Source organism: Paramisgurnus dabryanus, chromosome 11, assembly GCF_030506205.2.
Source record: "Paramisgurnus dabryanus chromosome 11, PD_genome_1.1, whole genome shotgun sequence".
In the NCBI taxonomy this organism is placed as follows: Eukaryota; Metazoa; Chordata; class Actinopteri; order Cypriniformes; family Cobitidae; genus Paramisgurnus; species Paramisgurnus dabryanus.
Genome location: NC_133347.1, coordinates 31,130,428 through 31,183,351, shown reverse-complemented (window position 1 = coordinate 31,183,351; position 52,924 = coordinate 31,130,428). Strand labels below are relative to the sequence as shown.

General features: G+C 37.5%; 2 long non-coding RNA genes and 1 pseudogene across 2 annotated transcripts; 2 read left to right on the top strand and 1 right to left on the bottom strand.

The window, feature by feature from the left end:
• The first annotated feature begins 20,118 nt into the window (after positions 1–20,118).
• On the top strand, positions 20,119–21,705 carry LOC135730139 (uncharacterized). The gene is made up of 2 exons (XR_010525897.2): positions 20,119–21,077; positions 21,402–21,705. It is a non-coding gene; the product is annotated as an uncharacterized lncRNA (long non-coding RNA).
• On the bottom strand, positions 21,456–22,022 carry LOC135730138 (uncharacterized). Its single transcript, XR_010525896.2, has 3 exons — positions 21,893–22,022; positions 21,707–21,810; positions 21,456–21,596 (listed from the first exon to the last, which is right to left on the bottom strand). It is a non-coding gene; the product is annotated as an uncharacterized lncRNA (long non-coding RNA).
• A 14,424-nt stretch (positions 22,023–36,446) lies between these two features.
• LOC135730137 (taste receptor type 1 member 1-like) lies at positions 36,447–46,821 on the top strand (annotated as a pseudogene).
• Positions 46,822–52,924: the final 6,103 nt, after the last annotated feature.

Genomic DNA, 52,924 nt, shown 5'->3' with positions numbered 1-52,924 from the left:
AGTTTTTCTTCGCTAGTGTCAACTTATGTCTGAGATTTTTGTAAATTCATCAGATGTTTCTTACTTGTGTATTTTCTTAAACAAACATTTTTTGTTTTTCAAACTTAGACAGTCTTCATACGTTTGTCTTTCGATAAGTTGTTCATAGTTTTTATTTGTTAGTGTCAACTTATGTCTGAGATTTTTGTAAATTCATCAGATGTTTCTTACTTGTGTATTTTCTTAAACAAAATTTTTTGTTTTTCAAACTTAGACAGTGTTCATACGTTTGTCTTTCGATAAGTTGTTCATAGTTTTTATGTGGTAGCGTCAACTTATGTCTGAGATTTTGTAAATTCATCAGATGTTTCTTTCGTGTATATTTTCTTAAACAAACATTTTTTGTTTTTCAAACTTAGTTAGGATTCACACTTTTGTCGCTTCATACACTTGCTCAAAGTTTTTTCTTCGATAGTGTCAACTAATGTCTGAGATTTTGTAAATTCATCAGATGGTCTTACGTGTGTATTTCTTAAACAAACATGTTGCTTTTCAAACTTAGGCAGAGTTCATACGTTTGTCTTTTCATAAGTTGTTCATAGTTTTTATTTGTTAGTGGCAACTAATGACTGAGATTTTGTAAATTCATCAGATGTTTCTTACACGTGTATTTCTTAAACAAACATTTGCTTTTCAAACTTAGCTAGGCTACACACATTTGTCTATTTATACACTCGTTCAAAAAAATGTCTTCGCTAGTGTCAACTAATGACTGAGATTTTGTAAACTCATCAGATGTTCTTAGTTGTATCTGCACAGACAATATTATACTTATATCAGTCGTCTTGTTTTCTTTTGTAAGTGACAAAATATATCTGTGATTGTTTTATGAACACAGTTGGTTTCATTTCTGTAGTTTATGTAACACCTTGTCAAACTCTTAAAGGTAGTACTACCTGTTTAAAACAAAAATGCAAAGTGTTTTAGATTTACTTGATAAATCTTTTACATCAAAACAAAATAGGATAGCAACATAACAAAGTCTGCAAAATAATAAAGATTGATTAGGTTTTTTATTTAGTAAACCTTTTAACATAAAGTGGAGAGTCTGTTGTATGTAACAACAAAGATGCGATGAAACAACGCAAAACAAGAGAGGCTGCGTTTGTTAAACCACATATAAATTAAGATGCATACATCTACAAATGGGCAATGTTTTTAATCTATTGGTCCCAAATTTAATGGCTATACGGCCAAACTATTTCAAACATTGCCCATTTGTAGATGTATGCATCTTAATTTATATGTGGTTTAACAAACGCAGCCTCTCTTGTTTTGCGTTGTTTCATCGCATCTTTGTTGTTACATACAACAGACTCTCCACTTTATGTTAAAAGGTTTACTAAATAAAAAACCTAATCAATCTTTATTATTTTGCAGACTTTGTTATGTTGCTATCCTATTTTGTTTTGATGTAAAAGATTTTCAAGTAAATCTAAAACACTTTGCATTTTTGTTTTAAACAGGTAGTACTACCTTTAAGAGTTTGACAAGGTGTTACATAAACTACAGAAATGAAACCAACTGTGTTCATAAAACAATCACAGATATATTTTGTCACTTACAAAAGAAAACAAGACGACTGATATAAGTATAATATTGTCTGTGCAGATACAACTAAGAACATCTGATGAGTTTACAAAATCTCAGTCATTAGTTGACACTAGCGAAGACATTTTTTTGAACGAGTGTATAAATAGACAAATGTGTGTAGCCTAGCTAAGTTTGAAAAGCAAATGTTTGTTTAAGAAATACACGTGTAAGAAACATCTGATGAATTTACAAAATCTCAGTCATTAGTTGCCACTAACAAATAAAAACTATGAACAACTTATGAAAAGACAAACGTATGAACTCTGCCTAAGTTTGAAAAGCAACATGTTTGTTTAAGAAATACACACGTAAGACCATCTGATGAATTTACAAAATCTCAGACATTAGTTGACACTATCGAAGAAAAAACTTTGAGCAAGTGTATGAAGCGACAAAAGTGTGAATCCTAACTAAGTTTGAAAAACAAAAAATGTTTGTTTAAGAAAATATACACGAAAGAAACATCTGATGAATTTACAAAATCTCAGACATAAGTTGACGCTACCACATAAAAACTATGAACAACTTATCGAAAGACAAACGTATGAACACTGTCTAAGTTTGAAAAACAAAAAATTTTGTTTAAGAAAATACACAAGTAAGAAACATCTGATGAATTTACAAAAATCTCAGACATAAGTTGACACTAACAAATAAAAACTATGAACAACTTATCGAAAGACAAACGTATGAAGACTGTCTAAGTTTGAAAAACAAAAAATGTTTGTTTAAGAAAATACACAAGTAAGAAACATCTGATGAATTTACAAAAATCTCAGACATAAGTTGACACTAGCGAAGAAAAACTATGAACAACTTATGAAAAGACAAACGTATGAACTCTGCCTAAGTTTGAAAAGCAACATGTTTGTTTAAGAAATACACACGTAAGACCATCTGATGAATTTACAAAATCTCAGACATTAGTTGACACTAGCGAAGAAAAAACTTTGAGCAAGTGTATGAAGCGACAAAAGTGTGAATCCTAACTAAGTTTGAAAAACAAAAAATGTTTAAGAAAAATACGCGAAACTAGGAACATCAGTAACAAACCATAGGTAAAATATAATTTCATGTTTGCTTATTATGCAGTGATAGATGTTAACCTAAGTTGAACCTACCCCTCAGGCAAACCAATGGTCTGCTCAACTTCATAAAGATCCTGTCATTGCTCCTGTCATTGAGGGGGTTTTGTGCTGTAAGTCGTAAAGCTAAAGACACTGATTGACCTTAAAACCTAATCTAGCCTATATCAGGTTAGTATGTTCGAATAGTATATTTTTATTTTTTAAATAAGTGTTAAGGTTTACCTATTTAATATGTGTACATGATTTTACCATTATGTAGAGGTACATCCTATCTGGTGTTGTTGATATAGATAGTTTAATGGAAGCACACACCATGTTTAACAAAACCACACACACACACACAAAAAAAAAAGTCTAGTGTGTCTCTGTAAGCCATGGCAATTTTGTTACATTTTTTTTTGTCTTTAAAGAATTGTTTGTTGTCACGTTAGTGACAACCTGGCTTATAACATCGTCAACTTTGATAAATAATATATGCATACATTTTATTATTCCCCAAATGGATAACAGCTGGGTTTAAGGCTACATTAATTAAAAATAAAACACCAAAATGTGATATAAAATGTCTTAAACCTTTTAAGTTTCTTTAAATCGCAAATAATGGATAACATGATTTAATCAGTATCTGTGTAATGAAGACTAAATTTAAAAACCCCTTTACTTCTTGTCAATGAGGGGCTCAGACTTAATATCAAAGCTTTAGTAACAAACAGAGACATCATAGACCCCCATGCAAACACACACACTGTTTAAATCAGAGGCGTTCTAAAACTAGAAATGCTGACAGAATTGCATTTGTTGTATAATAAACACATAGAGGTTGGGATCCACAGTGGACACAAAACCAGAAAATGGGGTCAAAATGTCTTAAACATTAAAAAGTTTTGTTTTTAAAACCATAGATATGTGAGTGCATGTGTTTATTGCTCTATGCAATAACATGCTTTAATCATTATCTTATGAGTATGGGATAATGATATGCCTAAAATAACTTTTATATAGCCATAGCTCTCAGTATTACATTTATTGTGTAATAAACACATATTCACAATTGGTTTTAAGGTGTCATAAGATTAAAACAGACCCAGAATATGAGATGAAAATGTCTTTAATCGTTTAAAAAGTTTCTTAATGGCCTATATGTGCACGCAACCGTGTATGTTCTATTGTGAACGCCGGAGCCCCCGATCTTTAATGGCTTGAACAGAACCCTCTGCTTGAAAAGCTTCTCAGATCTCGTGAAGCGAATCAGCTTTTATTTAGTTTAAAATAAATAGACTTTATGTCTAAAGAATAGTAGACCTACAGAGGTTTTGGTACAATTTATTGCTTAAATATAAACGTACTGAATATTTCATTAAATAATTTTGTAATGTTACAAACTTTTAGATCCTGCAGTGTCTCCCCTAAATTAGGCTCTGGTGCTCTACCTAAAATCTAAAATAAACCTTTTAGTTATTGTCAATGGGGGCTGAATTACCCTTTATTTTACCAACACAGAGTTTTAGAAACAGTACGGACCGCTGAACACCACCGCTGTTCAGACACACTAGGGCCGCTGGGTGATAGCGGATGGTGATAGAGAGAGAGAGACTGAAACTGATCGTCCAAACAACAAACTTTTTTCCACATCAATAAATATGTCGAACACTCGCAAGACAAGAAACCAGTGCCGGCGCCAGCCGAGCGCTGATAAGGGGGCGTCTAAAATACCAGAGGGGGCGATCACATGAATGCATATAATTCCCCCAGCTAGAAAATACATAGGTTTGGTACATTAAGTTTTAAAGTGTTATAAACAAACATCTCTGTAATACAACCACAAAAACTACAGCTATAGTGAGCAACGTACAGAGCTCTGAACAATACAACAACAACAAAAAAAACGCATACCTAACGTTACATATATTAGCACAACACTACTCATTTGAAGTTCAGACCCAGAGGTAGAAATAAATTTTACGTAATGGTGGGGGGCAGTGTTGGCAAATAGAGTTGATGGTTTTCAGCCCAAAAACGGTCCAAACGCAACATTTTATAAACATTTTGGTTCAATTTGATCATATAACGTAGTTATTTTAACTGCCACAAGTAATGCACCATAAGCTAGCGATTAAGGAGCTAGAGAACCACAATAGCAAAATGACAATAACTCGTTTACATACAGCTATGCTGTAGGATAGGCTAATTCAAATTCGTTAATTATACATTTAACAATGTCTGTTTTTTTATCTATTTACTCCTGATAAACAGGTGTGTGAGAGAGAGAGATCGTACAGGCTTACCTTTAACGTTAAATGCAGAACAATTATAGGCTGTTGGTTGTACGTTGACTTGCAAGGATGCTGAAGAACATGAACATCTGAACTTTTCAAAACTATGAACAGTCTGGCTGAAGTTCATGGTGCCCGAATTGACTTAATGACAGCCGAACATTTGGATCTTTGCGCCTGAAATGCTCCGATAATTCATCCACGCCACGGCATTAATTGATGTGTGACAATCCGGAGTCCAGTTTGTAGAACTTCCAATGCTATTTTCCATATATCCATTGCTACAGGGCAGGCCCAGGTCACTCTCACACTCCTGTCTGTAAATTTTTATATAATTTCCCACTTCGACATCTTTATTTCCCTCTGAGACTCAGAACGCGGGCTCATTGTCGGCGTACCTCAAGCCGTCAACACAAACTTGTTCAACTTCAGGCGCGGCTGCAAGAACCAACAACCACATGACGTCAAAGTACCGCGAGAACGATTCGAGAAATCATACTAAGTGTCGTTTCGTCTCGCTCTCGCGGCATTTTGACGTCTTCGCCTGATGAATTCGAACAAGCCTATAGGCTACACATGAGTGGGCGTGTGTCACGGTAGAATACATGCACACTTGTTTTTTTGTTTTGTTAAATAATTAGACTTTAAAATTCACTTTAGGAAGACAATACACAAGGCAAACGTGATTTTTAAATAGCGCATTTTATCATTAAAATCCCATTCAACATTAATGGTGATCTGAGGGGGCGGGATAGTGCCAGTGAGGGGGCGACGCCCCCTCACGCCCCCTCGTGGCGCCGGCCCTGCAAGAAACACACACTGGAATAACATGTTCAAGAAACCTTTTATTTTGACAATGCATACCATGTTACATTTATCGTAAATACACATGTACACACGTGGATATTAGATGACATTAATGAATTCAACTCAGAAGAGGGTGTGAAATGTCTTAAAACGTTTAAAAGGCTCTTAACGCCAGATATAGGAGCGCATCAGCGTACGTTTTCTGGCACCGTTGGTACACTCATTCACATGTTTTAATCAGAGACTTGGTTAAAGAAAGTCCCAAATCTAAAATAAAACCCTTATTATACCGGATCGGACAGAATTACATGTTATTGTGTAATAACCACATCTTCACTGTTGATTTTAAGGTGTCATTATTTTAAAACAAACCCCAGAAGATGAATTGAAAATGTCTTTAATCGTTTAAAAAAGTTTCTTAACGGTGGATATGAACACGCATCCGCGTATGTTCTCTATTGTAAACGCTGGAACACAATCTAATGGCGTGATCAGAATATTGTGCATGAAAAGATTAAGATTTTATTTAGATTAAAATAAATACCCTTTAGTCTAAAGAATATAGTATTGATGGGACCCCGGTGATTTTGACACAGTTCATCGCTATACACATACTGAATATTTCATTAAATAATTTGTTACAACCAAATGCTTTATTTTTGTCAGAGTGACCATATTACACATTACCATAGTGGTTTTAAAAGACACTACCTAGATTACAAACCGCCCCTGCTGTGAATTATCTATCACACACTGTCATAAGACCAGCATCAGAAACTTTGAGGCTGATCAGAAAAATATAGCTTATAGTTAAATATATAATAGTACATTTAAGGTTAACCAGTTACAACTAAAATATTTTATTCTTGCCTGACTTTAAAGAAGTCTCTTGACAAAACAAACGTATTATCAAGTTGTATTTATAAGATACACACAGTCAATTGACCTAAAATCTAAAATAATACTTTATTTTTGTCAGAGCAGACAATATAAGACTCATTGTATAATATACACATTTTCACACATGGTTTTAAGAATCATTTAATTAAAAATAAAACCCCTAAGATGGGATGAACACGTCTTAAAACATTTAAAAAGTTTATTAACGTCAGATATAAGTTCTCTATCACCATCGGTGCACGTATACACATGTCTTAATCAGAGACTTGGTTAAAGAATCCCCTAAATATAAAATAAAAACCCTATTTTGCCATAGTGGACAGAATTACATTTATTAAGGTTAATTTAAAACGGCATATATGAACACACACCCGGCGCTTTGTCAGGCACCGCCGGATCTTTAATACGCGTGAAACTATAGAGCAGGTCATGAAAAGATTAACGGAATTCCTGAACCGTTTAAAATTTTATTTAGTTTAGACTATTGTCTAAAGATTGTAGTATTGACGGCGCCGAAGGTTATGGCTCAGGTCATTGCTTAAACTATACCCGTATACGGAATACTTAAATAAATAACTTGTGATGTTACAAACAAAAGTTTTAATCATAGCATTGTTCATGATTTGTCTAAATCTAAAATAAACATTTACTTTTTTGACACCGTGAATTATTTTACCAACATTGAGTTTTAGAAATCTTTACTCGCTTACAACACGCACCCCTGTGAAAGAATGCAGGGCTTGTGAGAAAGGAGGGGGGATGGGTGAGACGCAGGCAGCAAATGTCAAAACACGAGCTGTCACACACGAGCTGTCATTAAACATGACAGCATAGGTTTGACATAAAACACACGCAGGAAAAACAAACCACTAAATGACATGTCATAAACGACCACACACTCGCTGTCTAAAGTTGACAGCTTGTACACCGGTTGATTGATTGTCCCACCCCCTGTCAAACACGAGCTGTCAAACACGACCTGTCAGCGGGTGGGGGAGGGGCCCCATACAACTACTAAACATTTCAAACTCAATTCAAGTTTTATTTTTTTTTAAGGCTTTTGGGTTGTATAGTAGTATATAGTGTGGGGGGAGCGTTGTAGTCTATCAAGTCAGAAATATATGAGGGCTTGGGTTGGGCTAAAAACAAAGTGTAACCAATCAAATCATCTCAACTGGAAAGTTTCAAAGTTGTGTCCCAATAGTTGTCAGAGTTTTGAGAGGGGGTTTTAAAAGCAACCAATTAGTGTTGAGATTAACTCTTTCACCGCCAGCGTTTTTAAAAAAAGTTGCCAGCCAGCGCCAGCGTTTTTCATGATTTTCACCAAAGTTTAATGCCTTCCAGAAAATGTTCTTCTTTAAATAAATAAACAAGCAAAAAGCAAAAATAATTCCATTTTTGTGACTGACTTTTCATAGAGATCCCATTCAGAGCGATCTTTAAAACAGACACGGACATGCAGCAGCTTGCCATAGGGCAATACTTCCGGTTTTAAAAAGTTGCGGAAGGGCGCCACCTGGTGGATAATAGCGATATTGCGGAAAGACGGAAAATCTCGTCATTGGCGGGGAAGCGTTTTCTCTTAATTGACGAGATATCTCGTCAATGGCGGGGAAAGAGTTAAACAGCAATTGGGACACCAGAATTGTGCAAAGGTGTGATACCTCTGTAGGTGTGAAAGTGGCCTCTGCCAAAATCTTCAATGGGATTACTTGTCAAGGCAACAAATGGCTGCATATGCCACGGGGATATCCCTTCAGCAAGATACATCCAAATTGGTATCATTATGGGAGTTTCCTACGTTGGTGGAATTAGTAGTTTACCATCAGTGGAACTAGTAGATACTTCCGAAAATCAGTGTTGTATAAAGGAGTTTCCTAGTACAGATACACCTCTTTTCATGCAGTGATTTGGATATGTGTATCATGTTTGTGTGACAAGTATTCGGGGAGTTTCAATAGATTTTTGTAACGTGTTTTGAGAGACAGCTGGCGGAGACAGAAATGTTTTAACGCGCACCCTGTTTATTTTCTTTATTTGACAAAAACACAAAGATTTGTTGTTATTGTGAATGTACACCAATCAAAGAAGACCCTTCACAGTTTCAAATGATATATAACACGTAAGTGTATGATTATTAATGATGGAGTATTTTAAGTTGATTTTACTTTGATGAGGAAGTTTCACATGTACCGTGGGAGGAACACTGCATTATTTGACAGAAAACTTCATGACATACAACTCAAAAACAAAAAGCTAAACATGTCACATATCTTTGGAAAGTTGAGATTCTTGTGATTCTAATGACTTAAAAAACTTTTAAGATACAATTAACACAGCACTTAACATTAGTGCTTTTATCTGCATTTTTTGCCTTTTTCCAAATGTCTTAACATCAAATGGCTTAACATCAATATCATTTTTGTTTTTCCCGTATGAAAATATCCACAAAAGCAACATCAAAGAGGAAATTTGGATTGTAAGTCAAACACAAAACCTAGTATTTGTAACAAAAACAACATTGGGAATGATGCACAGACCTGTGAAAAAACAAAGTGGTTTAAGCAAATTAAACATTGCATGTTTATTTCTCCCTCATTTGTAAGTTACTTTGAATAAAACATTCAGTTTTATATCACAGAATGAATCAATAAAACCTCAGAAAAAACTCCACAGCCATCAGTTCAAAGTCATTGCTTTAACAGGACCATATGGAAGCACAAGACCTATTACTATTGCACCTTTGGTCACAGTGCTTCCAAATTGCATTTTATATATCTAAAGACACATTCATATTTTAAAAAAAAATCACTTTAATGAAAAGGTTTCAGGGTGCAGTTGTAGCATGTCATAGGAGAACTGGTCTAGGACTGCTGGACAGTAGGAAACTCCTGACATTACCTTAGCGTTTTATAAATTCTGTTAATAGAGCTTTATAATGATCCAGCTACAATCTTAAAGGGATATTTCCGGATTTAGTATTGAGCTTTGTATCAGTAGAATTTTCAAATTACCGTGCCTCTTCCCTTCATATTGCCCCAAGATGAGAGATGTGTGTATTTTTAGTCTGGAAAAAATCCTCTGATGACGCAAAAAATGTAATTTTGTATCAGAGGATTTTTGGCCAGAGGCTTAAAACTACAGCCAGTATTAGCAGCTAGTTCCGCATGTTTTCACCACACTTACATGGGGTGGGATCTCACTCAAAGAATGTAAAAGATAGTGTCAACCATCTTTAGAAGCTAAGCTAACAGGTTCTTGCTCCATGGAGAAAGTTTGAATAACAATGGAAGGTAGTTTTGAGGTTGAAATGGCAGTAGGGAATTTCGAAGAACTGTTGAGAGATTAAAATGTTTGTGGCTACCTTTATGAGCCACAATACAGTGAAGAGCTGAGGTAGATGGAGGAACAGAAAGACAGAGTAACATCAAAGTAGAAAATACAAAGTTACAAAGGCAAAGTTTGCGGAAAGTATGGAAATGAACATGCACTGAGAAAATACCCAGCTTTTGGGAAAGACTGTAAATTGTGGAGGAAAAAATCACTTCGCAAAATGCTGTTATTAAAAAAAAAAGTACAGCTATTAGAAAAGAGGAGTGACAAAGAAGATGATGAAACGGCAATCTTCGTAGACTCAATCGAAGAGGAACAAATTACTCCAGAAGAGAATGGACTTTCACCGCCAGAAATGCTCATAAAAAGGAAACTACGGACAAAGCTGCCATTGGTAAAACACCAAATAGTATGGAGTTAATGGAATTCTACAAATGAGAGACAGATTAATCCATAGAAGCGAACATAAGCCCTGCAATTTGACCAAATTGAACCCAACATTTAAATGGTCCCCAAACTCTGAACCCGAATTTATTAGCACAGTCAGCTCCAAAGACATTTCCAACTTAATTAATACATTTAAAACAACACAGTTTATGACTAGTAAAATCAAGGTAAATGCTGCAGTACAACAAATAAATCATATTTATGAAAGATGCGCAATCAAAGCGAACCTACTCCGTACAAACAAAAAAACTAAAGTAAAATCTGGAGATGAAATCTGGTTCAATAATGAATGTAAAAGTAAAAGACAACGTCTTCGACAACTCTCCAACCAAAAACACAGAGATCCACACAAACCAGAAATCAGACAAAACTATTGCGAAGCATTTAGGGATTACAAAAATTCAATTCACTACAAAAAACAACAACACCTCAATTATACTCTCAAAGAAATCCAAGACTCAATTCATAATAATCAATTCTGGGAAAAATGGAATAGCCTAAACAAAAAACAAAACCAGGACATACCCATACAAAATGGAGAATTATGGAAAGACTATTTTAAAAACCAATTCAGGGAAATCTCCTCAGATAGTCTTACACCTCATCAAAAAAAATGTACAAACCAAACTAAAACAATTGGAATCCATCATTAAAAACAACCAAAACCCTTTAGATTACCCGATTAGCTTAGAAGAACTAAAAGAAGCACTAAAGAAATTAAAACCCAGAAAGGCATGTGGTTTAGACAACATCAGAACAGAAATGTTAAAACACAGTCCTGCAGCAATGCAAGAGGCACTTTTAAAAATGTTTAATTTTATTTAAGTAAAAGTCAGATTGGATTTTTACCAAACCACAGCGCCACTGACCACATTTATACACTACAGACGCTAGTCAATCAACACGTTCATCATAAAAACAAGGCAAAGTTTATGCATGTTTTGTTGACTTTAAAAAAAACATTCGACTCGACATGGCACGACGGCTTATATTATAAAATTATACAATCAGGCATATGAGGAAAAGTATATGACATCATTAAATCCATGTACTCTGAAAACAAGTGTGGAGTTAAAATCGGTGACAAAAGAACAGAATTTTTAAGTCAAGGGCGTGGGGTGAGACAGGGCTGTAACTTGAGTCCAACGCTATTTAACTTATATATTAATGAGTTAGCAGTGGAACAATCCAACACACCCGTTCTCATCCTAAACAACTCAGAGATTAAAGCTCTTCTGTATGCAGATGATCTGGTGCTATTGTCAGACACTGCACATGGTTTACAGCAACACCTGGACCTGCTGGAGAAATACTGTCAAAACTGGGCCCTGACGGTCAATCTGAAAAAAACTAAAATTATGATTTTCCAGAAAAAAGCAAGACTACAGGATAACAGATACACATTTACTCTAGGAAACACTGCACTAGAACACACCTTACACTACGACTATCTCGGGTTAAAAATCAGCGCATCAGGCGGTTTTGGTCTCGCGGTAAATGCACTTAAAGAGAAAGCTAGACGAGCATTCTATGCCATCAAAGGCAAATTTAAACAAACAGACATTCCTGCTACAGTTTGGTTTAAAATATTTGATAGTGTAATAATGCCCATAGCTCTATATGGTTGTGAGGTTTGGGGTCAGATTACTCCAAATGGGACAAACATCCAATGGAATCCCTGCATGCTGAATTCTGTAGAAATATTTTGATAGTTCACAGAAGAACACCAACTAATGCATGCAGGGCTGAATTAGGCAGATATCCCCTAATAATACACATCCAAAAATGCTTCCTTAAATTCTGGTCACACTTAAACTCAAGTCCCCTGAACACACTTCAGTATGAAGCCCTTAAAACCCAAGAGAAGAGACCTAAAACCAGTCCCATCTGTCAACTGGCTCTAAAACTCCAGACCAGCACTAATGAACGCAAACAGACCACAATAAACCAAATCATTAAAGAAAGTCAAACTTTATATTTGGATCATTGGGATAATGAAAGTAAAAACCAAAGTAAACTAGAATGTTATCGGGCACTAAACAGAAAATACAGTCTGTCAGAATATCTCTCCACTGTTAGAGACGTAAAGCAGAGACGAATCCTCACTAAATACAGACTCAGTGATCACAGTCTGGCAATAGAGAAAGGCCGACATAGACAAACATGGCTCCCAAAAGAAGAGCGAATCTGTGTCCATTGTGACAGTGATGAGATTGAGACAGAGACACACTTTCTTCTTTACTGTGGTAAATATAAAGAGCTTAGAGAAAAACACTTTGACAAAATCTCAAAGCTCATACCAGAGTTTCATAGCTCTTCAGATTCAGATCAAATGAAGATGTTACTGGGGGAAGACAGACACCCATCAGCTGCTGCTAAATTCATTTATCAGTTACACACCATCAGAATAATCTACAGCCCTGATCTTGTACAGTACTCTTATTCTACCTCTCATCTGCCTCCATAAATGTACATTTGTATATGTCACAGGTCGGGGCGGATCACTGAACTAAGAAGCCGCGCCCCTTCCTCTAGTGTCCACCTCGAGGAGGTCCCAAAGCCAACCCAATGACCAGACAACACAAGTACAGGTAAGTATAAAAATATAATTTTATTTAAGTTATTTAAAAAAAAGGTATAGGGATGGGAAGGGGGAAGATTAAAACTAAAAGGCCTCTGTTCCACCCTCCAGGTGGGCCGTGACACAAAGAAAGGGGGAGGGGACCAAGGGGCCAAGCGTCCGAGATCCAGGACACTGTGGGGGGAAGTGAACAGGTAAGGCTCCTCCGCCTTGTTTTGTTAATCCCGTGGCGCCCTCCTTTTCTCCTGGAGGCAGAAAGAAACACAGAACAGTTCAATGTTCTAACACTGGGGCTCACACTTATCACTGGTGACCACACATGTAGGTATCTCACGGTAACAGGCTCTGGTTCTCTCTCTCCTGCTGTAGGCTTGTAGCTGTAACACAGGGGGTTAATCTCAAACACTGGGGCTCACCCTAATCACTGGTGACCACACAAGTAAGTATCTCACGGTAACAGGCTCTGGTTCTCTCTCTTCTGCTGTAGGCTTGTAGCTGTAACACAGGGGGTTAATCTCAAACACTGGGGCTCACCCTAATCGCTGGTGACCACACAGGCAAGTATCTCACGGTAACAGGCTCTGGTTCTCTCTCTCCTGCTGTAGGCTTGTAGCTGTAACACAGGGGGTTAATCTCAAACACTGGGGCTCACATTAGGTCAACACTGGTAACTCTTCACCACTGAAACAGGGGTAATTGCTTTAGTCACGCTATCTCTTAGGTTTCCTCAGACAATATTCACATTCCATGCATTCAACGGATACTTTCAATGGTGGCCCCGATTCGGGAATGGTGGACTTACGGTGTTTACACTCAGTCAGTAGATAGATATTTCTCCAACCTTTACGATGGCAAAGCGTCGTGGTACGTCCTTCCCACACGCCTATGATACTGTCAGCGGGGGAAATCCAACACTGCCACGCCGAGCCGAACGTTGCCCTCTCCTCTCGTTCACTTCGACTCCCGAGAACTGGACAGGGGCGCACCTTTGTAGAGGCTCCGTGACAGGTGGTATCGATATAAGCTTCCCTGTACACAACAGTGACATACACACAGCGTACTCCTTAAAAGGTTGCTTTACTCACAGTAATCTGATATTCCAAGATGCTTTGCCACCGTTCCACCGAATCGGCCACGTCCAAGGGTGACAGAGTCAGCACTCCGCTGAAGCTCCAACGCAAGGGTCACACACACAGCATATACAGTAAGTAGATTGCCAGCCTTACGGCCTCTCGTTGTCTCACGACGAGTTCAGTAAAGGGGGCTACTGAAAACACCACACAGCATCACTGCAATAATTCAAAGTGTATTCTCACAACAAAGTCTCAGACTCACCCACAGCACTCTTCACTCTTCTACGTGAATCAATAAAGTCGCAGCCCCACTTCATCCGACTGTCTTCGGGCTGATGGGAAAATGATGTTGCAGGCTGGCGGTATAAACGTCGCTGCTGTGGCCCTTTAATCCTCTCCAAATTGTTACGCCCCGGCTCGCCCAACGCCTTGCTCCATGGTGGGGCCGTAGTCTCACTCACTAAAGGCCCACAGTAAACATAGCAACAGCATTCCACAATATTACACTAATTCAAATACTGAGTACTCACAATGTTGACGATCCTTTCCTTTGTTTACCTCCGTAGGTCAAACGCTTTCCTCTTCGCCCCGATGTAAATCCACATCTGCCGTTCTCCTCAGTACACTCACGGTGAGTCGGCTGCTAACATCAGCACACACACATCAATATCGTACACAAAGCGACTCGTTTCCCAAAGAGCCTTCAATGCATCATATACTCAGCCTGTGTCTTTCTCTCCTCATTCTTAGTTCCAGTAACTGTAAAATCCTTCCGTTACCAGCGTGACTCAGCCCAAATCTTCCCTCGATGACACCAGAGCGAACCAGCAACGAAATCCAAGCCGTTGTCAAACTCACAGCAAACTCCTGCGCTGACCGGACTGCAAAGCAGAGCGACAACAACAACTGAACAAACGGCCCACTGAACAACTGACTGAACTCTTCCTGAAAACATTCACGCCGTACTTTCGCCCGAACCAGCCCCGCACTCTTTCCGCCTGCTTCCTAGCGGTCGGAGGAATCTCTTTTCTTGGACTACAAGAGGCACATGGATTATAGGCAACCGTTTACTTCCTGGGATTGGTGATGTAGACAAGACCGACATTATCATAATTCTTACCGCTTGGACACACACCTGTAAGTTAACTCCTGTCAGCACTGCATGGTGAGTGAATCTTTCAAACATGGTAAGGAGCATCACACACACATAACACACATACAGCCAAATATAGTTTTGTATTTAGTGTGCCTGGGATGTGAATGGCTGTAAGCAACCTCCAATGCTTCCGACTCCACAGAAGGGTGTGTTGCAACATGCGCTGGGAGTGTAGACCACCTTGCCGGTTGATGTACGCCATGATCACAGTGCTGTCTGTGTGGACTAGCACAACTTTGCCCTGTAACCGCCACTTTTGGCAGTTCAGTGCAAGACCTACTGCCAAAAACTTGAAGCAATTGATGTACCAATGTAGCTGGGGATGCCTCCAGACCCCGGAGACTGCATACCCATTGTACATGGCCCCCCAGCCTGGGGTCAAAGCATCTGTGAATACAACAGTATGCCTGGACACCTGTTCTAAGGGCACACTAGCCAAGCCAATCTCTGGACCCGGTCGTGCAGCCAATTTTGAAGTGGTCTCAAATGGAGCAGTCCAAGCAGTAGTAGTGTTACGTTCGAAAATGAATCATTCTTTTTGAACATATCTTTGAAATGAACAAATCACTTTCGTTCACCTAATCCATTGACTCGTTCACTGAAATTTCCATCCCCACTTAAGAAGCACGGACAAATGAGGTGCTTCCTAGCGGTCGCTGGATCAGCGGGGCCTGCGGACTCTTCAGAGGCTGGTGTTTGTCATATTGCCCAAGGCGGAAGTTAACTCGCCCGAAATCGACTTCCTTTCTGCTTCATCAGCCCGTCTTTTAAGTCCCCAGTAATCATAGGGACCGTCCAGTCAGTGATCGCTTCCTTATTTGCACACCTGTAATGAATTTAGCTTGATTTACGCTGCCACGGAGAACCAGGAAGTAATCCGGTGTTTGAAAAATTTGGTCCAGGCGGAACCTCTCCTCTCCATTTTGGTTCCGCCCTAAGTCACCCTGTGACATATACTTCAAATGTTTATATTTCAAAGTCTACTTTATATTGTAAATATCCTCTGATTTTATTTTATTTGCAGTAGTACTTCATCCATCACCCAGCACCTTAGCTTAATTGCACCTTAATGTTTGTTACTATTGTGTTATTGTATGTTTCTTGTTTTATGTATAATGCTTTGGCAATATTGTAAGTGACACAATCATGGCAATAAAGTTCTTTAAATTGAAATTGAATTAATCACTACAACAAAACAGCAGGACCATGGAGTCCACTGGCCCAAGAAGAAATTGTATGAGTTAGAAGTGACCATTGGCCAAAGTGAATAAAGAGACTACGCCCAGATCATACGAAGTGGACAAAGCAAAATGGGATACCAGGGTCAGTATGGAGATTGTGCACAAGCTGTGTGATCTTACTAAGCAGCTCTTAATCTCCATATTTATGGAAATTCATTTCTGACACATTAAAAATCCAAACGTGCATTCTTATATCCTATATTCCGCTGATAGATAAATGACATAAGACTTTATCCACCTTAGCCAGGTTTCGGTATGTTTACATTACAACTCTCTGTATAAATCCAACTGGCAGAGGTTATGCATTGGAAGAGAGCGGATTTATTACACGCTAAACAGTCGGAATGAAATGACGTTCTTCCCCAACAATTTCTTGTGTAACTTTCTGACCTTGAACAAACCGCACTGCAAATAGTGCACAATTACGGCCGTCTACTTGTTTTCTTCTAAGAAGTAGCTTCTGAGAGTTCATAATTTCACAAACAAGATTGATCAGTCTTCATGTTAATAAAGAGCACTCTTCTCCATGTAACCTGGGTTAAATGTAGGAGAGAATTTATGTAATTTATGATTCCCACTGTAGTTTAAAGGGCACCAATGGTCCGAATCACGATTTTACATTTCCTTTGGTGTGTAGGTGTGTATTAGTACATGTTAACAATCTGCAAAAGGTACATACCCCAAAGTAAACAATGACGTTATCGTCTCCAACATAAATCTCTTTTCTTGGACTACAAGAGGCACATGGATTATAGGCAACCGTTTACTTCCTGGGATTGGTGATGTAGACAAGACCGACATTATCATAATTCTTACCGCTTGGACACACACCTGTAAGTTAACTCCTGTCAGCACTGCATGGTGAGTGAATCTTTCAAACATGGTAAGGAGCATCACACACACATAACACACATACAGCCAAATATAGTTTTGTATTCAGTGTGCCTGGGATGTGAATGGCTGTAAGCAACCTCCAATGCTTCCGACTCCACAGAAGGGTGTGTTGCAACATGCGCTGGGAGTGTAGACCACCTTGCCGGTTGATGTACGCCATGATCACAGTGCTGTCTGTGTGGACTAGCACAACTTTGCCCTGTAACCGCCACTTTTGGCAGTTCAGTGCAAGACCTACTGCCAAAAACTTGAAGCAATTGATGTACCAATGTAGCTGGGGATGCCTCCAGACCCTGGAGACTGCATACCCATTGTACATGGCCCCCCAGCCTGGGGTCAAAGCATCTGTGAATACAACAGTATGCCTGGACACCTGTTCTAAGGGCACACTAGCCAAGCCAATCTCTGGACCCGGTCGTGCAGCCAATTTTGAAATGGTCTCAAATGGAGCAGTCCAAGCAGTAGTGATGTTACGTTCGAAAATGAATCATTCTTTTTGAACATATCTTTGAAATGAACAAATCACTTTCGTTCACCTAATCCATTGACTCGTTCACTGAAATTTCCATCCCCACTTAAGAAGCACGGACAAATGAGGTGCGGCCTTCTCTCTGCCTTCAAAGAGTGAAAAAAGGACGAGCCAATGGGAATGAGCCAGTGTCTCTTGCTTGTTTAAAACACATTGGGGTAGTTTTCCAGACAGAGATTAGCTTAACACTCTGGGGTCCAAAAACGCAAATGAGGAAGTTACCAGCAAAAACATGTGAATAAGCAGCATTTTTGGTCACAAACCTTCCATTTGACATCGATATGACTTTCCTCTGATTTGTAATATTAAAAATATCATAACTTTCTCAATCCTTAACAGATTTTTACAATCCAGGTATTTTGTAAATGAAATATCTGCTTTGTCTAGTCATGTGTATAGACCCTTTTACTGTTTGTACACAATGATGACGTGGCAACGTATGCACTCGCATATTGGCACCAGAAGTACGGCAAGAATCAACACAGACAGAGAAATTTAATTTAAAAAAAGTTAACTTTATCATCAACTTTTTCAACACAGCTACCAGATCCATTTACTATAGTGGAGTGGCTAGAAGACATTAACAGATGGCCAAATATAAAGTGGCCAGATACATTTATACGTATATTAGTATATAGTATTTGTATTAGCCTTTTCTTGACAGGAGTGGACCGCACGTCAGCCTTAATGTTAAATTAATTGATGTTTATCAACTTCGGCTCATACCACTGTTCTGTGTCTTCAACACACTCTTCTTTTGACAGTAGTTGTTGGTAATTTGTGTGCAGGTCATTTAATTCTTCTAACATTTCAGTGTATTTCTGAACATTCTCCTTTACTTTCTCCAGATTAACTGGATCAGACATAAACTCAATTGTTTTGTTAATTTTACAAGTCAATGCAGCACACTTATTCCTTCTAGCATTTCTTGCTTCTTTCTTCTTCTTTTCTAACTTTTCTAACAATTCTTCCTGCTTTTCTTCCTCAACAGGTAAAACATCAGAGTTAATGACATCCATATTGATTGAGGCTCTTTGTTCCATGTGACAAACTCAAAAGTCCCTTTTCTTCCAAAAATATAACTCAACATTTATCAAAATGAATTCTTATAAATATACAGAGCAAAGTTGCTTAAAAAGTTCTTTGTTTCACATACCGATTCTTTAGGATTCGCTTGGATTGGCTTCGGCCTTCAAACAATCCAAGATGGCACATGCACTTCCTAGACTTCCGTATCTGGTATTCAGATCCAATATTACTTTGATCCAAGTATATCCGTCTGGAGGAGACTAAATTGTATTAGCCTTTTCTGCTCGTTCCTTTGCTCCCTGAATTGCTTATACTTGTGGCTGAGTTGGATATATCTTGACGCGTTCAGTTGTGTAGATGAGTAATAGAGGTGGATCCAGTTTGTCCAATGAGCATTTATTGATGTTGATAGAATGTTACAGAAAACTTGAAGTAAAATAAAAACACAGTTAAACTAAAGCAGTCTCTTAGATAGGAACACCACCACACGGTCAAAAGACTGTTTGCCCTCTCAGCCACGCCCAGTTGCTGTGACTTCCTGTTCTTAAGGCCTTTCCCTTTGGGCTTCACCTTCAACCTCCCAACAGTCCTCTAGGTGGAGTAGACAGTCTAATGGCTACATAATATTCACTTACTACTACTGACAAGAAAGAAATATGAAATTAACACAAAGCTCGATTTGGCTCATACAATATTAGTGCAACCAAACGCAACAACCAGACATTTTGATGCTGGGAAACTGTTTTAATAAACTTTCTGAGTTGCTAACACCACTGTGAACCACTGTGGAACAACACCACTTCTGTTGCCGAAATGCACACGTAGGCTATTTGATCACGTGGGCTGTAAAAAGATCTATAATCATACCTATTGTTTAGAAACAAGGACACTTGTACTCGCATAATGGTGGATAACTCTCTACATACCGTGCAGTTTAGACACAGTAACATTAATTCACTGTCATGTTTCCTTCATGGCAACTTTCAGTAAGGCTGCACTACAGGATATTTTAAAGAGCACCAATTATGCTAATAAATTGGCACATTAGCACGTTATTGTAATATCCCATAGTACATACATGTTATTAAAACTTGAACTAATGCACTGTGAGTCTTATAAATTGTTTACATACCTCACCGATTTCTGCATGTCTGGAAAACGCTCGGATTTAGTTCCTGTCTCCGCCTCCCAAAATGTCTAGTGTATTCGGATTGGTCAGATGACTACTCAACTGTTATTGGTCAACTGGGTTCGGCGTGTGTTTGAAAGGTTACGCCCCTGACTACGCATGGGTTTTCCGGTTCTGACTGAGAGTCACAGGCAACGTAAACAAGCGCTATATTTCTCTATAAACGATGGTGTCTGTACTGCCTTACCACTTCAAGCTCGATCCAGAGAGTTCAGACGGCCGTTACGATATAAACGATCTCCGTCAATGAACGCGATTGGATTTAACTTTTTTAGGTGTCCTTAGCTCTGCCAGAATGCTAAACGAAGACGAAAATGTGTTGCAAAGACATCCAAAAGGTAATTATAACGTACTACATTACTTTGCAAACTATATGGAAACACCAAATGTAGCACATAGAAAGTATTTTTTGAAATGATTATAAAACTATTTCACTTATTAACATTATTTTACTATAGTAAACTTTATTATAAAAGCCTGCTTACATACTATATTACTGTGCAAACTATATGGAAACACCAAATGTAGCACATAGAAAGTATTTGTTGAAATGATTATAAAACTATTTCATTTGTTAACATTATTTTACTATAGTAAACTTTATAATAAAAGACTGTTACATACTATATCACTGTGCAAACTATATAGAAACACCAAATGTAGCACAAAGAAAGTATTAATTGAAATGAATGTTCTACATTATTTCACTATGGTAAACTTTTTTATGAAAGACTGCTTACTTATAAGTGCTATGTTTTTACTTATTAGGTTTTAAGGAGAATGCAACATGTTCCAGGGCCTCTTACCTGCGTGATTCATCATCCAGGTTTTGCACAAATTGTCTAAATCCCTACACACAGAACATTTATTGTACCGACTATAAGCCTTTGAGGTGCAGGACTAGAGTAAGTTTTATTACATTTTTAAACCAATAACACTAAAGTATCATTATAGTAACAAAGTACCCAAAAGAACAAAAGATGTAACTTTAAAGAAAATGTAATAGTCAGTCAAAAGTTTTTATTCATTTATTACAAATATATATTTAAATGTTAAACAATATACAAATAAACATACTTTAGTAACCATATTGTGCTCTTGTTTCAAAAATTGTTCAATTCATTTCTTACAGCTATCTATTCAGATAAATGGCATATCAAAGCTTTGTCAGCTGGTGCTATTTAAGAAGACACTATAAGGTTATCATCCTGTCGTGTGTTGTTCTCCAGATACGCTTGGAGCTTCCTGATCAGATCGGTCACAATTTTGGCTTTCGACGACCCCTGCACTGAAGATGGCATGCAATCACGTCCTCCTTTGAAGGTCTCTCAAACTGTGATGCCAGGTCCATTGGAATCGGGGTTTCCTTCAGCTTATCTTCAAATACCTCATCAAACACAAGCCTGATCACATCATCCACATAACTGTAGAAATATTGCAGTCAATAAATCTTTTGTTTTGATCATTTATTTCCCTGCTTCATACATTAAGTTTTTAATTATGAATGTATTTGAAATAAAACATTACTGCTTACGGTATGTCACTTGTGTGTTTTGGGAACATAGCCTTGTACTTTCCCTCTCCTGCTTTTGTTACGGCTTGGTGACATTGTAATGGATGGCTGCAAGGTACAAATACCTGTAAAATATAAACAAGCAATTAATTTATTGTAAAAGTAAATACTACTTTATTTAACAAAGTTACTAAAATACTTAAATACCTGCACAGCATTCCAATAAATGAGAAAATCAAAATTTTTTTGCTGCAAATCTGAAATCTCAGGCTACGGACGGCAAAGGCATCCACTGATGATGGTGATGGAAACATTGTGAAACGATGCTACTGCCTGGGTTCCTATTATTATGCAGAGAAAAAAAACTTTGTCATCATCAGTTATACATCTAATGTACTATTCGCACAGGATTAGTATTACCTGGGGACCCTGTGTGATTTAGAAATTACCTCCCTACGTCTGAGTTTCGTGTGGCCGGTTCGCACGGGATAAGCAAAGCCTGTGATTTCACTCAAATTTACTGACTTATCTCCCTGATATAATGTTGAGGCTTTGCATAACACTATCACGCAACACCGCGACATGCTGTAAAAGGTACCTTTACCAAATCATATTTCGTTAAATCATACAGTGAGTGAACGTGTGGGGAAAAAAGTGAAACTGAGATGACAGAATTAGCGTCCTCTGCCTCTAGATGCCGTTTTAAAGATTAAAATTACTTTTAACTATCTGATCAACACAAATACAAGGCGCCAAAATATGATTGCTTACCAGCATTAAAACCGCTTTTAATAAAAACCGAATTTCTCCGCTCCGTGGACGAGGAGGCAGCAGCCAATGTAACGTCTGGCTGTATATTAACTGACTGAACACTTGACTCTCGCCTGGGCATTTAGATATGCAAGTTTTTCATCAACAATATCTGCGTGAAACATTAACATCATGATCATCTGCCGACTCGACTGTTTCAGCACGTCCTCTATACGGAGAGTCTGCTTTATTAACGGCTTTTCGTTCGCTCCGCGTGAGCTAAATGTTTTTGTTCTGTACTTTTTTACTCGCATATATTTCTACATATTTTCAACCAAGGAACACACGGAATATAATATAAGTTATTATGAATAGCAGTTAAGCTTGTTCTGAAATGATGAAAAAAGCCAAATGACTAAAAATGATCTTACAACTTAATTTCAAACGTTATAGATACAAATTGAAAATGTCTATTGCCTTCAAGCCTAAACAATGTTCTTTAATATAATATATATATTCTCATAGGGGAAAGATAGCACCCTGCGTTCTACCTCAGTGCATCTCGTTGTTCTGGGGCCCGTTCTTCGTATGTCGCTAACTCAGTTAGCTGGATTTGATTGTTGATGATTTGGCATGATCTTGGATTATTTGGTTCTTCGAAGCTCATTCTAAACTTGGTGTCATAGCAACAGGTCTGTAAGCTCAAACCTGCTCGGGAGCAGGCTTATTTCATGTAAACAAGATTAGTTTGTACCTTTTTAAGCGGATGTGATACGGAAAGTCTGACGCAGTCGCGTATTCTTCATTATACGAGCGCAATCTGCGTAAGATGCATGATTAATATAAAGAGCTTTTCAAATTCAACACGTAATAAAAAAAGAATATATTAATTAAATCTTTTAGCGATGTTATTTAAAAAATATATAATATAACAAATATATTTTTTCTGTACTTGTGCGACTTGTTTTTGTGTAACAGGTGTTTGATTATTATTCTTAAACGAATGACATGCTGATCACATTCATTTTAAATTTGTTTGAATTTTCCTTAATAAAAACAGCAATTAATCATACCCAGCACTAATAGATGTTATGTACAATAAAGACTATTACTCTAATTTTCATTTGAATAAACTAATCTCCTATTTTAGTTTTGTCTTTAGATTGTCAAGTAGCTTACAATGTCATGCATGAAAGGGTTTTCGTTTAGTAATTTCTATCTGTTCTATCTTTAAAACGTTGTCTACAAATATGTTACCCTGTCCCTGTTCTGTGACAAAAATGACCAAAATAACCAAATAAGTTTGTTGCACATATTTTCACATATCTTTATCTTCTTTACTACACTTTTCTGTGCAGACTCAGCAGATGCAGGACTTTCAGTTAACGTGGAATACTGCTAATATAGTCAGAAATCAGTTAAGAATAATGCAATTGAAGTAAACTTATTTAACCACTTGCATATAGTTTCTCTAAAGGACTACCATCTGAGAGGATTTCTTTACTGTCATGTGCATTGCTATCAGAAACGGTTGTATTTTATAATCTTTTGATGTAGAATAATATTACCATTCCCTTACTGCACATCATACTTTATTTACCATATTATTGGAAACTGCTAAAAGTGTTGGTGTATTATCTACAACTAAAGAGAGGAAAACACTATCTTATAATACACTACAATTAAAATTTTATTTATCAGGAATTAAATTGTTGCATTGGCTGTCGGTTTAAGAAAGAGCAACTGCTCCAGAGATGATCTGTACAATCAGCCAGTTTAGAGACATCACTCCTGCCAGCACATCACATGAAGATGGAGGGCCACCACCTGTGTTTTTTATTCTGCTTTTTAAGTTGCTGTTACAAACAGACAAAATAGCATTTAACTGTTTTTAAAAGAGACTTAAAGTACTTTAGGAGCATCAAATTTTAATTACAATCATTAATTTCAATCTTTGACAAGCATAGTAAAGATATCAAGATTATATTTTTACAAAAAGATTTACATTATTTATGGTGATTTATGTTCTAAAGTAGCTTTAACTGGGTTTTTAAATTCAGTCACATAAAAAGTTCACAACCTTCCATCAATAGCTCTCAGACTGCAGGGGTTAAAAATGGGCGTGTTCTTGGCCATTGTAACAACTGGCCAATCACAGCGTGGCTGATCAGTGTTTTCTACTATCGATATGTATTGACTTTTCTTGCAGTGCCCGAACGCGCAGTGATCTCAGATAATTCAATCCTGCCATAATAATCATCAACAGCAGTGGTGTTCAAAGAACCAAATAAGCGAGATTATAATTAGCCAGATCTAAACTTCTCGGATGTCTCATTTGATCTCGGATGTATTAAGCGACGTACGAAGAACGGGCCCCTGGATTTAAGTAATAATCTTATTTTAATAAACAAGGTATACCACGCTAGTAAGCCACGCAAAATCACCGCAAATGAAATTCCTTTACCACGACATCCATAGCTCCACCTAAACTTAGAGATCGCAAATATTGACAGTTCTGCATATTTTTAATCATCAAGATGGACGAGAGAGACTGATTAGAAGTTTACAATTAGAAATATACTAATAAAGTCCTCAAGTTTCACAATGAAAGCCAAAAAAATCGAAGGGATGTGTCTCTGTATGTGCGCTTCACAGCTGCAGTGCGAGAGGCGCAGAAACTGAGAAAATAAATAAATAAAAAAGGCTCACTGGTAACAAATGCTGGCCAAATTACAGAGATGCCTATTCGCACGGGACTAATATTATCAGAGGACCTCAGTGTTCGGCGAAATATGGTAGGTCATTTGCGTAGGAATTTTTACTTTACAAATTACAGACATGGCCGATTCGCACGGGATTAAGATCACAGACAACCTCTGTAATTATTACAAATCACTAGAGGTCACCAGGTAATACTAATCCCGTGCGAATAGGGCTTAAAGGCGGAGTCCACGATGTTTGAAAAACGCGTTGGAAAAGGAGACGGGCCGACTACCAAAACACACTTATAGCCAATCAAATCAAATCAAATGCCGAGTTGCGTATGTGTGGGGCGGGTCTATCAACAGAAGGTCCAGATTCTATTGGGGTAGGGGCGTGTTTGCTTAGGTGATTTCAAATATCAACATTGGCTTTCAAACATCATGGACTCCGCCTTTAAGACTGGTAGTGGTTTCACTAGCTAAATACATCATATGTGTTGCTCCTCATATGCCAGTCTGACTCCTTGTACTGTGTGTTATGATGTTGCATGTTTGCATACAGTGTAGACGGATGTGTCCAGCTGCGAATCTAAGATATAGACAAATAAAACAAACATGTATTCAGTCAAAAAGACATATTATAACAATAGAGTACCATGACTATAAATCGTTAGACTATTCATTAAAACGTTAATGTATTACATATTACATGGCCCAACATTAGCAACACACATTACGTGTTTACTTCGTTTCAAAATCTAAGAAAGCTTCAAGTAAATACAACAGTAAAATACATATAACTTTAAACAAATCATCTGTACTTAGAGTTTCTTGAGTTTGATCATGAGAACAAATTTTACTGGTAACAGTTTAGCTGGCATTTGTATTTGTATTTAGCTTAGCAACTTAGCAAGTTTGTAAACATGTCTAAACCAACATCGATAAAAAAAACGATAGTCTGCATAATTCAACATACACGTGTGTAAATATGGTACGTTGTTTATGAAATACAGTATTACAACACAAAACAATTAGCTTGCAAGCTTAGCTCTACACGCACATTATGTTAATCTCCGGTTACGTAACATACAGTAAAAGGCAAATAATAAACGTGAATACTTACAGCCTGTGATCCAGAAGTGCACAGTAATCCAACTTTCAAGAGGAGACGTCGCGCAAATCCAGCTTCGGTTCATGAGAAGCAGTTATTGTGAAAACTCCGTGAACAACTTCTGACTGGATTTTTCCGTAACCGTATTAAACATGATGTCCTCTGTGGAAGTCCATAAAGTGCTATTTTCCCTCGCATCTAAAGAGACAGCGTCTACTCGAGAGATTTAATCGCTTAAACAATGAAACAAGAGTTTGCAAACAGAGTCAAAGCAGGGACTCACAACCTCCGCCATTTTAGCTCTCTTCTGACTCTGCGCTCCCCACCCTCGTCTTTGAGGGTGTACCCAAGCAAAGCAGAGAGGGCTGAACTATGATAATGTTGGTCTTATCTACGTCACTAATCCCAGGAAGTAAACTGTTGCCTACAATCCGAGTGTTTTTTGTAGTCCTCGAACGTTAGAGACGATAACTCGCGTCATCGTTTTCTTTGAGGTATGTACTTTTTGAATATCGTTAGCATGTACTAATGCACACTTACACACAAAAGGATGTTTAAAAACGTGTATCCCATAATAGGTGCTCTTTAAGTGTGTGCTGTAATATGATTCCATACATTGCGCTTTACACGTGACGCCATTTCTTTTTTTTACATGTGCCGGGTTGTTTACGCCTGAGGAGACGCGAGTACTCGTGCACATGGACGATGCCATATGCAATGTGTTTTTAGTTTATACACATTTACAGAAACACACGCATTAAAATATTTTTTAAAAACAGAAGCTATAAACAATCAGCCAATGGGCATCTGAAAAGAGTAATCTGAAAACAGCTTTATAACTAAGCACTACAGATGTAAATCTGAAATGTTCTGAATGTAGTTTATGTACAGTTTATCTGTATTTAGTGCTATCAGTGATATTTACCCACCTGTTATGTATGTAAGCTTATGTGGTATTTCTGTGGACTTTATATACTAACAGCTGAATAGAATATATAGAATTATATAGAATTATATATATAACTTTCTTACAGGTCTGCATCACTCTCATCAGTACAAAACCATGATGTTAAAAGACATATTCATACTTTTTGGACTTGCCAGTCATGTGACGTTCACTTGTATCTTACAAACGGACAAACATGTGTCTGCTAAATATACGTAGGATAATTTACATTTGAAACTTATTATTTAGATTTTATTGTACACTATTTTGTTATTAAACTACAAGCTAAATATTTTCTCTTTAAGTATCCTCAAATTCATTCTGACACAACTCATTGAGGCATTAGGGCAGGGGTGGGCAACTCCTGGTCCTGAGGGCCACAGCTCTGCAGAGTTTAGCTCCAACCTTAATCAAACACAGCTGAAACATCTAATTGAAGTCTTCAGGACTGTTTGTAAATGACATTCAGGTGTGTTCGATTAAGGTTGAAGCTAAACTCTGCAGGACTGTGGCCCTCGATGCCCACCCCTGCATTAGGGGGTTGGGTCTTTATCTCCAGGTGTGAATCACATCAATATTCATGACCATTGACCCTCCTTTGCATGTTGCCTTTAAACAACAAAAATTGTCTTACCAAAGTTAAAGCAATATATTGTTTCATGTGAATGAGTGGGTAAAATGTTTTTTAAATCTTTTTGTAGCAAATTCCCAACTCTACAGGATCCAATACTTTTTTGTTGGTGAAATTTTTTTGTATGTGTTCCTTGGCCTTATTTCCGCAACTTTTATTTTACTTAAAATGTACTTAAAAATATAAACATGTTACTTGCATATTATTTTAGCACAGTTTGTGCTGAATACAGTGTTATGTGATATTAGCCATTATTGTGTTTAAAGGAACTGAAAAAAGACCAAATGTAAGAGCATGTCAGTTCCTCTGCCAGTGTCCCAAAATGGTCGGACCCCAGAGGGTTAAGCCAGGACTAGGCCTTAGTTTAATTAGGAAATACAACTAGTTTTAACAAACATGCCTTATCAAAAACATTACTTTTGTGCATTTTCAGGCAAAATAAAGGGCACTAATGTATTTTAAGATATGTCAGTGCAAGTTGTTTTCAGATAGGACAGCTCTTACATTTATTTTAGTCTAGGACTAGTCTAATCACTGTCCGGGAAACCACCCTATATTTGACTAAATTAATCCATCTGTTTGCCCCACAGGTATTATTTCTCCAGATATCCTTAAAAAGGTTTTTGAAACCCTTGCCTAAAATACTAATGATTCTAAATAGTAGTCTCACTCATGGAGTTGTACCCCTACATTTTAAACATGCAATAGTGGAACCACTGATTAAAAAACCTAACCTGGATTCATTGGTTCTTGCTAATTTTAGACCCATTTTAAAACTCCTGTTTCTTTCCAAAATATTGAAAAAGTTATTAAGAAATTTATCAATCTGGTTTTAAATCACAGCACAGAAACGGCCCTGTTAAAAGTTTATAATGATTTATTATTGGCCACTGACACATGCAACTATGCTGTTCTTATGCTGTTAGTTCTCACTGCTACATTTGACACCATTGATCACAATATACTGATCTCTTGCCTTGATCATTGTGTTGGTATTAAGGATTCCACTTTACAATGGCTTAGATCTTATCTGGGTGAAAGAACTTTCTTGTTACATCTCAGAGAATTTGTGTCCTCTACTGCGTCTTTTGTATGTGGAGTCTCTCAGGGTTCCATTCTTGGACCTATTTTCTTTTCTTTATGTATATTACCATTTTTAGGAAACACAGCATCTCGTTTCACTGTTGTGCAGATTACTTGCAACTTTATCTGCCTTTGAAACGAAATGATGCACACTCTGTGGCACCTTTGTTGAAATGTCTTGAGGATATTTTAACCTGGGGCCCGTTCTTCGTACGACGCTTATTACATCCGAGATCAAATGACACATCCGAGATGTTTAGATCTGGCTAATTATGATCTCGCTTATTTGGTTCTTTGAACACCACTGTTGTTGATGATTAGTATGGCAGGATTGAATTATCTGAGATCATTGCGCGTTCGTGCACTGCAAGAAAAGGCAATACATATCGATAGTAGAAACACTGATCAGCCACGCTGTGAATGGCCGGTTGTTACAATGGCCAAGAACACACATATTTTTAACCCCGGCAGTGCGCAAGCTATTGATTGAAGGCTGTGAACTTTTTTTGATGTTAAATTTGTAAACCCAGTTAAAGCTACTTTTGTACATAATATAATCTTGATATCTTTACTATGCTTATCAAAGAATGAAATTAATGATTGTAATTAAACTTTGATGCTACTAAAGTACTTTAGGTCTCTTTGAAAAACAGTTAAATGCTATTTTGTCTGTTTGTAACAGCAACTTAAAAAGCAGAATAAAAAAAACACAGGTGGTGGTCCTGCATCTTCATGTAATGTGCTAGCAGGAGGGATGTCTCTAAACTGATTGATTGTGCAGATCATCTCTGGAGGCAGCTGCTCTTTCTTTAACCCACAGCCATTGCAACAATTTAATTTCTGTTAAATAAAATTTGAATAAGAATCAGAATCAAGCTTGCGTACCTGCATCAGCCACTTGCAACAACTTGCATCCAAAACACTGGCTTAAATCTTCGGTCCACATATAAACAACCTTGAACCATCTGCCATTATCAACTTCATCTCAAAATTCACATGTGCACATGCAACAGCGATCTTAATTTCAACACTCCAAAGTTTACAAATAGCTTTCACATTATGTCAAATCAGATCGTCAAAACCAGATAACTTCCCACGCAGATGCACCGCCAGCATAAATCATAATAAACCTGCCTAATGGCTACTCACGGCCCAGCAAAATGTTCAAAACAGCGTCCTAGACGATTTCCATCCTTCGCTGAATCCACCAAAGCCCAGTGCTGCGGCACAAAATGACTCCAATCGACAGCTGGTCGGGTCTTTCTCATGATCAGCGTCCGTGTTTTCGCTGAGAAAACAAAAAAGAAAACATACAGCCACTTCCCTGCCGGGAAACACGATCAGAAAATTGTATCCGCTTCCCCTTACTGAACTCCTCCCCCATTCTTTACCTGCCCTATCTAAATACATGTTATAAATACAAAAATACAAATCGTGATGAGATAATAAAAGTCTCAATTCAAAACATTCAAAATTAGTACTCGTACAATCCCAAATAATACACAAATAATAATCAAACATAGATTTAATTAAATGCAAAATATTAAATAAATCCTTTTAATCAAAACATGCAATGAAAATAGAAATGGGAAGAAAAGAGGAATGGCTCTAACATTGTGCAAAAGATTGTGGGTGATTTGAGGGCACGAAGGATACAGTTTATGTATCCTTCAAAAGTGGCCGAATGAAGGGCATGAAACAGAGGCTGTCTTCAAAGCATCCTTCGGATTGAAATGTCCTTTGACAATGCTTGATGACATGGCGGTCATGGAGCTGTTGCAGGCCTGGGCCATGGGGCAATGGCGGCCCTGGGTTTGGTTGATGTTCAGGTGAGTGACATAATACAGTTTGTCTTATAGTACTTTAAAATTGCATTTCAAAGCATAGTCGATTTCTGCCATTTTTTTGAAAAATCTCAGTATTCTCTGGATCTCTTGCCAGAGAACATCAAGAGGAATGGGCAATTCCAGATCATCCTTCTGAGCAGAGATTATACAACAACCTAGCTTGGCATGTATCGGGGATAATGGAACTCAAGAACAAAGTTGAACTTTTGTATGCGTAGAGCCCATCGGATCAACCGGCTAGTTGTCCTAGTGGAATTCATCACCCACTGCAATGCTGAATGGTCTGTCACAATAGTGAACATTTTCGGCTCCAAATAATGTTGCCATCTTTCTAAAGCTTCTTTAGGTTCTTAGGCACCGAATAGGATCTTATAACTTTTACTTTGCTTGGATCAGAAGAGACACCTTGCAGACTGACTACATGTCCAAAAAAGGTTAATTTCTGGAGACAGAATTTACTCTTTTTGAGGTTGATGGTTAGACCAGTAGATTGCAAATGGGTAAGAAAAGTTTGTATGTCATTAAAGTGCTGAGTCAGAGAGGGTGAATATATGATTATGTCATCAGTATACACAAAGCACATCTTCCCTCGCAGCTCTCCCAGAACAGTTTCCATTAACCTCTGGAACGTTGCGGGAGCATTTTTCAATACAAAAGGCATGACATTAAATTCATATAAACCTGAGGCAGTGGTGAAGGCAGTCTTGCTCTCTTGTTCCACTGTTACCTGCCAGTAACCGTTATTCAGATCAATGGTAGAAAACATTGCTGCACCTGAAAGAGACTCTAGGATTTCAGTGATATTTGGTAATGGATAAGCATCCCTTTCGGAGATAGCATTAACTTTGCGCTAAGAATCATAAGGTTCCATCTTTCTTGGGGACCAACACAACCGGTGATGCCCATCCAGAATGTGATGGTTCAACAATGCCCCTTTCCAACATTACCTTTAATTGTTCTCTAATAACTGCTTGCTTTTTAGCTGTTACCCGATTGTTTTATGGGTCCAGGATGAGTAGTGTATATGTGATGCTGAAGAACGGTAGTCCTGGTGAGTACAAACTTTTGATGTTAGAAATGCAATAACTGTTATTTTCCTTCTGGTGGCAAGTGTGCCTTTGAAACTGCAGCTGAAACTAAAGTTGTATCATCCATGATCTCAGGAGATACTGTTGGCAGGTATGTTGGTGGGATAATGCTCAGTAGTGAAAGTGTTTGGTTGGACCTTTTGTGTAGTTTTTTTCCCTTTTTGTCTGGTGAAATTTTTCCTTTGGAACAACCAGAATATTCTTCATTAGAATTTGACTGAAATGCATACTTCTGGTCAGCTACATTGATCTGAAACCCATTGGTGAAACTGAAGTCCAATCTCAAAACTACAGAGTATGCTAGGGCTTTGGATGTTAGAACAGCAACACGCAAGTGAAAAACTTTGTTGTGCAGTGTGACTTGGGTATTTAGCCAACCTAGGGGTACTTCAGCATCACCATTAGCATAAGTAGAGTGTGCCAAGTGTCCAGGGTTGAAGTTTGTCATGAGGATGAAGCTCCTTCCATAAGTATTCATGAAGAAGAGTATAACTTGATCCTGTATCGATGATAGCCTTTCCTTACCAGGCTCTGATACAAATGGGAACAACTAACTATTTTGGTATAGGAACACTTTCATTTGTGGCAGTGGTGGTGAATGTTTCAGATGTAGTTGATGTCTCTGTATGAATTGAAACAGAAATGGCATTAATTGAATGTGGAACACCTGACTTCTGAGATTGAGCAGAGGTAGAGCGTTTATTCCCAGTAGTCTGAGGTCGATTGAGGGATGTGTAAACTAAAGAGTAGAATATAATGGACAGTTTCCAGGTGGGTGTTCTACTTTGCATCTCCAACACTAAATTGGCAGTATATCGATTGGCCTATTAGAGGTAGGTCTTTGTGTATTGGAGTGTTATCCGACTCTTGTAGTGCAATTGATGTGCATGATCCTTTTCAAGTTGTAAGCCTAATTTCACCAATTCATCCAGAGTGTTTACCCTACTGTGTAGTTAACTTGCGAGGTAAGGTTTGGTATTCGTAAGTAACATTTTCACTTACTCACTTTCTGTAAGGGCAGGTTTCCATCGTTTACACAAAGCTCTATAAGGAAAAAGGTAAATTCCTGATTGATTTCCTTTATCCTTGTGTTTTAGTTCTGACCCGTTCTTCTAATTCGTCTTCATAGTCTTCCGAGAGAAATGCGGAAAGAAATGCAGCTTCAAATTCATTCCAGCTTGTAATCGAGCAATCTCTCACCAATCCCGTGCAGTGCCATACAGAACCGTGAGGAAAGTAGCCAAAATATCTGCATTATCCAAGGGGTGCAAGACCAAGAAATCCTGACAGTGTGCTAAATATAACAAGGGATCAGAGTCATCTGATGGTCTTCCAAGCGTTGGAAAAGTTAACCTTAAATGAAGGTTCTTAACGATGGGGGTTTGATGCACTATGGGTGCAGTCACTGAAGATGAAGAATATGGAAGAGTTTGAGAAGATGGTTGGGCTGCTTTACTTTGTTGGTTTGTCATAGTTTCCTTAGGAGGGGGAAATATTCATTCACTTATATTTGTAGCTCTTTGAAGTGGTTGTCCAGCTCCTGCATTTGAGTGCTACAATGAGGAATCTCTTTAGTTAGCTGTTGATACTCCTTCTGTGAGTTCTCCAGGGTCGTTCAAAAAATTTCTCTGCAACTCTAGCTGAGCCTGTTCCACCATAAATAAAATTTCTGAAAGCATGGTACTTTCACTTTTCTGTAGCTCTCCTGTCACCATCACCTTTATGGCTTTAATCAGCTGATCTGTGTGTTCCTCTTCATCCTGTTTATATCGCATTATGGTGTTAAGAAGGTGCTGATGATTAGACTTGCTCTCAGAGTGGTGAGCTAAGTATCGTGTAAAGACATGTTTTTTGTGACTTCATGGGTAAGACAGTGTAGCTTTATTCTGATGTTTCAAACAATTCAACACATAATCCCAATTTCCCTGAACTTGAGCTGCAAGCTGAGGTATTTCTCTCCCAGGTGTGGGAAGGTAACCAGGCAGTCCATGCTGTAGTACTGGAGATGATGGTGAAACATCAGAAGATGAGCAAAGTTGCCTAGGGTCTGAGTGGAACGGAATAGAGCCACCTAGTGGTGCAGAGGCAAAGTGCACCTGAGGCCTTGGGAAGAGACTACTGAACTGTGTGAGTGTTTGGGTAATTTGTAAGACCAGGTTTTTAGGCCTTTCACCGCTCAAAAAAAATAAAAAGAAGGTAAACATGGTTATATTGGATGTAAATACATGAAAGAATTATAACCACTCAGCTTTTCACATGAACGTGCATATCTCAAGTCGGTTCAAACCCAGTTCATTACAATGTTAGCACAGTGATATTGGATGAAGATGCATGAAAGGAATTAAAGTATTTATCATTTACAAGGAATGTGCATGAACAAAGACACACTCAATGCAATACAAGCACATATATATTGGATGTGGATGTATGAAAGAATTTAGAGGTTTTAAATACCCCAAGATAGTTCTTTAAAGTCTCTGAAATGACCTTTGAATAGACATAGTCTTAAATAAGTAGGCCAGATAAATAATGCTGGAAAAAATGGCTGTCCTTTCCACAGCAGCAGTCTCACAGTTTTTTTGAGCAAATCGCAGGCTGAGTTGTGAATGCAGCGGGAACGACGATGTGTCCGTATGAAATGAATCTTTAGATTGGAGTAGGCTTGAAGGAAACTTTTACGCAATTACCGATCTCATTACTTCTCTCCAAACAAACTACAGCATGTCTGGAAGCAACAGACTGATCTCACATGGTGCGTCACTCGTCACGTCATACCTTTTGTGCTCACGTATCCTGCTGAAGATCTGCTCTAGGGACACCGTTACCTAGATGTGCAATTCTTCCCCTTTTATTTAGAATACTTGTGCTTTCTCGCAGCCCGTCATGAGGTTTTAGCAAAGGAAAAAACTAATAACATCTGCTACCTGCTGCTCTGTTACAATATACCATAACAGCCTTGTGTTTTAATCAACTTCTGTGTTTGGAATCCACTCCAAATCTTTCTCATTACAGACATGTTGTTACCCTTTTTTATTATTTTGACATTTGTCTGTTCTAGAGAAGATGTTACATGTATTGATTACTTTGCCTTATGTTGATTGTAGAGACATGTTACAGCTTTTTGATAAAGATCTAAATTAGTGATGTTACGTTCGTGAACGAATCGTTCTTTTTGAACGAATCTTTTATGTGAACGAATCGTTCTCGTTCACGCCATCCATTGACTCATATTTCTCGTTCACTGAAATGTCCCTCCCTTCTTGAGGAGCACGGACAAATGATGCGCGGCTTTCTTTCCGCCTTCAAAGAGTGACAAAACTACGAGCCAATGGCAATCGAGTATAAGCTGTGGCCGAGCATATGATTGGCTCAACGTACTGAATGAATACGCCCTTCACTGACCGAGCCGCTGTTTTGAGTCTGAACGAACGAGAGAGAGATAGAGAGATCGCGTTCTTAAACAAACTGAATGACTGGTACAGGTTACAACCTAATGAATGAGAGAGATCTTATAGATAGCGAGTGCAACGTAAACAATCTTGTGAAAGAATCATGTGGTTTTATTTTAATAAAGTTATAGTAACCATGTTTAGGCCGACTATTTACCTTAATACAAATGATAAGCAAGGTAATTACTGTTGAAAAAATTGGTATTTCTGTTTAATATAGTTTTATATGTATAGTTTAATCCACCCTTTCACCGAACTTAAATCAGTCATCTGCGTCTGAACGAAGTCTTGAACGACATGACCGAAATTATATGATTCGTGAACGAGGATCTGATGACTGACTGAACCAGAGGAGGCATGCACGGGAGTCTTTATTTACAACAAATCCAGATTAGATGTACTATGAATGTACGTGTGTCTTAATATATTCGGTAACTTGATAAAATTATGCTTAGTATTTCACAATTTGAGCTTTATTAAAAACTAATGAGTTTTTGCAAAAAGTCATTCATTGTCTTATAACACATAATGACACACATCTTCGCCACCTATTGGCGTATTTTTGTAAAATTAAGAAATGGTCACTGAACGAATCAGTGAACGAGTCTGAACGAATCATTTTGGTGAACGAACTGAAAATGAACGAGTCACCTAAATGAACGAAAATTTCCATCACTAATCTAAATGGTTTCTTTTCTAAACATGTTACAAATATGCAGATTTTGTTTCAGGAAATATGATGTCAAAACCGCAAATAAAATAAAAGTCGCATAATTTATAAAAAAAAAAATATATATATATATATATATATATATATATATATATATATATATATATATCGCCCCATCCTGTTGGTTTTTTTTACACTATAAACTACATTCTAACTTTTTAAAAGATTGATAGGCAAAACATCAGTGTCCTTGTGGTTTTCAGTGTGTGACAATATGCAAAAAACATTAAAAAGCCGGCAACATCTGAGACAAAGTTTGTATTGTAGATGAAATATGGTCTATGAAAATGAATATTTATAATAATAAAAACATTGAGTTTGATGCCCAGAGCTGTAAAATAAACAAAGTGGTTTAAGCAAATTGAATTATTACATAAAAACCCCTTCACATTCCTGTTTCATGAGAAACAATACATTTTAAATCATGTTTCTGAGTCACATTTACACTTTCCTTGTGGCCTTTACGACTTCTATCTTTTTCAAAGTTTCTTGTTCATCATCTGAGTTCAGTTTAGATGGAGATTACTTATTGGGAGGACTTTTTCCAATACATGAAGCTGAACATGCAGGACCCCTGTTCTCCCCGGAGGCCATTGAAAGTTCCAGGTAAGCAAGAATATTTATTTTATTTATCAGGTTAATTTATTATTATCTGGATGCTTATCATACCGTTCGTCTATTACTATGTAGTTTTGTGAACTTAAGTCACATTTCCTCAGAATTTCATTTATTTAAAACTATTGTTTCTGAGACAAAACCTTACTGCAATTTTCTTCTATCAATTATCTAAGGCAAACATTCTCAGACTCAGGCTATAAGATGTTTCAAGTAATGAGGTTTGCTGTTGAGGAGATTAATAACTCAACCACACTGCTGCCCAATGTCTCTCTGGGTTATGAAGTTTTTGATCATTGTTCTGACACTAAGAATTTCCCTTCAGTCTTCAGTTTTATCTCACATAATGGATTCATAAATCCTAAAGAAAAATTCAACAGCCATCAGACTAAAATCATTGCTTTAACAGGACCTTATGGAAACATGGGAACAATTACTATTGCACCACTGATCACAATGGACCTTATACCACTGGTAAATTATTCATGTTTAATAACAAACACATACTTTATAACCTTTATCCAGTGCTGCCAGACTTCATCACTTTAACACAGAGACATGTATAAGTACTATGTAGATGAAAATAAACGTTGAGTGTGTATAATAAATGTAACATGTCAAGCATTTTTTTTTTATTATTCTTTTTCAAAGGTTAATTATGGCGCTACCAGCTATACATTAAGTGATAAACTTCAGTATCCATCATTTATAAGAACAATCCCTAGCATCAAAGACTTAATACAGATGATTATTCACATCATCCAGTGGTTTGGATGGAACTGGGTTGCTTTTCTTGGAGATCCAGACAGTGAAGGCGGCCTTCAACTGTTTAACAATTATATCAGAAATACTGGCATTTGTTTGGCTTATCAGGAGATTCTCAGTCAAAGTGCAAATTACAGTCTAACTCTTAAAAAGATTGATAAGCTTTACATCAATGTCATTGTGGTTTTCACTGTGTCACAATATGCAAAAAATATAATCAAAGCAGCCATATCAAACAACATCCGAGACAAAGTTTGGATTGCAGATGAAACATGGTCCATGAATCAGCAGCTTCTAAAAGAGCCAGGAATTGAGAAAATTGGAACAATCATTGGCATTGCAGACAGATTTTTGTCATTCCCTGGATTTAATGAATTCATTTAGAAAACCAAAGGAACAACTGAGGTTTATCCTAATGATGGCACTGAGAGTGAAATCCACACAAAGACATGTAATCAAGATTGTGACAACTGCTCATTGGTCACCGCAGAGGAAATAATAAATGAAGATCCCACATTCTCTTTTCCCATCTACGCTGCCATATACACCATAGCTCACGCATTACATAAAGTTCTGCACTGCAACATGAACCAATGCAGCAAAAATACAACAGTTAAGCCATACATGGTGAGTAAAGGCATTCAAATGTCCATTATATAATTATTTGTTTGATTAAATAATGAGTAGTATATTATATTTTACAAACTAGCAAAAAAATCCACCAATGGGGTAAAAAAACTTCAAGAAAAATTCAAGAATAATTCTTACCATATATGCAGATTTTTTGCCAGTTTTAAACACAAATTCGCTTAATTTTTTTAATTTGTCTAAAAACTAGATTTATTTTCTTAAGTAATTTTGCTCATCAAGAAAATGCATCTTGATTAAAGAATTTTTAGATATTTGTACTGGAAAAAAGACAAAAAAACTAAGTAAGAAAGTAATTTTTTGCAGTGAACAAGATGTGACAATGTAATGATGACAATGAGTAGTGAGGCCTGTTCCATAAGTGGTTAGTTCAGCACTGTCTGTGGCAGGAGGGACACAATGTCTCTAATCCAGCTCCCACTGAATTTCTGACCATTGGCGCTTGCTTCTGCAACGTGTCCATTTCACTCCTGTAATGTTTGTATCCACTCCCATCCGCAAACATTTAGAATAATGGACTTATGCAATGCAGCCAATTTGATCGACAACTTTAATTTGCATTTGATCGACAGATAATTGTACGTTTTTCAGCAAAAAATCTTTCTTTTCTTACATTTAGTTTAACACCTTTAGGTTACAAAGAGTAAACTTTTATCATTAAATTAACTGTAAACATTCATTAACACTTGCAATGCACTTGCACACACAATAATTTCCATAATCCCGGAAATATGGCACCCCAGGCCCGCATTAGAAGGTGCCTCCTTAGAGGAATTTCCCATGGTTGATTAGGAAAGCTAGGTCCTAAAACCAAACTCAGGCTGCAAAAGACAGGGCATCAGTTCTCTAGAACTCTCAGTAGCAGAACAATTGGGGAAGAAGGTGTATTGGCATTGCCTCAGCATTGTCTGTACCATTGTGTCCAGCCCCATCATAGGGCATAAAGGGCAAATAAGACACAAATAGGTCCGTTAGATCATTTTTGGACCAAAAATTGGTTCATCACCTCAGGGTGAAGTCTCCATGCCCGGGGCTCAGCGCCTGCCTCGACAGAATGTCTGCTTCACTCTCAGGGCTCTTGAAATACGGATCATCCAGCCCAACAAAGAGACCACAGTTTCTTCCATGAAGACATGGAACGAAGGTATCGCTCTTGTAGAACCCTTTGAGACACTACTAAGGAGGTCTCATGTGCAGTAGTACTGATGCCATCAGACCTAATTTAAGTCTCAGGATTGCCCAGAATGTTTCTGTGAAGTTTCAGCTCACAATACCCCAAAGATCATTTATAATAGCATGTGCAACGTGTCCCTATTTGGGTGGAAGCAAAAACACACTGTTTTGTGTTTGTACCTTTTAATGCAAATTAGCTATTGCTCTTTGCTCCCTTACCCAGGGGTTAAAACAAAACAAAAATCCTGAAAAATTTTCCAGAGATGGGGAACATGAATGGGGGTAGGCTAAATGCTAACACATTTACGCTGTGCAAAGAGGTGCATGCATTGAAAAATATAGGCATGTATTAATTTGTCTCAAGGTCACGTGGCAATGACCTGGTCCAAACTACTGGCAATCACTAGTAGGGTTGGGTATCGTTTGAATTTAAACGATTCCGGTTCCGATTTCGATTCCTTGTTTCGATTCCGGTTCCTAACTATTGTCGATTCCGATTCTTTTAGGAGACAGGGTCAAAAAAGTTTAGGATATTTTAAATGAGCTAGCTAACCAATGGTCTTTCTGAAGGAAATAGTCTGACCTTCTCCATCAATTTGAATATGAACTTTTTACTTTTTGTGAACTTTACTATGAATTCCTCACAGGGCTGTTTTCAACTACAGTATAAATATCAAATCTACAAACTTGAATATAAATATTATAAATTATGAATATATTTTTACAGGGGTACACTTTCCTCCAGAGAGCTTTATTTTTGAAAACCTTCTGAAAACACATTTAGACATGAGTGTATGATGCTGCAGGTATGTTACCATGCTCCCACTGATGGGCTAACCTGGTGCAGAATAGAAACGATAAGAAACAAACCCAGTCCAGATTAGTAGCAGGTACAGTATAAAATCAGAAACAGTTATTGTTTAGAAATGTTTTACATTTTAGACAGATAGTATCTCCTGCTGTGGAGAAAACACGTTCGCTCACCACATCGCGGACTTGTGGAGTCACCAAGGTTCGCAATCTCAGTTCGTAAATTGTCTATGAATAAATACGTTGGCTAATTTGTTAGGTGCCTCAATGTTGGCGCAAGACATATTATTTATTGTATTTTTATTGTTTTACTTACTGGAATTGGACTGCAGCCAGTCACTGAGGTGCCAGGCTGGGGGTCCGAGCCGGAAGAAGAGCCAGCGGAGGACGGTCAGTGCAGCGCGTCATCATGTACGACGTGCACAGAAAAATATATGTCAACGAACCTTTTTCACGGATAAAAAAACAAATAAAAACTAAATAAAAGTCAGATATGATGACGAAGACTGTAACAAAATATAACTGACACTTTAGTCAACAAATAAAAATAAGACGAAAATGTAAGGGAGGGACGAATGGAGAAGAGATCCAATCAGAGCTACTCATTTTGTTGGACAAGTTGGGAAGAAATCCAATTAGAGCGAATCTTTGAGGGTAGGTTGATCTATGCAGGCAGCAGAGCCATTTTAAAAATCCGCGGCAAAGTTCGTTTTCACAACAGGTTGTTTACATTATATTTAGTTGTACAGTCTTAGTTACACAGCTTTGGCTGATTTCAGTTGACTTCGCTTGTTAGCAACACGCTAACATTTTGCGGTGCACCCGGTCCGAAGACATGTCTCATTAACAACAAAAATGTCAGAGCTAGCGTCTAATCTGGTCACACTTCAAATATGACAAGACGACAGCCTGTAAAGACAACTCATCCAGAAATACATGCAAAGGTAAACATGCACGCTAAGGTTATTTTATCAGATAAACCACCGTGTTTTCGCTAAACTTGAAATAACATTGAAACTACAGGAATACACCTCTGAACTGTATTGATCGTATTGGATTGTCTGAATTAATACTGAGTATAAATATTCAGTGTCCTCAAAGTGAATGAAATGTGTAATGTTACTAGTATAGTAGATGTTGTGGTTTAACATGACTGGACAAAGTGCGTGCGTAAGTGCGTGTGTGTGTCTCTGTCTTTGTGTCTGCACGCGTGTGTGTCTGTGTGTGCATGTCATTTAGGGAGAATGCATATCTTTTTCAGGGACCATGTATATTTTTTAAGTAGAGCGGGCCTTATGCTTATTTTATGTGATATTATCTTGAAATTTGAAAGCCAAGGTCAGTTTTTTGACATTAAGAATAAAATAAAATACGTGTTTTCTATAACAACCATTAAATCTGTTGTCTGTACTGCATATTCAAACCTTAATACCATTCCATAACAGACTAAAAAACTTAAGACTGGACTAAGACTAAAACTCTTATGATATTTTGTCGACTAAAACTAGACTAAGACTAAAAGATTTCAGATGACTAAAATAAGACTAAAACTAAATGGTGTGTTATTCAAAAGACTAAGACTAAATCAGAATTTACTGCCAAAATTAACACTGGCACGAAACAGTCTTGCCGCAAATGTTGCATTTTGCCGAGGTTTCGTGTCTGTTTAGAAAAGTGAAGTCGCACTTTAGACCGCCGACGCACGCTTTCCATGTTCGACTCGCTAGGTTATGCCAACACTTCTGGTAGACGCTTTTTCGTTGGTGTTCAGCTCTATGTTTTTCCTGTCGACGTCTGTTAATCGAAACTAGGAATTGAAATCAGGGTTCCTACAGGTTTCTTCAAGTTACATACAAGTCTTTTTAAGACCATTTATATAAAAATGAATACCCATTTTACGTCCCTACCAGCAGAGAAAAACATATCCTTGAACTTGTGTTCATTTATTTTCCAATGTAGATGATAAGATGATAAGCCAAGCAGGTGTGAAAAATAAAAACATCAGAAACACACAAGAAAGTTTGCCAAACAATGTTAAGGAATTCCTGAGATTTTCTTAGATTTTTCCCGCTTCTCCTTTGCTTGTTGCTATGTTGTGTTGCAGTCTATGGTTGTGATGCTGTAGTACGTGATCTTCACTTACATGTGTTGCGTTCTCAATTATTGGATCCTTTATTTATACTACGTTATTAAATCAAACAGGGATGCAAACATATGTATGTTCAAAAAAGAGAAAGGTTATCGAAGCCCTCGCACCCTGGCAAAAATCCCGATACTTACATTGTCACCGACCCCTGTCTTTCCCGGCCAACCCCTATAGGCATTTCAAATAAAATGAAATTCGAAAATCAAAATACACAGACATTAATTTGGAATATTCAATTTCATTTTTTATTTTAAAACAAACTCTAATTGAACTGTCTAGCACTTCTTCTTGCTTTACTCCTTTCTCTTCTTCCTGACCATCTCCTGCAACGTTTCCAGGGCCTTCCATCTGGCTGCATTCATTTATATTAATTTCACATTATATTAATAAATCCAACCATATATTTACAAAGCTGACAATGTTTGTCAAAGCATCACAAAACACTTTACTGTTATTGCTCTGACATATGAAGCAGTACTTGTGTAGATGACCCATTTTATCAAACTCCATTGAATACAATAATATACATGTATAGTATATTAAAAAAAGGGAGGGAGGAAGAAAGTGCAGCGTGTGTTCGTGACTTTAAAAGCAAGCCAGTTGTTATCGCCATAGAAACGGAGGCACGCAGCTTGAAACTGCACGTGAGCATTAGCGCTGACTGACTCTGATCACAGCCGTTTTCAGATCGACTCGGGTTTTACACACAATGTTAATCGGACCCGGTCCTCTGTGAAAACCTAATGCATACAACTCTGCTCAAGTTCAGAAACATGCGACACTGAACTCGCTTCATGTCGCACCCAATTCACAGAGAGCACGTGAACATACAGCAAATTCATAGGAAGAGACACACTGTGCTCGCACCAGGGTTCCCAGGGGTCCTTGAAATCCTTGAAAGTTTGTGAATCTGGGGGAAAATATTCAAGGCCCTGGGAAGTTTTTGAAAATATACATACATAGATACAGGTCATTGAGAGTGCTTGAATCATTCTGTTCAGATTAAAAAAAAGAAAAAAAAAGAAAGTGCTTGAATCTATTTATGCAAGAAGTTTTCTGGAAAAAAATCCATATTATTCCCTGTGTAGTGTAGGATAATATCATAAAAATTCTAGACTTTTTGAGCACACGTGCTAAACTGTTCTGTATGCGGATGTTGATTCATACCAAAATGCTTTATTGCATAGTTGTATTTGACAAATGAAAACGTCTCGGGTTACGTATGTAATTGTTGCGAAGGGAAAGAGGCTCTGTTTCCCTTGCTATACTTCCTGTGTCCCTGTAACGGCGCCTTTGGCAATATTTCAGATAGCGATATACTTCCTGGCTCCCACGTCACCCTGTCTTTGTCGTTAAGCCTCACCATTAGTTGAATTTGATATACACATTCAGACACTTATCCTTGGTGTCACCACAGTGACACAGCGCGAGTTCCCTTGAGAGGGAACTGTAACTATGTATCTTTAAAGGTAACACAATGTAACCTAGCTCTAACTTGAAATGTGTCCTTGAATTTGAGGCTATTGGATCGGGGAAAAGTCCTTGAACGGTCGTTGAATTTGAAGTTAACTAAGGTGTGGGAACCCTGTCGCATGCAAAATGCCATTAATAATAAAAAGCGGGAGGCGCCGAAAAGCGTTGTGTTTGCATCCCTGATTTAATCAAATTGTGTTTGACAAATGAAACTTTTAAGGAAAAATACAATATGGAGAAGTTTCATACAGCACAATTTCTAAGACCCAGACATCAAAATTCAAGACTTTTTAAAGTCTTTTTAAGGTATTATTTCCAAATTAATAAATTCAATGCTTTAAAGGATTCTTAAGACCCTGCGGGAACCCTGGAAATTTAAACTTTTGAACGATTCCGGGAAAATCAAAAAGCTCATCCCGGTTCCAATCGATACTCGATACCCAAGCCTATTCACTAGTTACAGTGAATGCCTGCAGGCTGTCTTGATTGAAGATGATCATTAACAGAAGAACTTGTGCTCAAATGAAAGGACAACAAAGATGTCCAAGGAGGAAACAGAACAAGGCCTAGGTGTTTTCAGCCTCCTAGTTTTTCTGTGGAACCTGATGACAAAGTCTGTTGTTGTCTAACAGATCTACAGTATTGTGATATGCAGCCAAAGCCGCCATATATACAGTCAGGGTGAAAGGCTAGAACCGCCCCTTAAAGTCCTATTGTAAAAAGGGGAACAATGGTACATCTCCTTTGGTCTTCCCCACGGTAAGAACAGCAGTCCACTTCGTAGAGGAGGTGAGTGATTATGTCTGTCATTGCCGACTATAGACCACCTAGGTCTTCAGTGTCCCATCCAAGAGCCATACAACATAAGACATTGATTTATGTGGAGATCTGGATAACGGTTGAGGTGATGCAAAAGAGACAAAAGTTCAAAAACATTACAGTTAACCAATGCATGAAAGTTATAATATGGACAGTTTTGGCCTACTGGTTAGAGAGTTGGGCTTGTAACACGAGAGTTGCCAGTTCCAATCTTGAGCAAGGCGCCTGTCCACTGCTCCGGGTGTGCTTGTGTTCATTACACATTGGGATGGGTTAAATGCAGAGGTCACATTCAAAGTATGGGTTACTATAGACTGGAGATTACATTACTTACACTTTTACTTCACCTAATTGTTTGCCTCTTATTTAAAGATTTTGACAATTTATTTTCACCACAACAGCTTCTAGGAGAAATTAAGAAATTGAATTTTCCACTGAATGGCCGTCAGGTAAAATATGATGGTAATGGTGATCCAGCTGTCAGTTACGCTGTTGTGATCTGGAACACTAAAACAAATCATCCATGGATTGAGATGGTGGGCACTTATGACACGTATCCAGAAATTAATTTTACCATTGACAACTCACTCATGCCTTGGCGTAACAATACTCCTGTAAGTTACCTCTGATAGTCTTTATATCCTTACAGCCTTTATATGAATGTGTATATGTACAGGTTAACTTTTAACACCCTTTATTATTCTATAAAGGTTCCTTTCTCAAACTGCTCTGTTGAGTGCAAGGAGGGATTTTCAAGAGAACACGTGGGATATCATGATTGCTGCTTTCTGTGTAAAAAATGTCCACAAAACAGCTATGTGAATTATTCTCGTAAGTACCTTAAGTAGTGAGTCCTTGATATTTAAAGGAATAGTCTACCCTTTTGCCATATTAAACTATGTTATTACCTCAACTTAGAAGAATTAATACATATCAATCTTTTTTCAATGCGTGCACTGTACAGCGCATCGTGAATGTGTTAGCATTTAGCCTAGCCACATTCATTCCTATGGTACCAAACAGGGAAGCCACCAAACACTTCCATGTTTTCCCTATTTAAAGACTGTTACATGAGGAGTTATACCAGTAAGTATGGTGCCACAAAACAAAACTTTTTTTTGGTACCATAGGAATGAATGGGGCTAGGCTAAATGCTAACACATTCACAACGCGCTGTACAGTGCACGCATTGAAAAAAGATAGGTGTGTATTAATTCGTCTAGGTTGAGGTAATAACATAGTTTAATATGGCAAAAGGGTAGACTATTCCTTTAAGCTTTATAAATCCAGGACATGACTATAATACTTAACTGTATAGGAAGATTTTTTATACATTTTATGAACAGTTTGGTCATCACAAGATTCAGATTTTGCCTGTGTTACCAAACATTCATATCTTTCAACTGTTTTTATTCCAGGGGACCCCTATACCTGTTTTCCATGTGCAGAGGATGAATGGTCTGATGGGGGCAGTGTGACATGTCAGACACGCTCTGTTATCTATCTACAGTTCACAGATATCCCCTCTATTGCACTTATATTTTCTAATGTATGCTTGATTACTCTTCTCATTATCACGGCATTTACTTTCGCTTACAATTACAACACACCAATGGTGAGGTCTGCTGGTGGCAACATGTCTTTCTTAATGTTATTGTGTCTGATTATGTCTTGCCTAAGTGCGTTCTTTTTCTTTGGTGAACCCACACCTATAAAATGTATGTTAAGAAATGTTCTATTTACGTTTTTCTTTACTGTCTGTCTCTCCTGTTTAGCTGTCTGTGCTTTTCAAATAGTTTGTGTCTTCAAAATGAATGAGTTCCCAAATGTGCACAGGTTGTGGGTAAAGTACAATGGCCAGTGGATGTTTGTCATCTCTTTCTCTGTCTTTTATTTCATTGTTTGTGTTATGTGGATGACCTTTGGACCTCCCAAACCGTTCAGTGACGTACTGTCTTTTAAACAACAGATATTTCTCACCTGTAAAAAAGGGCATGTTATATTCACTAGCACAGTTTCATTCATAAATTTTGTTCTTGGTGCCTTGTGTATTTGGTTTTCTTACATGGCACGAGAACTTCCCAAAAATTACAATGAGGCCAAATCAATAACCTTTAGTATATTTTTTTATATTGTGATCTGGATAGCATACTTGACAGCTATTTTTCTCGTAAATAGCAAAGAAAACTTTCTTATGAATGCATTCGTTCAGATGTCCAGTATATATGGAATTCTCTTTTGCTATTTCATACCAAAATCTTACATCATATTATTTCAACCAAAGAAAAACACTGCTGCATACTTTCAAACATCTATTCAAAATTACACACAAACCATTAGTAGAAGTTAAACCACAACAAATTCTTCACATGGATATTTTTATTGCTTTCAGTTTCAGATAGTTGTTTAATAATAACAGTATATACACTTACCGGCCACTTTATTAGGTACAGCTTACTAGTACTGGGTTGGACGCCCTTTTGCCTTCAGAACTGCCTTAATCCCTCGTGGCACAGATCCAACAAGGTACTGGAAACATTCCTCATGAATTTTGGTCCATATTGAGATGATAACATCACGCAGTTGCTGCAGATTTGTTGGCTGCACATCCAGGGCACAAAGCTCCCGTTCCACCACATCCCAAAGATGCTCCACTGGGTTGAGATCTGGTGACTGTGGAGCCCATTTGAGTACAGTGAACTCATTGTCATGTTCAAGAACCAGTCTGAGATGATTTGCTCTTTATGACATGGCGCGTTATCCTGCTGGAAGTAGCCATCAGAGGATGGGTACACTGTGGTCATAAAGGGATGAACATGGTCAGAAACAATACATGATGCTTAATTGGTACTAATGGGCCCAAAGTGTGCCAAGCAAATATCCCCCACACCATAACACCAACACCACCAGCCTGAACCATTGATACAAGGCAGGATGGATCCATGCTTTCATGTTGTTGACGCCAAACTCTGACTCTACCATCTGAATGTCGCAACAGAAATCAAGACTCATCAGACCAGGCAACATTTTTCCAATCTTCTACTGTCTAATTTTGGTAAGCCTGTGTGAATTGTAGCTTCAGTTTCCTGTCCTTAGCTGTCAGAAGTGGCTCCCGGTGTGGTCTTCTTCTGCTGTAGCCCATCCGCCTCAAGGTTGGACGTGTTGTGCGTTCAAAGATGCTCTTCTGTATATCTGGGTTGTAACAAGTGGTTAGTTGAGTTACTGTTGCCTTTCTATCAGCTTGAACCAGGCTGACCATTCATCTCTGACCTTTGGCATTAACAAGGCAATTGCACCCACAGAACTGCCACTCACTGGATATTTTCTCCTTTTCTGACCATTCTCTGTAAACCCTTGAGATGGTTGTGTGTGAAAATCACAGTAGATCAGCAGTTTCTGAAATACTCAGACCGGCCCGTCTGGCACCAACAACCATGCCACTTTCAAAGTCACTTAAATCACCTTTCTTCCCCATTCTGACGCTCGGTTTGAACTGCAGCAGATCGTCTTGACCATGTCTACATGCCAAAATGCATTAAGTTGCTGCCATGTGATTGGCTGATTAGAAATTGGATTAGCAGTTGGACAGGTGTACCTAATAAAGTGGCCAGTGAGTGTATAAATATTACAGATACATCAGTTATTGGATATATTAGCAAGCACTTTTTCTTATCTGCCTATAAACTTGTGGGTTTCATATTAACATCAGTTTCTAATATTGACACTACTTTCTGTCTGTATAAACCTTTTCAGAGTTTGGAAGACACCACCTGTATATTTATAAAGTGTAGTATGTATAATACAATAGATTCTGCTCTGATGCAATGGGTGTTGCAAGTAGAAATCTATCTCTTAAACTGTATGTTAGTAGATTTAAACATTGACTATAATTTTACCACAACATTAAATGGGCATCTATGTAGAAGAGAAAATATGGATAAGTTAATTTCATTTCATTTTTTTTTTTAAATAAAAACTTATACAGCTGTTACTTAATGTGAACTCAAATTTTGTCATTAAATTATACTCACTTAAAACAGTTGGGTTAAAAATAACCCAATGGTGGGTTACTATAGCACCGACCCTTTGTTGGGTTATTTTAACCCAATGCATTGGGTAGAAAGTTTTACCCAATTAGTTGGGTTATTTTTGCAATGCTGTTTTAACCCCATTATTATTATTATTTATTACTATTATTTGCTTTATAAATAAATAATACAAAACTTACAAATACATTTATAATGCTTTATTTCCATTTAGTCATTTGCACCTGCACTTAAATGTATAAATACATACATGTATAGAAGCGTAAATACATACACACATACATATATACATACATAAATAAACAAAAACATATAAGAACAGAACAAATCTACTCCATCTTATCCAACTAAAAACTGCTTAAAACAGGGGTGTCAAACATGTGTCCACTCTCTGCCTGGAGAGCGAAGACGACAGTTTCCGAAGTTCGTTGCATTAACAGGTAGATTCATTACATTATATCAGTTGTTAAACCGCAGAATTAGTAATTTGTAAGTATGTTTATGTATTTCTTCCGGTAATGATTTGCTGTCAGTGTTCTTAAAGTGCTAACAACTTAGCAAGCTAACAAAAACAAAATATCCACAATGCTTGTCTAATCGATTTAATGTTCCCGATCAGATCTAAGTTAATATAAACACTAAATTTGCTGTTGTTGGCACACTTTGTAGACAAAAAATACAAAAAACACCAATGCCTTGACAAAATAAAGACAGAGAACGGAAAGAGAGGCTTTTAGCAGCAGTTCAACATTGCAAACATGGATTCAAAGCTCCATCAAGCCAGCAGGTAAATCATATTGAATATTTAGCAGATTGTCACACTTTAATTCTTATTATATTTCCCATTATAATCACTTGTCTAAGTTGATGCTAGTAATATAACACATAATATTTATACTACTTTATTAAAACCATAATAATAGTACCACCCCCCATAGTGCCATTTTTGGTTTGGGCCACTGCCCCATCTACTGTAGCATTTTCATTTTCTAAATGACTGTTCTCATTACAAATATATTCCAAAGTGAATGGTTTATAAATAATTTTGGCATTAAGGCAAAAGAAGTTAAATTAAAGCTTTTCAACCTATAAGGCCTGTGGGTTTTGTTCAGATGTAAATTTGTGTGTATAATGTATAGTATGAGTGTGACCTTATGAAATGTAGTTTTCACAGAGCTGTGTGTTTCTCTGGTTTTCTTGCTAAACAAACGAATTAATTGGTTTGTTTAGTTAATTTTAACACAATTATAAGCACACTAAGGTTTAAAAAAATTATCCGGCCCGCACTTCATGGCGTTATTTACCATCCGGCCCTCAGCCTAAAATGAGTTTGACACCCCTGGCTTAAAAGGATAGTTCACACATTTTTCATAATTTCCACCCTCTCATGTTGTTATAAACCTGTATAAAAGTCTTTATTTTGATGACCACAAAGGAAGATATTTCAAAGAATGTTTGAAATTAAACCGATCATGAGCCCCATTCACTTTCATAGTATTCTTTTTTCTTACTATGACAGTCAATGGGGCTCATGATCTGTTTGGTTTCAAACATTCCTCAAAATATCTTCCTTTGTGGTCATCAGAACAAAGAAATGTATACAGGTTTGTAACAACAGGAGAGGAAGAAAATTATGACATAATTTTTATTTTTGGGGGAACTATCCCTTTAAGCAGGTGACAGTGTGTAAAGGAAACATCACCTGGTACAAAATGTATTGTGTGTAACAGAAACTACCTAACAGTAGTGAAAGGCTTGGGAATATTAAAGCATGTGTCAACTGCTGGTGTTGCTCCAGGGCCAAGCCTCCCCACGATAACAAAGGCTTGTGATTAGTCGAATTCATCCCCTAGCAGGACGTGGGGTCTTCGTCATACCTCCTCCTCCAAATACTGAATTATGTTTGTTTTCTGACCTTAAGACAGAATTTTCACAATGTAAATATGCACACATAAACAGGATAAAGAAAACCAAGTATCATAAATGATACACACAGGTTGAAAATTAATAAATTATTGCTTTGCCTCTTGGTACTGTAGGAAGGCTAACCCGTCTTGCTGGCCATTTTGTAGGGTTTTTAATGCAACATCTCCAAGAATGTCTACATTTAAAGAAAAGAATAATGTATTAAATCTCAAAGCAAACACATCTGGTACGCTGAATAAATACTCTACTTTGACAGTAGATGGCACTGAATTGCAAATTCAACCGTTACCGGGGTTACCGTAAACAGTAGTAGACGTGCCGGATTAAACAGCGCTTTATCAGGGATTATACTGAGGTAAAACGGAAATAAAATGCCATCGAGTCATTTCTTAAGAGATTTCCATTCAGAAGCACATTTATATTACAGGTCTGTGTCTATAACACAGACCGGCTAAAAAATATTTGGAGCAAAAAACAGCCGGTTGCATCCCTTACAAAAGTTAAAAAACGGGTTTTACTACACTTTAAACCAAAAAATATTGTCTGTTACAGAAACCATGGTTAAAGCAATATGGCAATCAGTACGCCATGAAGGGACCATGCTGGTGCTGTTTAGTATTAAAATAAATTGCGATGTTTTTCTACATTTATGATGGCTTAAAAACGCGTTTGACATCATTTACAGTTAATCAATGGAACAGGTGTAATTGACAAAAACTAGCGTTTTTGTACACGTATTTGTAGAAAACGTGGCTGATAGTTTACTGTGTGTTAGAGCTTAAAGACACTTTTTAGCAAAATAAAACATTACACAGAGATATATATTTTAAAACGTACCTCTCGTGTCTGTCCGCACTCGGCAGTGGCACCGGTTGACCGTTGAAATTCAAAATGCGTGACGTGAGCCCGATTTTAACCCAACTGTCTGGGTTGTTATAGAAATACAAGCTAGGAATAACCCAACAGAACAACCCAATATGTTTAACCCACCTGTTGGGTAAAACAAATAACCCAACGGTTTTTAGATTGTTATTTAACTGTCATTTATAAAACATGCTATGAAATAAAAAAGATGCAACATGCTGAAATTTTAAGGCACCTTGCTTTACAGCTTTTTTTGAGGTTTACTGACTTTTAGAAGTTGTTCACCTAACTCAATTTACAAAGTACTTTACGGTCAGGTGTCCCTTAGCTTGTATTGTTTTGTTCAGCTGACATAGTTTTGTAGCTACCAAGACTTAATATTTAAACTTGTTATGCTTTTTTAATGTGCCATAATAGTCAGAATCCTGCCAGATCCTTGTTTGTATTTAGATCTAGTCATCATTGCAGGGTTTTGACAGTACAATGTTTTATGTGGGAGATGCGTGGTTTTAGTATTGGTTTATTCTGACCACGCATTTCCCGGGTCTCGTCACTTTTTCCCCTATCCCTTACTTGTGATTATTTCCAGGTGTTTGTAATTTACTTTCTCCCTATTTAAGAGTCCTTGTGTTTGTTGTCCAGTGCGGGTCCATCTGTGTTACTCTGTTGGTCAAAGTGTTTTCCAGTAAGTCTTGCTATATATATATATATATATATATATATATATATATATATATATATATATATATATATATATATATATATATATATAGTGGTGGGCAGAGCGAGGCTTCGTGAAACACTGAAACAGTTGAATCAATTGTGCCGTATGTTTCGAGGCTTCGAAACATCAATCCGAAACCGCCTCCACAGTGACACCTAGCGGTCGTTTGCATGTCTTTACATGAAGCAGCCTTGACAAGATTTTAGACGAGCGCTGACAAATTGTATCCCACATGTTGTTTGTTTGACACACAAGTGATAGAATGGGAGAGTGGATAGTGCCCTCGACTCTCATGCGTAGATCTTAGGATCGAACCCGGGAAATGCATGCGCTACGTCATCATAATAAAATGGTTTTTGTTGTTGTTTTAATTTTTAATTTAATTTATTTATTTGACAGGGACAGTGTACATTAATTAACATTTCTGTAAATGCACCAGAATTAGCCAAGAGGCTATTTTTCATCCGTTGTCCCTGGACAGATCTTAAAATTGTCTACCTAAAAACACAATGTAGAATTTACAAAAACAATACAAATAATAAAAACAATAAAACAGCTAAAAAATACATCAAATCCTAATACTAAATACAATTTACTATAAAATAAACAGCAGATGGGGTTGAGGGAAAATTCCTGTTCTTAATAATGCTGACATGTCTGATGTGTTAAAAACCAGTTTTTTAAGTGTTTTTTAAACAAAGTGTATGTAGTAAGCTCTCTGATGTTCTGAGGTACAGAGTTCCATTCCTTTGCTGCTGTAACTGAAAAGGCACTCTGCCCAAATACACTTTTCCTTAGAGGAACAACACAGTCTCCTCGGACCGACCCTCGTGTTACTCTCAGTGTTGTGTTTTTAATATTTACAAACTGACTAAGTGGTGGAGATGACAGAC